Source organism: Embiotoca jacksoni, unplaced genomic scaffold (assembly GCF_022577435.1).
Source record: "Embiotoca jacksoni isolate LCO1_2020_lvr unplaced genomic scaffold, fEmbJac1.0.p SCAF_12, whole genome shotgun sequence".
In the NCBI taxonomy this organism is placed as follows: domain Eukaryota; kingdom Metazoa; phylum Chordata; class Actinopteri; family Embiotocidae; genus Embiotoca; species Embiotoca jacksoni.
Window position 1 is genome coordinate 16,982,239 of NW_027185252.1, and position 72,089 is coordinate 17,054,327.

Here is a 72,089-nt window from a genome sequence, read left to right on the forward strand (position 1 = left end):
ACGTACTGTAGATAGATTGGTTAATATTTACACCATGACAACGTACAGGTGCATTATTGACGTTACTGCTGTCAATCTCAAAATAATACTGCTACTGCTCCCCTCTCAGAGTTACAACCATAGACTGTATGTAAAGAGGGACGTTACCTCCAGGTCTGAAAAAGTACGCCAATGCTGTAGTGCCTTGAAGTGCAATACCACTGAGAGCCACTATGGGCTGGCTCCAAAGGACTCTCATTTAACTTCTTTTCCTGAGTCATAATGGTGTGGTTCCATAATTCCATAATAATGATTCCATCATTTATTACATATTAAATCTGGGGCATGTACAGTATTGTTTGATTGACTTACCGGGGATGCAGTCAGATTTCCTGTATAGGTGGCGGGTAAAGTGTCCTCGGTTTCTCGGTCATATTGAGTCAGATCCGCCGCTCGCTCCTCCCCAGTTCGTCTGAATATGGTCACTTCTAGATCCAAAAAAAACCAGATGGCAATGGTGTAAATGTCAGACTCAAGGCTTCAAAATGGCAGTACAGAAAACAATGGGTGACACCATGGTGGGCTGTCACTTGGTTATAAGAGCCATCAAGTTTCCAACAGATCATATAGTCTCAGGCTTGAAGGAGCTGTGACTTGTTCCAATCACACAAAACTGGCAAACAATATTATTTCACCAGCAAAAGACACGATAATAATACTGTCCAGAAGTCAGCAAGCCAGACACCAGAAAGTCAAATTTGGTGACATGGCATGGCTTTGGTGGAGCCTCATGCTCACTGTCACAACAACTGCTCTGGTGAGACGAGGACTAAAAGGCTCAGGGCTGCACATCCTGGAATACAATGTGCTGCTCTACAAAACAGAAGAGCACTTCTGCACAGTGAGTTAAGGTAAACTACGGAAGATAATATCTTGTGTAATAAAGGTGTAACAGAGTAAAGAGCTGTGCACATGACATGACATGCTGCACAAACAAACCTGTGCTAGTTGGACTCATTTCCTTGATTTATTAATACAGCAGCAGCTTTAAATTTCCCTCTTTCTTTCTCGATGTTCCTCCTCTTCACTTGGTTTTTGTTTTGAAAAACAAAAAAAGAGTCGATAAACCACAAGCACATGTAGAGCATACCAGTGATGAGTGGATGTTGTAGTTTTTCTGGTGTTAGTTTCACTCTTTTTGAGGTTACGAGGTAGAAGAAAAAAACAACCAAGACCTTTAGGGAGTCAACGGGCTGACATGTTGCCCCAGCTTAGCGGCCCTTTTTAGCTCTGTTCGTCATGCTGCAGTCGCACATCTGCACCTATATATCAAAGCCATGCACAAAAACATTCCTGAGAGCAAAGCAGAGGTGATTTGTGTGCCTTTCTCCTTCTTTTTTGATTAAAATTCATCTGTGATCTAACTGTTCTCTCGGCTAAAAGCTATACCTTTTAAATCAGTCATCCGTCCAGGACTTAGACCTGCACCACATTAAGACCAGCACTGACATCACAACTGTTTCCCCTCTCCCTGCCGTGCCTCATGCCTCTTTCATATATTTTCTCTTGTCCTCGACAGATGGACAACCTTGCAGCCAGGGCTTTTTTTTTTTTTTTTGAAGTGTTTAATAAATGTAATACAACCTGTATAGTGTTGAAGAAAGGGGCCTAAACCAGAACCATGTGCACCGAGTGGATGGCGGCCGTTAGGGGCCACAGCTAATGTGGTTCAACATGTGGACCCAGCCATGCAGGAAGGTTCACTTACAAGTTGGACAGTTTATGACCTTCAATGCCGTTCCCTTAAAAATGTGGACGGTGTCCTAATGTTACTGCTCTCTAATTTATAGTGTGATATTTTGTTTTTAAATGTACCAATGTATTCTCTATAAGAGGAGAGCAATAAAAGGATACAGGTGATGCTGGAATGCAGTCTTTCATGTTTTTTATCTCACAGATGACAAGTGCTGTGGTATTATGTTCCTCCAAAGGGTAATATATGAAAGTGTTTGACTTATTGTCAAATTAAGGAAGAGTGTCATGACCCTGGTTGTGTATCTGCGTGCCTCTGGTCGTTATTTCATTCAGCCCAGCCTGACACTGCTAACCACAACAGATAATAAAATATTCTTGAGAAGGAATGTGAGTAGTGATAGGACGGGATAAATCCTATCCACTTGGGCCCGCAGCTGTGCAGTGTGTGAATACTCAGATTGAAGCCTTATCAGATCTTGTCTTCAAAACTCAATGGACTCCCAGTGGTCTTTAAGGTTTTCTTAAGTCTTCAAACTTTCCCCCTGCTGCTCAGCATACACTTATAAAGACTCCATCAAGCCAATCAAATCTTCAAGATGCTTTTTTTCTATTTTATTTTGAGCCATTTGTGGGTCAGTCACTGCAAAGGACATTTTGCAGTCACATTTTACTTGAATTTCTAGCCAGAGTGGGTCATTTTGACGAAAACTTCTTTTTCAGTATATACAATTTTCTAGAGCTATATAAATGTGTATCATAGCAATTGAGATAATATAACAATAGCAATGGATGATATGAATGATAGCAATTGAGAAAACAAATATGTCAGTATAAACATGACAGTCTGCCTTCAAACATTCAGTAAAAATGGCATCACTGTGGTTCGTTGGACATCTTTCCTTTTGTAACTAAACCACTTCCACACTACTGAAGTCGCTCCCCTTTTTGGATGGAACTCCTCCACCGTGGAGCCACTTGTCACCAGTCACGCTTGTTGATGCTGTACGTAAGACTTCCTCTCATGCTATTATCGTGATAAATATGTTATCCGAGACCAACACTTCAGAATATTGACATGATTTAAAAAAAATAATAACATTAAAAGTTATATCAATATTATCATGAACCATACGATTTGGTTGTATGGTTGATGAATTTCTATCGAAACAGTTTCTAATAATATATTACTAAGTTCCCAAACATAACAAATATGTCAGGCTGATTTTTGACTAAATGTGTTTATAAATAGGCACAAAGCATCTGGAATATTTCCATTTAGTTAAGTGGAGCAGCCATAAAACATGGAGCCTTGGATTTCAATATTTCCAGCTATGTAAACATCATATGTAGCCTACATGTGTTCAGAACACATGTAAACCAGAGGGTGCAGATTGTAGAGCTTTGAATACAATTTTAAAACATGCTGCATGTGTAACTTTATTCTAAGTGAGCGAAAAATACCTTTTCCAATGATGCATGTGATATATGCTATATGCCCAACATTTAACCACAGTCTGACATTGTACTGTAATATCCAGCTAATGTAACACCTGATGTAAACCATGAGGGTGAGATCCACAAATGTATTAAATGCTATCTGCCTTACATTTTTGTACAGCCTAATATTTCACTCAGCCTTAGCATTTCATTCAGAGATGTACTCTAGATAAGTGCAATAATCTCAGTTTGATGGATGGCCCAGCCGGAGCCTCAGGCCAGTGGTGTGTACATACTGCACTGGTTGCAGCAGAACGATAAAACCAACATAGGCAGGTGTGTTTGGTTAAGATGCACTTGTCAAGTGGGGTGACAAGCATGTCTGTGTTCATTCAAGTGAACCCCTTATCTGCACCTCTATGTCCCCCCTCATGAGACAAAAGCACTTCCCATGTTTGTATGATTTACTGCTCTCATGTAAAGCGCACCCGCCGGCACAGGCACACTGTGCGCGCACACACACACACACACACACACACACACGTGTACATTACCTTACAGAGGACAGTGTGATAGCAGATAAAGGAATGGCTGGAGCCTCTCATTACTGCTGACCTGTACAGTGTCCCCACAATTCAACATCGACAATAGAGTTCACCGTTTGTTTCTCTTTTTTTTTTTTTTTTTTTGTCTCTTTCTTTTGTACTTGGTCAGTCTGTATCATAATTATAATCATTTTTTATTATTTTTGTTTTAGTTAAACATTTTAGGAGGTTTGTAGCTGCAGTTTGTAGAGCGCGTGTGCCTGAGCCCGTTCAACCGCCTCGCTTATTTTTTTTAAATATTTTTTTTTGGTCTTTTTTTTTTTTGTTTTGACGTTTGAACTTTCACCGGCGTGAGCTGGAAGTGACGTCAGACTAGGAAGTACAGCTCGCTTTTGGCCGACAGCAGTAGGTAGCACTGGACTACAACAACAGCTCACATTATCTGGCATTTTGCCTCAGAAAGCAGCGTCTGAATGTATTTATAGACGGAGTCTCTGCCGAGCTGAAGTGCTGAATGTCCATCTCGTGTCGGTGAACATGACGCCGAGGTAAGCAGCTGTGTGTGTGATGCTGTGTGTGCTCTGCAGCTAGCCGCATGGAGCTAACGTTGTCCTGCAGCCTGACTGAACGTAACAGCAGCAAAGCTTCATTAAACCTCCTGATTTATCATTGCCTTGTAGTGCTAAAGTTACTTTACGACATTATGTGATCCTATTAGTCAGTTCGATGATAGTTCGTTATGGAAAAAAAAAACAACAAAAAAAAAAACCTGTGGAAAGATGCTCTTTTAAAGGGAAGTTACACCGTAAATATGATTCACGTGTTAGTTGTTACAGCTGAGAGAGACAGACTGTCGACGTGAGTTATCTAAAGACTCTCTGACACAAACCATTCACTTGGATATTGGCACGTTTTCTCCGTCAGAAGCTCCATTTTTAGTTTAAATTAATTTGTAAATAACATCTTGCCACCATCCCACTGAGTGACTCACTAATTCAGGAACAATAGAGCAACACCAACATGTGTCACCGGATGAGATCATCAGTTTCTGTCTCGAGATATATTTATAGACATTGTAGAAAAACATTTAGCAGCATTTCTGGTTTTTTAATATATATTTCTGGTTATTACTTCGCAAATCACGTGCTGGTGTGTCAAAATTGGCTGAAATCACGAGCTGGCTAAATATCACTGCTGCCTGCACACCCACATGAGTCATGTTTTGTTTCTGGGAAACGTACTGATGCTGTTCTCTTTCTCTATGTCCCTTTGCAGATGACTCACCAGTGGCTTGGACATCTGATTTGATGGAAGATGAGGCTTGCTCAGTTTGTTAGACTTGTCATTGCTTGTAATAAGAGCTACTGTAGCCACACAAACGACAGCGACATGGACAACAAACTATAGTGAATCATGATTGTTGCTTTTTGCACATCACACTCGCTGAATTAGCTAACGACATAAATTATAGTTTAATTTGTTTTGAATGGATTTCAGTTAAGAGCCAGTGCTGACGATGTCACTGGGCGAGCAGTCTCAGAAGTGGTTTCCAACCCATGTCCAAGCCACTGTTCTTCAAGCATCCGGTTTACAGCCCAAAGGCAAAAATGGCACCAATGATGCCTACACTATCATCCAGCTGGGCAAGGAAAAGTACTCGACATCAGTGGCAGAGAAGACACTTAACCCTGTCTGGAAAGAAGAAGCCTCCTTTGAGTTGCCTGGTCTACTTTTGGAGGGCAACCCCGAGGTGTATGAGCTCTGCTTTATAGTGATGCATCGGTCACTGGTCGGGATAGACAAGTTCCTGGGTCAGAGGTCCATCAACCTGAATGAAATCTTTGATAACAAGGAGAGAAAGAAAACTGAGTAAGTATCACATATTTTTTACAATGGTGTCATTGCTGTCAATACTGTTTACTTCTGATGGAAAAAAAAAGATTTGTCCCTTCCTCTTGTTTGCATTGTGGCTCCGGAAAGTCTCTCGTCAAGCAGGCGCCGAAAGTCTCTCTTGTTTTCGGTCTTATTTGCAAGTGATTCCTTTATTGTTTTACTTTCCGCATCTAATTGACGACTCCCCCGTGTCCTTATCTTGTGACCTACGACCAACTCAGTATCACCATACGAAAGCAGATACAAAGGGAATGGGGGTGACTGTCAACTGTTTGTCACACTATAAAAGCTGCCCTACGGAGGAGATCTGGGAGCACTGCTGGACACGTCTCTTTGAGGGTGCATGTATTTGCTCCTTCTTGCAAGAATAAAATATCTGATGTGTTTGATTTTGAACCGAGCCTCTGAGTAAATTTTCTAACAACTTCCCTGGGATTAGTACTGATTACTGTTGTAGGCCGGAGATATACTTCCTTTAAACTACGTGTTCGAGTGCACATGATGACTGCTATCCTGTGTCTGTATAGCGCGATGGTTGGGCATGTCCTCAAACATGAACACAACACGTTCGCAAACTCATGAGCGTCGAGGGCTGTGGTGGGGCGATATGGAGATGTGACAGCGACCTGCAAAACTAAATGGAAACAAGTCAGAGACTGTTATGTCCGTGCACCATGGATGATGCAGAAAATACAGTGTGAACAGAGTTGATGGTGAGATTTGTCCCTGTGTGATCTCAAATTCACCAAAGTAGCGATTGTCGCCACATGTGTTGTTTACATCAGGCAAATCCAGATGTTCTAATTATACCCTTGTTTCTCTGGTGTGTGCCCCCTCGTGGAGTCCTCCAGTAACACGTAGAGTACCGAGGCATGTGAGCGATATCATTCACAACACAACCGGTTGTAAACGCAAAAGCAAGTATATTTCCGCCCTCACTCTGTTGCAGTATATGCACACCCCTTAAAATATGCTAATCACTTTTTAAATTGGAGGATAAATGATTGTTTGATGCTAAATTCTTACCATATATGTTTTGCTATTTTTTTTTCCCACCCATTTTTGGGGGGGGAATATGCCTCCTTTATATTTTCAGGTGAGCACAAGTGACAAGAATGTCTTCATTATTATCCATTTGTTGAATACAGTCATTCAAAACCCAGTTAGTTTACAATACTCCCCCAATAAATGTTACAATACTTTGTAAAGGCACAGTAGTACCCTGAATACATGTGAATGATGGAAAACGGTGCAGGAATTAGTAAAACATCAAGCTAAAGAGCTGTCTCATCAGTTTACATGTAATTTGGACTGTTGTGTTTGGATGCCACCTAATTAATTTGTCTCGTGGGAATCTTGAGTATTTGAGCTCTTTTATTTGATGCTGTGTTGGTGGAGGAACAGACTTCTGAGAGGAAGTGGAAAATATTTGCAGAACTATTCCAGTCATAAGTGGATTACAGCATGAGCTAAATCAGTTGTTATTTGTCACATTTGCCACACATGTTATTGCCATATTAGGCTCCAACAAATGTACTGTGTTTTGCGTGTTATATTCTGCACTCTGTTCTCAATTAAGTCTGTGACCTCACTCCTTTACACCACATGATTTAAATACCATTCCAGTCCTTCATTCTCTGCATGCGCTTGTTTTAGAAATCCATTTTATTAGATTGATCTGTTTTGATTTGAAGAGCAGAAATTAAATTGTTTGTAGCCCAGTAGGTGAATTAGTCTAACAGAAAGAAATGAGGTCGTACACTCAGTGACCACATATTGGTTGAACTTTGATTTTTCCATCTTGCTGGCCCTCCATTGTTTGAGGTTTGGCAATGAATCAGCCTACATTGTTGAGAGATTATTTTTAGCTTAATCACTGACATGGTGAGCACTAGTTGGCCTAATTGAAACGAGTGAAGCTGGACAAACATGTCCTGTTAGTCACTCCCATACTGACGGTTTTCTTTCAAAGGTGTGACTGGAAAAAGGTCTTTTCTTCAACGTCCTTCAGGGGGACCTGGGTTTGAATCTTGGCCTGCTTGCGTAGAGTTTTGTTGTCACCCTCAGGTTTTAATCTTGTCTCCATGCTCTGTGTCCCCATCAACCCAAAAGGGATCAAAGTAAAGAGAGGTTGCAGCTCCAGACTCTAAATTGTCTCTAGGTGTGATACTGGCAGCCAGTAGCGGTTGTCAGTCAGGTCTAACTCGTAGATTCCCCCCGGCACTGGTCTGTCACGTTACGTCTGTGATGCTGTATTGTTATGTCCTCTGCACGTCTTCATCCCCCACCGAGGGCATTTCAGAAGCAAAGGGTTTTGGCTAAAAAATTTCCCCTCGGGGATTAATAAAGTAAATACCTACCTACCTACCTGATCTTGTTGACTTACTGATTTGGCCATTTTTCCTTGATTTTTGTGCATCTAACCGAGACAGGCCCAGAATAAATTGTTAAATGGTTTCTTTTGTTCTTATTGTCATTATTAATGCATTTGTGCTGTAGCCTACAGACAAAATTAATACCGTTTTAGGCATTAAAAATACATTCATCCTCATAATTGTTACATATTCACACACAGTTCCTGTTAGCAGGAGGAGAGTGCATCTTTTCTCCTAAAACCCAGAGGGTGGATGTTGACATAGGATCGGGAGTCTACACAAGGTGTTTTATTTTGCAAATTTAGCAGGTTTTCTGTGCTTTACTGTGTTTGACTTCCTGCCCCGCTGATCTGCTCTGTGCAGCACGATGCGACTGGGCACACGTTTTTAGTGGAGCAGAGTGGAAACACGCTTCTGGGACACGTCTACGTCTGGTGGAATCATAAACGTTCACCTTAAGTGGCCGTGGCACAGCCGCAGCACGATGCTGCCATTTCTGGTGGAGCGCAGCCTTAACTGAGTCAGCCCTCTCATAAACAGGTGACTTATGGAGGCTGTTTATAAGGTTTGCCCCCCTGTGGAACGACTGTACAAAAAGCTTGAACAGGCACTAATGTAAAATAATCTAACACCCTCTTCATACTATCATAGCTTAAAGAGGCAATGTTGTATTTGGCTTGGGTTGTTGACCCTTAAAAGTCCAACACACAGACACACACACATTTCTTAAACCTACATTAAGCATACAGGAACTGAATTAACAAATTGGTTCTGGTGTTAATTAGCTTTCTGCGCATTTGAGCATGGAAAGACATTAGCGCACTTCCTCTTTGCCCATCAGTTGGGAGAATCACAATATGTTATAATCAGTGTGGATGGGTTTTATTTATTTAGGTGCCTGAACCGATGCACCTCCAGGCTGTGTACTTTTTCAGCAGCGGTTCTGTAATGGATATGCCCTTGTTGCTTGTTGGCCTAATCCCACACTGCAGCCGTACTTGACAATGATGCCGGGACCCTCGATATTATATCCACACTCCACAGTGGGTCTGTGTTCACCGCGGCCCATCCGCAGTGTTTTTGAACTGACATATTGGGGAGGAAAGCCCGTCTTGATATCTGAGTAGGCAGCCCATAATTATCGCACACCTGTGTTTGTTGATTGTGAGGAGTTTCCCAGCGGTCTGAGCCCGAGTGGGAGGATTGTGGTTCCAAGCACAGGGAGGTTTATCTTGGCCTTGAGACACACGTGAGATGCAGCCGCGGCCCCTCGGCAGCGGCATGCTGTGGCTGCTGATCAGCCGGAGCGCGGCACACAGCCTGGGAATTGGACCCAACAAGGCCTTTGAGGACTGGGCTCCTGGGCCACTAGCTAGGCAGGATAGGATAGCGTTCAACAGCTGCGGTTTTTAAAAATCCAATACCAACCCTTTTTTTTGGGGGGGTGGGGGGGGATTGACCTGGTAACTGAAATTTCATGCTGGACTTCAAGGAATACTACAAATCTGTATTCACATCCAGGAGGAAATATCAGTGACCGTCCTGAAATAAAAACAGTCATGCAACTATGTTTTCACTTCAAGGCTTCTATATTAGGAACCAAAAAATGTGATTATATTGATTAAACTGCAGCATGATGGAGGCGGATGAGAGTTCTGGCTACACCCATCCTTTTTGTTCATACTAATGTGGTAAATGCAGACATAAAAGATTGATAAATACTTGTTTCATGCTGATGTTGTTTTCCTAATGGACACTGTCACAAGCCCTATAACACAGAGGATATGTCTCATTAGCATGTATGAACTGTTGTGTCGCCCTGCCATGTGGCTTTGCAGCTTCCCGATTGCTTGTCGTTGCATTTCTGAACAAAGGCCAGATTTGTGCAAATGCCACTTTATTTCGCTCTGAGCGAAATGCATAAATCCCATTACTTCCAGTTGAAAAAGCAGAGGTTAAACAAATAGGAGGCCGAAAGCAGCCCGAAACGGTCTATATTATTCTGCAGCAGGCTATTTCTTCTGTTCAGTTTGCAAAGAATAATGTTTATCCTCTGAATGATAAATTGTATTCTCAGTTGTGTCAAAAAAAGTTCAAACGATTTAAGCCCCTGCATTTGTGTGTGGCTTTTGGATTAGTCTTCTCAAATTAGCCTTTTCAGTGGTGTCCATAAAGAAGTATGTAGAGCACATTAGAAAGAATGTGGGCTATTTTTTACATTTGTCACATTGTTTGATAGTGTAAAGACTTTTACCACATCCTGACTTTGTATACCTGTCTCCCTGAATTATGCTGAATTACGTGTAATCAACTCAGAGGATTTCTATAAATCCTTCTCTTTTTATATAAATTGTCTCATTGAATTGGCTCAGCCTAAGCTTCCTGCTCTCTGGTTTTAGCTGGTATTCCTTGGAGTCCAAGCCGGGGAAGAAGAGGAAAGAACGAGGTCGCGTCCAAGTGAGCATTCAGTTCATGAGGAACAACATGACGGCCAGCATGTTCGACCTCTCCATGAAGGAGAAGCCCCGCTCGCCGTTTTCCAAACTGAAGGACAAAATGAAGGGTCGCAAGCACGACAGCGGCTTCAGTGACACGTCTTCGGCCATCTTGCCCCGCTCTGCCATGTGTGACTCGGAGCCCAGCCGTCAGTCCTTCGGCCCAGAATCACAACCACCCCAGCCTGAGACAAAGGTCAAGAGACCGCTGCTGGCCGGGGCCCATAAACTCTCTGCAGCCCATTCCATGTCAGATCTCATCGGGACCCACTTTCGACCCAAGCTGGACTCCATGAACTCCATAGAAGAGAGCGGTGAGGCTTTGCTTTTTCAGATTTGTTTCTTTTATTTGTCCATTTTTAAAATAAATCCAGTTTTTTAGTCTGATCTTAAAGGTGTGATAGGTAAACATTTATTGCTCCTTGGCACATGTCTGAAGGGGACTGAGAGGGTTTTCAAAATAGAATCAGGGATGTTTTTTTACTCAATGACTCAGTGAGTCATTGTCACATTCTCATGATTTCATTTTCAAAGATGCAGGACAGCAAGATGAAAGGTCTCATTCATAAGCATTAAAATAACAGACTAGTGTTAAAATTAAAGTATTTTATAATGTGGTTTAATGTCTCTAAACACAACTTACTTGACTTGTGTCTAACAATGAACATGGTATACTGTTGTAATTTTTAGTGGCCATCAGTAGAGGTCGATCAAATTCACAGACCTTTGGAGATACATTTATATATATATATTTATTTATTTATCAACATATCCATATATGGATATATCCACATATATATATATATTATATGTATTTAGAGAGACAGACAGTATCAGTTATATAAACATTAACAACGTAAGGTAGCCAATGGCTGCTCACTTTTACTGTCCTGAATCATGTAGCAGCAGAAAAAGAGAAAAGATGGGTAAGAATTGGACACATTAGACCCCACAGATACAACATGGTCATTTTGTGCCAAAGCAGTAAAATTTATACTATCGCCAAGAAAAGCTTCAACACCGCAGCACCAGATTTGTCTGATTTTCTTTACTAGTGACTTGGTAAAATGAACAAACGAAAAAACAATCACATATTTTGCCTTTTGAAGAATGTGATTCGTTGTTTCTGTAGAGTTTTTATGTTCATGCTGATGTATTGTTTTTTATTTCTCCTCCGGGAAGTACAGGTGGCCCTCACAGGCGTTCCCAGAGCGAGGTGCCAGGCTACCAGGACGGCGAAGCACACAGTGACCCTTTCACTGATATCAGTGACACCCTGCCACAGAAGTATGCCACGCTCCCACGCAACCGCAACCCGTTCGAGGGGGAGCACGGGCAGCTGTGGGACCGGGCGGAGCGGAAGGAGAAAAAGGAGAAGGTCAGCCTACTGGAACGCGTGACGGGGAAGAAGGAAGGCCGCAAGACCAGCAACGGGGGGCGTTCAGGGAGCTCTGGAGACCTGCGGTCCCCCAACCCCTTTAGTGGAGACTCACAAGCAGACACCAACCCATTCAGCTCCCACTACAAAGCCAGGTAGTCCCGTTTGTGTTGGTCTTCATCGAAGTTACCGCACAACTCTCACTTTACTCATCTCTGGAAATGGTTTTGTCTTAATCTGTTTGTAGTCTGTGGTTGCTTCATGTTTCCATGGAGACGGTCCTTTAATCAGTCATGGGACCGACGCATCACCAGGGATAGCATGTATTTAAATTAATATAGTTCAACATTATTTATGAAATGCCATTGGTGGTTACAGAAATGTACAAAAGAAACACAAGGCCATAAATATCAAACATATAGAACAACTTTACAACCATCTTTTGAGAATATACACTTTTTTTTAAAAATAGAAGCATAAATTCATACAATTTTTCTAAACACTGCACACTCCAGTCTCTTAATATTTATGGATGCTCTAACTAATTTTAAAATCAATCTTCAGCAGACGCATTCATCCTTTAACTACATTTAGTCAAACATGTCTGTTGAGAATAAAAATAAATAAAATTACTTTAAATCAGATTCATCATTTATCTCTTTCTAGCTCGGAGTGCCCAGTTTAGAAATTCACAATACTTCCTTCTGAAGGAGACACTTCTGTAAATGTCAGCCCCTCTCTAGACTACATACATTTCCAAAAATTTACATTTAAATTTACCTTTTTGGTTTTTTTTATTTGTGCGTCTCACATGAACAAACGTTAATGCCAAACTGCTGCCAGGTTTTGGTTCGATGGTGTTTTTTAACAAATCAGACTCGTTCATAGTTTACAGTAAATGTGCGAATAAAATCACATCTAAATGTGTCCACTGAAATGTGCATTTCTTCCATGCTCTAAGTTTAGCCTCCATCCACGTAGCTGGAATCAGTGTTTGGCTCTTGTTTTTCATCATGTCTGTGAATCATCTCACAATCCCCAAAAACATGATCTTGTTCCCTGATGGGACAGCCACCGCTCCAGCGGATATTGGTTACTGCATTCCCATAAAGTTTCAAATACCTTGTTGATTGAAATCTACTACAGCATCCCCCCCCCCTTCTCTCCTTCTCCTTCAGATACAGTTGTTGAAACACTTCCACTGAGTTCCTCTGTATATTTCCTGTGTTACATAAAGATTTGGTGAGCGCTGTGGCTAAGTTCTGTTTTATCAGAGTGGAAGGTGTCATTAGTGGCTCTTTAGAGTGCCTGGGCTTGATAACAGAGCCCTCTGAGCTATAGTAATGAGATCTTCTGCAGAGATAGACCACCCAATTAACCACTTATCTCTGTAGGCACCAGTCCATCATCTTTACTGCTGCCTTTGTCAAACACGAGCTCACTGGTCATTTGTAATGTGCTGCATGAGTGCAAAAAGGTGGTATTAAGTACAATGCAATTTTATGTTTACACTCTTTCTCCTAAATGTGTCTTATTATCGCAGGTGATGGACACCTAAGAGCCTCTATATTAGTAAAATACTGATAATCGTACCCAAAAATATCCAATGCAAGGCTTTCATGATGACTGACTTTCTGTTTGATTGTTTTGCAGTTCTAAAAAGCCAACAGGAAGTGACATCATCACCTTTGGCCAGAAGAAGAAGGACATCTATGGCAAGAAAAATGTAAGAAAAGCCTTCTTGTAGAAGCAAATGATTTTTCAGATGATGTTGCAGGTTGTCAGCTTTATCAGACAATGACTGAGATGTTAAAAAAAAAAAAAAAAAAGAAGGAAAAAGTAGAAATGATCCGATCGCTCGCCTCGGTGTTATTACTCGATCTGTAGTGTGGAGCAGATTTTTAATTGAGAAATCTTCAGTTTCGTTTGACGTAGCAGCTGGTGACATTGATCTCTGTGAGATCTGTGACAATTCAGATGTGCCACTCAACTAATTAGCAGCTGCACACATCGGTCATCATGTCGGATCCGATCATAATTTGAAGCTGTGTGAAATTTCGGGCTGTAAGGTCAGTCACAGTGGTGTGATGAACTGATTCTGTAATTGCAATTTTTTTTTTTGTTATTGAGAAAAGACATCAAAATATCTTTCTTTTTTTTATGATTAGTACACGATTCTTATGAAATGTTTTAACCGTTTCATACTTTGTGTTTTGTTTGAATTCTTTCTAATGTGTAAAAAAATTTAAAAATTAAATTCTCAGGCTATTACGCAGCACAACCGGTTCATGCAGTCCGAGGGAGCGGCAGCTAAAGTGATGCCTAAATGAGGAGGAGAATGCTGATAATGGCTTTCCTCACCTTTTCTTTGTGGGTGTTGAGGGCTGTCGGTATCCACACATGTGCCCCCGTGCATGCTGCTGTGCCTCGCAGAAATGGCAGCTCCCATTTCCTCTGCTTCAAGGCCCTAATTAACCGCACGCAGGGGGAAGGGAGGTGTGTGGGGGGAGAGGGGGGGGGGCAGCAAGAGATTTCAAAGGACTGAGCTTTTAGATTCTCAAAGCTGAGCTCATTAGAAACTGTAATGACACAACTGGAGAATGCCAAGTGTGCGCCTTATCTTCTCCTCACTACTGATCGCAGAAAAATGGTCATCATTACTTTGCCAGTTCATGGTCATTTCCAGGCCTTTGTCACCAGCCACTAAAGCTCCTGATTATTATGCTCTCCCTGTGTGTGTGTGTGTGTGTGTGTGTGTGTGTGTGTGTGTGTGTGTGTGTGTGTGTGTGTGTGTGTGTGTGTGTGTGTGTGTGTGTGTGTGTGTGTGCGTGTGTGCGTGCGTGTGTCTTGTATGTGAAACTAACATCCTCTTCCACATGGCTGTCGGTGCTCTTATTCCCTCTCAGTTGGCTTAAGTGCAGTATCTTTGAGTGAGATGCCTTGTTTGTGTAGTGTGTGTGTGTGTGTGTGTGTGTGTGTGTGTGTGTGTGTGTGTGTGTGTGTGTGTGTGTGTGTGTGTGTGCGCGTGCGTGTGCGTGTGTGAGGAATAGGTTACCGAGCTCTGTTCCTGAAACCCTCCTTACGTTGGACATTTAATCTCTGCGGCGAATATTTCATTTTGGTTTGTGTCGCCCCGCAGTAGCCTCTGTGCTGTTAGCCGCGATAAGATACCTGGTGAGCAGTCCCGTTCCAGGTCTTTCTGCATTGTCTTTGCCGTAGCAGTCGAGGTTTTGAATGGTGCACGGGAGTGGAAGCTGATAAGTGTGGTATTTTAAACAGGGGTGAAGGCTTTGCTGCTCTATCCGTTCGGGGGAGGATGCCCAGCACTGAAGCGATAAAGTGGTCCCTCATTAAAAACGATTACAGCTCCTCTCGTACCCGCGCAATATGATATGCACATACCGTACCACACTGCTCCGTCCAAATAGATTGTCCTCAAAGAGCAAAGCTGGGCTTGGGTTGCATCCTTATTTTGGTATTTATTAGCCTGACCTTTAATTGTAGAAATATGCAGCTTGGCATTTCCCCCTCAAAACAAAGATGCCATTTTTTAAGAAAATCTTTATTGTTAAATCCTGGCAGGCTACATACGTTCTCCAAGTAAAGAGATCACACTTTGAAATGCTTGAAGCCAGTGTTGGGAAGGTTACTGTTGAAATGTAGTAGGTTACAGACGTTTACTTACCCTGTTAAAAATGGAACAAATTATGTAACTATTTTAATTACTTCATCAAAGTGATGTCACTCTTTGATTACTTTTTTGATAACAATAATTTGTTAGAACAAATGTTTTAAACAGGGCAAGTTGAAAAGTCCTAAAAAACTAAATGTAACCTAGTCAGTGTAAACATCCCAAAGGAGCTCAGCACTGATGATTGTCAAACTAATAATTATAACTCCAATTAAGATCTGAACGTTCTGATTTTAAAGCTCAATAAAGAATAGTTATGTAGATCACAGCTGACTGCAGTGAAGGAATCACCAACATTTTGAATAGTAATTTCATTACTTTTTTTTTCTCATTAACTTTTTACTTTTATTAGGTAATTTAGTTAATAAATGTATTAAGTTACTCCCCACACTGCTTGACACTAAAGAAAAAGGAGATCAACTTTCTTCAGATGTTAGCTGGGTGTCAAAGTTAAGTCCCTGTGGGGCTGTTAAACTGCTTTTTGATTGGTTATAAATACTGTTGACAGTATTGGATCGTAACATCTGCCAAACAATGCATTGACATGTCGGTGCTGAAGCTCTGGAGACCCGTCACGTCTTAACAACTCTCAATTCGCCTTCACAAGCAGCGGAGAAGAAAACATAAACACATGACAGTTGATGTCACGTTCGGCCAACATGTTTCATTAGTCTGGTTTTTTTTCTGTCTGTGTCATGAGCGAACATAAAGACTTATCTGTGCTCGTGTCTCCGTTGTCAGATGCTGATATTTCATAGAAGATCATTCAACTATTTTAGTCTACTTTTACAAAACAACATGCAAACCTCCAAATCTGCCGTCGTGACACTGTCCTTGTTTTCCTTATTTTAGGAGGTGACGCGGGAGAGCGTGTCCGCCTATAGCAACTTGTCCTTCGAGGAAGTCGTGCAGGAACTCATCAAGCAGAAGGAAGTGGTGAAAAAGAAAGACGCCCACATCAGGGAGCTGGAAGACTACATCGATAACCTGCTGGTACGCGTCATGGAGGAGACGCCGAGCATCCTTCGGACACCCTACGAGCCGAAAAAGAAGGCGGGTAAACTCTCCAAAAAGTAGAAGAAGAAAAAAGGTCACGGGATGAAAAGTTCCAAATGAAGGTTGAGCAATAGCTTATGGATCAAATGGGAAGATAAGTGGGAACAAATGGGACTGATCAAAGTCAGACTTACGATTATGAGTTATTAGCACATTTTTATTCAGTGGATGTAGTTTTTATAGACTTTTTTTCAACGTTCTGGTTATTTTAGGTCACACAGGGTTTTTGGCATCCCTGTGTTTCTGTTTTCAAATTAATTTCTAATTAGTCGACGCTAAATCCTTTTTTTTTTTTTAGGTACTTACCTAAATACGCAAAACTCATCTGTCCATTCAAGTCAAATACATTCCATGTTTTTGACAAAGATTGTGTTTTTCTGATTTGAATGCACTTGTTACCCGCGGAGATCTGTTGCACATACAGTTGCCATCATCTGCCGAGAAGCTCTTACAGTGCAAATGCTGCCAAATCGGTGTTTACCAGCTGCTGGAGGCGCAGTTCTCTGCTATTTGCGGACAGTTGGTCAAGATGAAGCTGTAGTTACCGTGTTTACAATCAAGTACAAATCTTAAACTTGCCGCCCTAAAGTACGACACACATTCAGCAGCAGGGGCAGCGTCGACTTTTCTCCGATTCTTTTCACTGCTGCAAATGTGGAAGAATTCAGCCTGAGTGATTGATGGGAATCCGGGCGTCTGGTCTTTCTCTCTTGTACCGAGTTATCCTTTTTGTTTTGGAAGAACAAATGTACATTCCTGTTTTCAGTTACTGACTTTTTATTTTTATTTTACTTTATTCTTTCATTTGTGATGACTATCATTTTATTTTCTTGGACCAGGGGTCTCACAATGATCATTTTACTGACTTTAAGTGCAATAATCAGACTTTAAACATGTTGCTTTACATTCTGCTGGTAATTTTCCTGTTTACATTTTAATCACATGTTTGACGTTGATTTTACTGATAGAAAAGCTCAGAGATCTTTGTTACAGCCTCCACCGATGGACCGGCCTTCGGCTCCTTCTGCTGAAGATTGTATTCATGGTACTTACTGTAGCTGCACCTGTGGATTTATGCCGAACAATCTTTATTTATAAATGTTTCACAGCTCATTTACATATGAATATTACTTTTATGTATTTGCACGGTACTTTATGTTAAAAACGCTAAACACTGTAGTAACACTGGACACTTTGTGCACATCTACAAAAAGTATTGCTAATTATATAACATGGTATTCCTGTAATTCATAAGTCACAGATTCATCATTTCTTTTTCACAACAACCCAAACAAACATACAAGATCTGAGTGTCTCACCTGTTTACTTCTGAGAATCTGTTGATAATTGTTCAAAGTAAACAACGGAGCTCACAAATAGCCGATGTCAGAAGCTAACTGTCCTCATTTCATTGTTTTGCCGTCACGTATGTCACCTCAGTCTGTGATGCTAATGTCATGACAACACGTTTCTATGTTTGTAATTCTGTTGATTTATCCGTTTCCTCTGGGCAGCTGCTGGATCTCACTGCTGGTACCAAAATGAACTACGTGTCTGCTGAAGGATTTTAGTGTCAGTAAGAGGCCTCGGTTCACTTCTACATGTGCTTGTACTACGTGTTGTATAGTCACTTACTGATGATTAGGTTTACATATTTCATTGTTTATTCCAGTGTGATGCGAAGCAGCTTCATCTCCAGTGTTAAACATGTTTTGTATTGACATTTCTGATGAGATAGCAAACACCTATATCATTTGCTGGTATCAATTCTGGTATTTATATCTGTTTATAATTCCTTTGCAGTCTTGAAAATATTTGACCTTTACACTGTCTGATACCAAATCACAGGTGAGACGAACGGCAACACTATCTGTGCTATGTCAGCCGTTAAAACCACAGCTCGACTCTCCCTGGAAGTTTCAACACTCGCAGACACATTTTGTCGTTTGTCACTAATTGTTCTTATTTTCTGCAGTAGTTATTTCACTGGATGGTTTGTGATCTCTTTTTGGACCTGAAGCCAATCTCTCCTGGTACTGAATGTATTCTGGTTGGCTTTGAAACACTTAATTCTGACATGTATAATGATATACTATACACTACAAGGCCATTGACCCTCACTTGCCTTTCAAGTATTCGGTGTATCCAAAGATATCATTTCATGGGTGGTTGTTTTTCCCCTTTTCTCTTCTTTCTGTTTAGTTCTTTCAGGCGTTTGTCAAATTCCTTTGCATTGGAAATAGAATGTCTAATTTTACATATACTTTGTAATGCCAAAAAATGTTTGATTCAGTTTGTGAGATCATGAGTATTATGTGATACTAAGAGTCCATTTTCCGGGATGGAAAAGCTTCTCACTGATTGCCTTCTTACGTTAAGTGAAGTGTAAATTTTGTGTCTTCATTTTTAAACTGCTTTAACTTTGTCTGTATTGGTACTTAAGCAGATAATCGTGGACCTTTCCAACCGCTTAATACTTCCATTGTACATACTGTACAGCCACTTTGTAATATTACTTCAAGTCCTTTGAGGTTTTTGCACATTTTGTCGTGCTGTAAAATGTAGTAAAACGTGCTTCCTGGGGGTTTATTCTGTCTGAGGTTCAGTCAAAGTACGAGCAAGGCTAAATGAAATTTCAGAAGTGGGTATAAAAGTGTAAAACTGAGAAAATATTCACCACATCATTCATTTGAGCCAAAGTGACACTGACAGACTGATTTAATTGTGATACTCAGGCTTTTTAGCTCAGTTTTTCTTTCTAATGCCTTTTTGTAGCGAAAGATGATTTCTCTGGTTAGCAGATTAAATGTGTGGGTTTGTGAATTTTTGTTGTAGGTTGTCATGTACATCCGAATATAACTCATACGGGGTATGAAACAGGTGATTTACACTCGTGTCTACAGTGTGCCCTACAGCCCTGCTCCTTGGCTTAAATGATGAAATAATGAGATAAGGTCTGAGAACATTTAATGTCGAATACATTCAGACCCGGAGGTTATTTAGTTCAAATAAAAAATGGGGGGGTGAGTTGTTCAAATTAATTAATTTTGCCTGTCATTTTTTCCTTTAGCTTGATTGATACATTTGCTTTATGCTTTAATGTAATTTGGTGCTTTGGTAGATGTCAAACTAAAACATAAATCTAAATGAAAAGCATTTTCTAATCATTTTCTTGCACAGCAGTGTAAATGGATACATTGCAAAAAAAGAAAAAAAAGACATCATTATTGTACTTCTCTCTCCTCTCTTTGCATAATATCTGTCATCCAATAAATGCCATGTGTTTGAATATGCAAAGCACTCAAAATGCTCAGAGGCTGATTTCCCTGTAAAAGTTGGCCTGTGCCATAATTGAAGTTTATATAGATTGAGTTGCACATGCATCCAAGTACGTTTTAAGTGTTGTAGGTAAATGTGCAAACATATGGGGATCTCTTTTTTTCCCCTCCTTGTTGACGAAGCATGCATTGAACCTTTTGATGGAGATGACATAAAGCTCGAGTCGGATCTCACAATCCTCCTCTGGCAGTCTTTTAAGTCTTTTTTTTCTTCTTTTTTTTTTTACTGATAATATGATGCTGCTTGCCATAGGCCACATACAGCTGCCAGACACTAAGACGTAAGCTCCAGCTAAATCCCCTGACGGTGCTTGTAATGTGTTGAAGGAAATGATGACTGTGTTTATAAAAGATCTTTCCAGTTAGCAAAGCTTCATTGACTTTTAGGGAATTGTATGGTGGCTGGTGCACAGAGGCCAACCCAATTAACCATAATATGAGTTGAGTTTAGTGCCCCGACACGGCCGAGACCTGAGACGATATTTTGGCTCCGGTCTGCTCCTGAATGTGTCTCTTTCAGGCCTTGTAATGTAACCAGTTGAATTAAATGGATTCTTGTTATTTCTGCATGTCAATCACACTTTTTATTATGTAACACTAACACACTGGACAAACTAGCGTTTCCTGATCTAGAAACATTTTCATCGAACCTCATCACACAACCTTCATGAGATGTATTTAACTCAACTGTACAGTGTATAAGATTAAATTAACTTTCATCATCATTTTCACACAATAGCCAATATGCAAGACCTTCATATCTGGATGTTTGGGGACAAGAATGTATGGTTTTTTTTGTTTTTTTTTAATTATTATTATTGTAGTGCTGGAAACACGTTGGGCTATTGAAAATGTATGTGTTATAATGACAGTATAATGCTGTTACTGGTGACTATGTCAAGTGCCAACTAAAGTCCTACGAGTTTGGTGATGCATTTCCTGATATTCACCCGTCCTCCATGTGCTACAGTTTGTAATATTGACTTTTATCACCACCATTACAATCAGATTCCAATATTTCACTGGATGTAGCTTGAAAGGCACACGGAAGATTGTATTGTCCTTTTCAATAAACTCACTGTAAAGGCAAATCGCTGCTTTGTTTGTTTGTTTGTTTCTTTCTTTCTTTCTGAGGCAGAAAGATCGAAAGCTGGTATGCACAAGAGAAATTAGAATTTTATAATATAATTACATTTTACAGCAGATCTGGTGCAAATCTTCCATAAAGTGGATTGCTGACTCTTTGGTTTAACACCTGTTCTATCCTTCTTACGGCTAAATTAAAAGCCACTCTCAATTAACTCTCATCTCGCTGGCAGTTAAACCACGATTAGTGTTTCTAATTGCGCTGATTTGTGTCAAGCTTTTGTTTTCTCTCTGCTCAAAGCAGCTCTTCCTTTTGTTCCTCAGAAATTCCCATGCCCTCCTGGCGAAAAGAGAGACGCGGCATCGGTTGACAACTGAGTAGCAAGATTGCTTGTTAAAACTACACTTTAATTTGCCTGTGTGTGCAACGAGCCTATGTGAAATCTTTTGGGACAAGAAACACTTGTGTTGTTTACCAGCTGATGCCTTTTGTTGGCTGCTTCCGCCTTCCCTCCTCCGTCTTCCCGCCACGTAGCAGGTTAAAACATGACCTCTCCCTTGTCACCTCAATCTAGTCGTCCCTGAAGAGTTGCGTCTCAACAGCGCAGCATCTGCCGGTGCACACAACCGCACGGCATTTAGGGCTGACAATGGAGGATGCATAGCAGTGGTTACCATGGACACAAGGAATATATAAAATCACTGACATTATTCCTTTAATGAGACAATCTGTCAAGGCTACAGGTGACTGAACTGGTATCAAAATCACCCATGCTGACTGAATCATTGTCAAATGTTCCTCATTTAAATTGCCGCCTACATTTATAAGTTAAATTGAACTTTCTGGTGTCCGAATTAGCAGCAGACATCACGATTAATTTTTTATCTCTGTGTTAACTTATAGTCTGCCTCGGCAGACACTGATCACAATTATGTGTGTAATTGGGGCTTCATGTAGGTGTCACCTGTTGTATTCATAAGCTAATTGGCATCCTCATTGTCATCCTTACACGTTCATCAGCAGATTGTATTTCACAGATCCCATCTTTTGTGTGGCGGTGGCACGCGTCACCCGAGCGCCTCCTAGATTAAAACCCATTAGCTCTTTGTGCATTATATCATATTGCTGTAATTTGAGGAAATATCCAACAAACGTGTTATGTAAGGTTCTGCGGGTGCAAGAGAGCCCACGCGTGCCAGAAAAAGGGCCACCCACAGGTCACCTGCACACCCCTTTAAATATGGATGGGCGTCAAGGCAGGGATCAGTGTCACGCTGCACGCGTCGGTGAATGGAAGGGCCTCGGGCAATTGTGGAGAAACTTATATGACAAGAAATTCAGCAGATGGATGAGGTGTTTTCAGAGAAAAAAAACAGAGCTGTTTGGGGCAGCTGGCCTGAACTTGCTGGATGATCGGGGGCCAGATGTCAAGGTTAACCCCTCCACCTCCCAGGAGTATCAGACCCCACCCTCTCAGGATTCCTTGTTGGATAGTTAACTAATCTGAAAAGGTGCTTGAGATAAATCAGGTGTCAACCGTGTTGTGGATCCCTGTGTTGTGCGTTATATTGATGGTATTGTCTTCCTCTTGATCGCTGCCACGCGTCTGGTATCGGGTGAACAAAGCCAGATGACAACCTGAGGAAAGAGAGAATCTGTCAACATTGAACAGCAAGCACGTGTGACAGACACAGACGGGAACTCGTATAACTATAAAAGGGATGCAGAGCCATTAGATAAGCATATAGTTTATCCTGTATATTAATACTATACTTGTTTACATTATCTTTACTGTGGAATTTTCTTGAATGCTGATGTTACTATCATTACAAATAAAATCAAACCTTTTTTTTGCTGTCATACTCCGTCAGTTAAAAAAGAAAAATCAAAACTCAGATGGTAATCTGTCAGGCATGAATCTTTGTAAACAAAATTAACATTGATTAATGAAGTGTTGGTCATCAAAATAGGCTATGTAGCCTAAAATGTCAGAAGAAGCACTCGGTATAAAGTCTTGTCCTCTTTTTTAATTCCCAATATATGAATTTAAGCTTTTTTTTAGCCAGTTTTCCACAGATCTGAAATTCGTTAACACTGCACTGCAGGTGGGAACTGGTCACAGGATTCAGGTTCAACTTTGAGAAAACAGACATCAAACAGAGGATCAGACCTCAGATCAGTGGCTGTGTCTTAATTCGCATACTTACACTGGTTATTTGAGTGGATAGGCTACTTGCATTCAAGCTGACAAGTTTTGCAACATGCCCTGCACAATGAGCACAATGCAGATGTTTTCATAAAAATTGCGTATGAAACCCCGCCCCCTCAACGGTCGCCATCTTGGCTCCAGAGTGGAAGGGGCGGGGCATCCAACATCAAATACGAGTTGTACACATCCACACAAACGTGTTTATTTCCCACCAAATGTCACTATGCTGTTATTTGATAGAAGTATATGTTTACCGTGTGCGTGAAACAGGCACGAAAACCTGTTAATGTGTTATAAAATGACCAAACAAGCTTACAGATATGTTGGCGCGTGATGCATTTAAATACTGCGGCCATTTCCGGTAAGTGCTCAACATCTGTGTGCAACTCGTTAATAAACAGTGCAACTGCTTATAAAATATTTGATACCAACCCCGGAGTGGCCACAGAGAGAGAACAACAATTGAAACGAGATTGACACGACTGTCCTTTGTTAAAAGAGTTGTTAGTCAGACTGGCTGTGGAGCCTAACCTTATGATTATTAATGACATATTCAGTCACCAAAAAGGGTATTTTCTCTCTATTATCTATCGTCTGAAATGACAGTGTATGTGTGCACTGAGGAAAACTAGCCGATAGTTTTTTTTTTGTTTTTTTTTTACAATTCAGCTGCACGTGCCTTTTTAAACCAATCACATCCATATCTGTCATTGATCAGTCAGACTGGGTGAGACGACAACGTTGACAACAACTAAGGACAGCTGTAATACAAGCGTTGCAATAATACAAGCGTTGCAATAATACAAGTGTTGCAAAGGATTATTGTTAGTAAAAGGCAATAACGATGATATAGAGGGCTTGTTGGTTATGTTATTGGCAATATGCAAACTTTGAGGATGCTGTCGACTCTATGGTTGGTCTTCTGACACTTGAAGCAGGTGCAGTGCACTTTTTAGAGGAGAAAGCCTGTTGTGTTGTTTCTCTATATATATAAACGTATCTCTCTATATAAACTTATCTCTCTATATAAACTTATCTCGTGCGCACAAATTAATTAAAACGTGCCAACGAATTAATTAATTTTTGTTTCTCTCTATGGCCACCGTTTATTCTGCTCCTTAAGCTATTTTGTTTTGTATTTCTTGTTATAAATGATAGTTTGTGTTCTTACTGAGATGTTGTCGGTGTCATTTTATTCTTCCATATCCTGTTTGTTGATTTGAGCTAAGCTAGTTTGTCATGACATTCTGCTGTGTTTACATAAAAACAACAAGAGGCTGCAAACAAAGCAACTATACTACTGCTCTTCAAATACTATATTATCTTGTGATATAAAGAGTTTCATGACTAATGTAGCGACTGTAAACATAGTTAGCTGCTACTGAGATAGCTGTTTGCCATATAATATTTGTAATGAAGGTAGTTGCTGCCAGGATGCTACTGAGGTCACTTTACATTTGCAGTGGCTCATGACACTCTTCACCTCTAATAGTTTTTGAACCTCTAATTTCAGCTACTTTTACAGAAGTGACATGAAGGAGCGACTGGTGTTTGTCCTGATATCTTGTACTCTTTGCAGGCCTGGCTGTTGCGGCCCACGGCGAGCTTCTAGGACCACTCAGCAACAAGCTGGTGAGTAACTTGTCTCATTATCTCTGTCTGGGACTTATTATCTAAGTGCGAGGAAACATGAGCCGTCAGCTGACCATAGCTTTACATTTAGTCATTTTTAGCCTGTAATTGGCACCACAAAGAGCACATGCAGGATCAATGGAGTGTGACAGCCGTGATGAGAAACTTTAGCTGATGTTCTCAATTTGGTTTTATCAACAGTGAAGAATTACATATAATATTCAAGCAGAAGACTGCTATCACATAGTAAAAGCTGTGGTGTAGTCAGACATTGAGTTAATGTAACGATTGCTTACAGGCGCATGTATCCTACATATTGTTCTGTGTGGAAGGAGGTTGAATTTCCCTTAATCTAAAACAGCATCTGTCAGAGCGCGTATTCTCATCGCTGTCTGTTATTTCGCAAGGTTCACTTTTTAACTATGATTTGCGATTATCACAGCAGGCAAACCCAGAAGAACGCAGGCTGCTCGCTGGATAGATCACATTAGAACTTCACTGCAATAGCTCAGTAAAGCCATGCTAAAACTAGAGTAATACAATCAATCAATCAGTCATCTCCTGACTTCACAGCACAGGAGAGCTCTGCAGGAATGCTGCTAAGCTGCAGATGTACCAGCCAAATTACTCCAGAGGGGAATTACCAGGCCATAAATCCAGCCGTCAGGAGGATGGCTGTAGCCTATTTCACGGTAAAAAAAAAAAATCCATGCAACTTGTTTTCATAACTTCGTAATGAATGTCTCGCTGTGCATGGCTCAAACTTATCGCTGCCGACAGATCTAAACGTGTTTGCATCCAAACATGGCCTCAAATCATGGGGACTTCAGACATCATCACAATCTGCTACAGTCGTTCACCATGTCCTGACAGGCCCTTTTAAAATGAACGATCTGTAACGTGACAAACTGTGAGAGCAACTAATAATCATCTCCTGCTTGTTCATAATCTTCTGTAAATCTGAGGCATGCTGCAGCCCGCAGGTTTTTACCTTTCTATAGATATAAGCTTTTAATTTTAATTAGTTATTAAGTGATGTAACAGACTCATTCAGACTAAACATATTTATCCTCAAGTGTTACCTGCATTTGAAGATCCATCATCATTACGGGCTTGTTACTGGATCTAATGGTTTTAGAAGACACACGATCCTTTCACCGATTCTATTTGTGCAATTCTCGTGTAAGTAGCAGGCAAACAACAGACATACAGTCTAGTCAACACGACACAGTAACCACTGCCATCAGATTGTTGGCAGGTACTGGGCTTCATTATTGTTAATTAAGATGTATAAATATGCTGTCTGGCGCTTGACTTGTCATTTGCAATGGGCCTTTTTTTCTTTTTTTGTCAAACTCAAAAAGTGCCAAGGTAGACAAGGTGAGAGCACGAGCACTGGTAGTGATGCTGCAGTGTGTACGCTGTGGGCACACTTCAGCTCAGCTGGCATACATCTGACTGATGCCTTCGGGTGCCAGCAGCTAAACAAGCCCAGGTTTGAGGGGAGAGTGTTGAACATTTGGGCTGAGCTAAGCAAAGTCTGCCAATGTCTTTGAGTGTCTGGCTTCACAGTCTCATACAGAGCTCCTTGTTTAGCTGTGCCCTCCCTGGTCACCTTACATATGATGGCAGAGGACAGTATACAGGAGGAGGCACGGCCAGGAGGATGTGACATCACTGCACAATGTGCTAAAGTACTAACGTGCTGCTTAAATAAATCACGATTCAGTCTGCTTGTTGTTTTTGGGCTTAGTTACACATATCAGAGAATTAAAATTGGTTTTACCTGCCACCACCTTCATTTTGGTTGGATGTCATTGGTTACATGTCATCTTATGCAAACAATCAGTTTAAAAGGGTGAAATGAAAAAAACAAAATGTCCTGAGCAGTACAAAAGTTTCAGGCACTAGAAGTAAAGTGAGTAATTTTTCAAAATTAATTATTGGTTTTTATTTATCAATTAACTTCCTACAAAGTGGAGTAAACTGTAGAAATAACTCAAATCAATATTTGGTCAGACCAACCTTTGCCTTAGAGAAAGCTCGAGTTCTCCGAGAAGTACCTACTCACAGCTTCTCAAGGTACTTGTCGGGTTGGCTGTTCCATGTGGTGACAAATTCCTTTTAAAAAATGTCAGCAGATAGCTAACTCTTGCCAATGCACTTCTTCCTAGTCTCTAAAAGATGATGGTAGAGAAGGTGACAAGAGCATCTATTTATGTTAGAAGATGGGTCAGGGGTTAAAGCCGTTGGTCACTTTATTAAAATACTTTTATAAATATTTTCCCTGCTTATCTTGTGGGAAATGCTGTGAGATGCTGTTGCAGAATCTCCTATAAATTCCTCATGGCAGTACTACTGTATCTGAGGTGGAAGGACAGCATTAGATTGTGGTTACCAGTCGAGCTGTTTGCGGACCGCTTCTGGTTTGTGAGCGGAGAAATAGCCTCATATTTGCTGTGCTTGTCGTGATGGGAATATTCCGGTTTTCTGAAGGAAGCACCAGTGAAGACCAAACCTGCCTGAGAAACAATTGCACTTCCTATATTTGGACTATTTGAGACGGTGTTGGGAGAAACAAAATGTAAGACTGTGTAAACTGCTTCTACCAGTTCGTTGGTTCTTTCTGTTCATTGCTTTTTTCAGATCTGCAGTTTGTAACTAATTAAGCATTAATTAAACAACATTATCTCAGAGCTTTGCCCAACAGCGAAACTTTCTGTCCCTCTCAAGTTTCTACCCTTTATTTTCTACGTAGCATTATATAGGAGTTAGAAAATGTGTTACTACCAGGCAGCTCCCAGCCGTGGATGTAAACATATGCTACCTTGCCTCGTCCTACAGATCCCACTGTGGACATTCTTACAGGTTGTTTTCTTAGAGAAAACAAAAAAAATAGTTTGCTACTGTTTCTAGATTTTGCAGTGGCCAGTGGGTAATAACATTTTTGCTACAGATCAGTGGCTCCATCCATGATTTTTATTTTCATTTATTTTGGTCCTTTCTACATACACGGTACTGTAGCTCTGTGTAGTCATTTAGATTTAGGATTTTTTTTTTTTAAGCATGTGGCTTGTGCGTGTGTGAATCCTCCAATACAACTTGTTTGACGAGCACATTACTGTAAATGAGGGTCACTGCAGAAAGCCTGTTATTCCTCTGCGGTGGCTAATTACGAGAAAGAACAATTAACCAATTGACCAATTAATAACAATCCTCTAATCTACAAAAAGTGATCGTCAGGAAATATCCATTGGTGTTCCTCCGCTGTGAAAAGAGAAGCTCCATGGGCGTTCTGCACTAAACGAGATTTAAAAGGTCTTTAATCTAATTAATCTGAGATAAATAATGGTTTATGCTATTACAGAATTGCTCATAGAGAGGATTACAATACCATAAAATACAAAGTAATAAGTTTTAATGAAAGGAATAGAAATGTCTTTCTCTGGCCTCATTCCCTCTGTCGGGCTTTCTTTTTTATTGTGATACACAATAACTGTAAGTCATCTTCTTATAACCATTTACTGTGAGACTGCACCGTATGTACAGTATATACAGACGTAGAGCTGTATCAATTCAGCATTTATTCTCAGTTAATTTGTGCCTATTCACATATGAGTTGACTTACTGACAAGATGATGCTTTCCTTAAAATATATAAAGTACATGTAAGTAGATGTCAATGGTTTCAAGATGTCTCAGTCCTGCATAACTGCGTTGCTGCCCAGGGGTCATGTGGTAGGAAGAATATTTATGTGAAAAGTCATGCCAACAGATTAATAAATCAAGTAGGGATGGGTCAAGATTTTCGAATTTTCAAATAGTCATTTAAATATAAAAAATTAAGTAGTTGATGCAGCTATTATATTTTATTTCGCTTGTTTTCACCGACGCCTGGTACTGATGCGTTACTACTGCCAGAAGGTGGCAGTAACACAACCAAAACATTTTAAACAACAAAAAGATAAGAAGAAGAACACAGTACTACCAGGTGCCTGTAAAATGTGTGAGGCGCTTTAAGATTAGATGCTACGGTGCAAAGACGACTGCAACATTTGAATAATACTCAAACAGTTCCCTGACAATATAAAATAGTATTTTTGCTTTAAAAATGTCCATCACTAAAACTGAGGGAACACGCTGCCAATTCATGCCTGTGGATTGGCAAACTGTGCTCACAAATGTAACTTCCTCATTTTTACCCACGGGCACTGGACATGAACTGTGAGTTGTGTATTCTGTCATCAGCTAAAGTATGTAACTACCGTCCTGTCCATGTTAATGATTACATCTCATATTTTTGAGGAGGATTCTAATTAATGCCTTTCAGATTGTGTTTGCACATTTTAGCAAGCAAATTGAAAAAAACATTTTCCGTAGTTTTAAACATCCTTACACACAGGATCTAAAGAAAAAAATTCTACCACACGATATCAGCTGGTCTCCACAGTTGTAGATTTGCCACATGGCCCCTCGGGGGGCTCCGTAATAACCTGCTTTACCTAAAATCCTTTCAAATGCCACTTTTAACCAATGAATGAAATTCCTCAGACTGTATCTGCTTGTCACCAGCCTACAAAGCTATGCTTTTAAAATCGGGTCTTATGTAAACCTTATGTTACAGAAGACCAACATGACAGAGTTTCATAATCCTGACTGCACGCCTTCGAGCACACGAATCATGGTTTGTTTTTCAAAAATAACTACATGGCAAATAATTGTGAAGCACTTCTCCAAACAGCTCGCAGTGTGTGTCCAACACTGTAGTGTCGGCCATATGGACTATCATCATTAGGACTCTGCATGTTCTTTTTCCAGCCTCAGTATTATGGAATGTCTCCACTGTTTTCAGAGTGTCACATAGCTGCATGAAGACCTATCAAACCTTGGCCGGGGAGAAGCTTTCTAGCCTCTATGGACTCCTTTGTAGGGGGGTAAAAAGCTTGCAATTTGCAAGTGAGATGAGTTGTCAAGCTTTGCAGACGTGCAGGTGGCTCAATTTGTCTCCGTGTTTTGCTATAGCTGAAGCTCAGAGGATTGGTAAAGTGCTGGTAAAACCCTACAAGTCTCAAGTTCAGGGAGTGCTGCAATTAATTATGTTGCCCAAGTTTTGACATGCGTAACATTATGCTGTCACTCCCTCAGAAAGATGACGCTGATGTCTTTAGCCCTGAAATGTAATTGTTGGCTGTCTTTTACTCTCCACAACAACAGCAACAACAAAAAAAGATGGTCTGACCTGTTTGATAAAACTTTGATGAGACACCGAAGGAGAGTAGTTTGGAAACATCACAACTCAGAGGCTCGACTTCGCTTAACTTGCAAGTGATGCATCCACTTAAGGGCTGTTAAGTCTGTGGAAAGACAAACAATCGAGACAACAACATAATAATCCATGACATTTTTATGTAAATAAATGTCTGTTTTGTAGCTCCCTGACAGAACTACTATAACAAAATCATAAATCAGCCTCCAGCCTCACTGGGTCTTCAGGATCACAGGAAGTGATGTGTTTTTATTTGAGTTTAAAGCAGAAAAGCCGTTCTTTTTGTTTTGGGAAGAAGCAGAAATACAGTAACTGGAGAAGTATGCTGCTTGTAGCTAAAATGATTAGTCAACTAATCTATTGTTCGCTAGACCGGCCAAAATAAATTATAAACCACTTTGATACCTTAACTGTTCATTTAAAAAAAAAAAAAAAAAAAAAATTCTCTTGTTACAGTTTAGCAAATATGAGGATATGCTGCTTTTGTCTTTACATTTCTTTGGGTTTTGGACTGTTGCTTGGACAAAATAGTGATTTAAAAACATCCCTTTGAGCATTAGGAAGTAGTGACTGTTATTTTTCACTATTTTCCCATATTTTAGTATTTTTTTTTATATATTTGAGTAATCAAAAAAAAATCATATTGGATTATAAAAAACAATCATTAATTGCTCTGTAGTTAGCATTAGCTCTTAGGTTCAATGATAGATGTTGCAGCACAGATTTTTTTCATGGCGGTTTTATAGATGATGACAGTAACTCTTATTTTTTTTTTTCTCAGGTCATTTATTATATTATTTGATCAGACTGTATTTGACACAAGGAGCTTGAGAAGGAGGTGTTTTGAGCAGACAGCAGTCGTCGAGAAGTTGTTAGTCGAGGTGGTGGTTCGTCTGGGGGTATGAGTTTGGAACATGCAGTCCCCTCTCTTCGAGCAGTGAACCAGAACCAAGTGGAGTGAGGCTGGCGGGCCACAAGAGCACCATTGTTCTTCACATTAATCAAACTGAGGAAGGGCAGGTAGCATTTCCCCAGCCCACCCTACATGCACACCCTGCCAACCTCCATGAATGGACTGCTTTTTTAGCTGGCAGCGATTGGCCATCGGAGCTCAGAGAGGATGTGTGTCTGTTTAATTAGTGTGATGAGCTCAGCGGAGTTTATGTGCAGTGTCGGACACCAGGTATTAACCCCTCGAGTTTGACCCTGCGAGGGGGGCGGACGACCTCAATCTTGACATCTCTCTCTTTCCACTGTTCTCGCTTTCCTTCTCTTCATTAGAAAAAGGCAGATTAGACAGACTAGAAGTAGGGGGAGACTGATCCCAACCTCAGCCCCCATTTTTCACCAGCCCCTCTTCGTTGACTTGCCCTCAGATGAAGAGAACAATTACTGCTATGATACTTCTAATGATGCTGTCATTAGGATGCAGAGTTGTGGTCTGCTGCAAAGCTGCAAGCTGCTCCCTGCTTGCTTTGACCACATGGTGCTTTCCAGAATTTCCAAAGCTTATCACTTTGATGGTATCGCATGTATCGATACAAACATATGCTTGGCATTGTGATTTCTTTCATGGGTGGAACAGCAATAGAAAGTGATGTCAGTGTGACTTAAATCATGTCAGAGTTATTCAAACAAACCCCAAACACAAATGAATTATCTCAGTTGTGAAAGACACATTCAACCATAATTAGAGCTGTGGTCTCCTTCACTCTGTACCATAAACAGCCATAGAAATGACACATAGATCATTCACTGGCAGCTGCCTACTAAACACGTTGGATGAGAGTGCAATGTGTTAACATCACCCAGGGGCACTGTTGTCTAATTCATTTAACCACAGCAGTGTTTTCCTAACAGCTTCAGCTGGCAATTAAAAACCATGAAAAGATACGAGAACATTCTTACCATGCCAGACGCACTTTCCACAAAGGTAAAACAACCACTTCAGGCACAATCAAAGCTTAGGATATCATCCTTTATCGGATTATGCACTTTATTAGTTCAGTGGAACAAACACAAGCACTTGAGGCACATCTACTTTAGGATTATGATGCCTCCTCTGCTCACAGATGGTTAGTTTATAGAAGGGCAATTAATTAGTAAAACAGTGAATTCTCTTATATTCGGGCTAATGGTCCAGGGAAAGTGACATGGTCAATGCAGGAGCACACGTCCAAAAGTTAAAGGGCACTTGGAGGGCACTTCCACTGATGAGTTATGGTAATGATTTAGGAAACTAGTTTGAAGTAATTCCATAACTGGCTAATTTGTTAAACCATCTGGCAATCATTTAAAAGCTTTTAGCTCATGCAGCCCAGTCCAGCAAGGGATTTTCATAGGATTACAGCATAAGGACATCCTATAAGCACATTATGCAAGCAAGTGCAATGTATGCCGCAGTGAAAGGTGAGGAAAGAAGTTATTTTTGTGGGAAAATGATCCCAATCCATAGTCAAATTAACTTAAAATAATTAAATCATTTCCACTGATAAACATACACGGTTCACTTAATTTGTATTTTTGCAGAACAAGCTAAAACTAAATCCCAGTCTTCTCTCAAAGAGCAATTCAGGCTCGGGGTTGTATTTATTAATATCACCCTTGCTACTAAGGGAGTGGGGAACAAAGAGCTGGAGTCACAGCATGTCAGCTCCCTAAAAGGCAGTGTTTGCTGCACCCCCTCTGAAAACACTTTATTAATTGGATTTAGATATTTGCAAAATGATCTATTTAATGGGATTACCACTCGTATAATGATCTTATTTATGAGGGAAGCAATCCAAGCTTTGAGGCAGGCTGATAATGCATTTCCAGCTCTTTGGCAGTTAATGTTGTGTTACAAGGGAAGATAAAGTTGAAGTCCCATTGTAAATGAATAGGTAAGTTAGCCCAGTGAAATGGAGCTGGTATGGTGGCAGGTCAGACGGGCTTGAGTGGCCGCACTCACATTCCAGAGGCCTGTCTGGACTGTAGGCTCAGTCCTGCTGAACTCCTTACAAGTTCAAGGCAGACGTAAAGAGCGGAGGAGGAGGGGATGGAGACAGATAGAGTCCCCCTCCACCTCAGCAGCATAATGGCCCTTTCTTACATCTTTATCCACCTCAATATCTCGCTGAAGCTTTTACAGACCCTGTTTCCACTTAAATGCCTGAAGGTAACGTCCTACCTTTCCCTCTCCTCTCCTCTGCTCTCCTCTGCTCTCCTCTCCCCTGCTCTCCTCTGCTCTCCTCGCCAGGAAAATTGATTTAATCTTGTCAACAACAGTACTGGTATCAGAAGAGTATAAGAAACGGTAGAAATTATGCATGCGTATACTGTGTGTATGTTGGACAAAATATCACAAAGAGAATATTTGCAGTTGTTTATTGTAGCTCTTTAAATGGATGTTTCATGTTTGCCAAGACATTTAAGCTGTTGGATGATTTCCCTCATGGAGGTTTTAGCTTTCGTTTTGTATCTTTTCATGTAGTGTTGAGCCACTAATGCAAAAAAAAAAAAAAAAAAAAGTATATATGTAAATGCATTGCTTTTCTGTAGAGCACACAGACTTTAAAACATTACCATTTCAATATAACATTTGATTTATATATGCTTAAAAAAATAGGTTATAATCTTTTACTTTAAAAGGATGTATTCTCAAATGAGATTATGTTAATAGACTGTAATTTGCATAAAACGGGTGGAAATATTAAACCAGATTAAAAATTCTGAATATTTAAGAGTTTTATCCATGCTGTTAGTCAACAAATATATTCATTTTCCCGGAGAATATTAGAGCCTAAATGTGACATTGTGGAAAAAAAATACATACAAACTGTGTTGGAGTAGCAATGATTCCTGCAATGAGTTGGATTACTTGTTTATTCCTAAATAGCAGTAGTTTATAGGGACATCTCCTGAGAGGTAAACTATTACTTTATTTGTCCCATTTATGCTGTTCAGCCCACTGTGATTTTAGGGTCTTTTGAGCATTAGTCTCAGATGAAGGCTGAGGCACAGTGTGAGGCTCGCCACAAAGAGCGCCCTCACAAGCCCCCATTCAAGACATTAATCTGCAAACAAGTGTCTTTTTTGTGTCTCAGAGTCTTATTTTCATCGCCATCAATTTAGTACATAGATTGAAAGTGATTCAGGTTGTGCTCTCAAGTTGCACACTCGTTCAGCCCCCCAGCTTTTACTTTCTTACTGGGTCAGCTGGCAGCCTTTTTTTTTTTTTTTTTTTTTTACCGTAAACACGGATGAAAAACTAACCCTGTAGCACGACTCCCTCGTTTGTAAAGAATGTGAAAAATGCAACAGCCTACTGTATAAGTGATTATTTCGGCTGAGTGTATTATGTCTACAGCTTTGTGTAAAATATTATTCCTCTACATATTTAAATAATCAGAATTTATTGAAATAATGAAAGATAGTAATGAAAAGGGTAAATTCACCCATGATCTCTAATTACGTAAACATAAAGGTACCAGCAATTTAAGTTTTTTTATTTTTATTTTAAAACTTATACGAACGTAAGATTTTATAATATATATATATTTCATTTTAATTCAGGGTTTCATTTTCTTCAAATATTTTAAAGAATTCCCAAATATAATCGATTAGTGTTTCTTAGTGTTTCTCTATATTTAAAACATAGCAGCTAATACTCTAACTTTTAAAAATAAAGTATCTGTAATCAAAGATGTATTTTTTTTGTAAGTAACATAAAAAAAATATGTATTAAAATGTGCAATATAAAATATGCAGTATAGGTCTCCAAAACACCGTAAGCCCCCCCCCCTCACCCCTCCCCTCACCCCCTCTACCCCACCCCAACCCACACACACACATGCACGCACACACACACACGCACACACACACACACACACACACACACACACCGTCATCGGCAGTACTGTACTCGCACAAACTTATTTTCTTTCCATTGAAACAATCTAATCTGCGAAATTAAAAAGGGGAGCAAACCCGTCTGTTAATTCAGCCCATCCACTAAGAAGCTGTTAATTGGTCATATAAAATATTCAGCATTCCTCTCACCCCATTTTAATAGCATATTGAGAATGAATAGTTTGCCATTTTGGAATGAATGGACTGTTGCCCAGGTTTCTTGTTAATATTAGTAGAGTAAATTGCTCCAGGAGCATCGTATTAACAGGGCTGGTCAGAGATCAGCTGTAACTCAGGTTCTTTTGAAGACACAAGAGGCATCCAGCTTCACACTGCAGAAAAACATACATTGGATCCCACGATGCACCTTCATGTGTCACACGAAGGATCCAATGTAGATCATAGCAGTGTATGTCTCATTTCATTGTTACTTGAGTGGTTTCACTTGTTCCTGCACACGTGTGGTTGCAGAAAAATGGAGCCACGACCACTTGATAACCTTAAGTGACTTGTGTGAGCCACCCCTGCAGGGGACCAAATGGGAAACGGCACTGCAGCCCTTGTTCGTCATGTACTGCACACTGCCCCTTGTGGTGTGCTAAAACTGAGATTGAGATTGTGACTTGGCAGCAAGATCCTCTCTTTGCCCTGAGGCTTACACATTTGTACACTCATTTATTTATTGGTTTATTTGAATAGCTTTGCTATTGTGAACTTTGGATACGTTTTTTATTTTCATTTTGTCTCGCTACAATACAGTCCAGAGTGATATTTCTTCCATCTGGCGGAGGCCATTTCTGTGACAGCTTTTCTGCTTTATCGTTTAGAGTTGAAATTATCATTACAATATGTTATGCAAAGGAATCCTTCTCATAATAGCTGGGTCAGGAAGACCCTGTATTAAATTAGTGTGAAAACCTGACATCCCTCTTGCGCCTCATTGTAAATTTGCGAGTCTTTAATCGACTGCAGATGTTTGTTTGTCCTTTCTTCTTTATCAAGGAGTTATTACTTTTTAAATAGTTGCTCAACGGGTTAATATGTAATATGTATTTGTGAACCCTGCCTATCTGACCTGCACTCCCTTTCTTTAATCGAAGCGAACATATTAGACATATTTGCTGTATTATGTGTGTTTTGATGTTCCAATCTTGTTGATATAGATTTATGAAGTGTCAGCGGCTGAGGTCATTGCCCTATTAGGGATTTATGAGATGCCCATGAGGCACCGTTACTCGAGCTCAATAAATCATGCCAACCATTTTTATTAGAGTGCTATAAACCTGATCAGACGCATCTGCAGTTTTTCTATTCGGGATGATTTCAGGTCATCTGCTTGGATGCTATCGCCGCATTTGTCGGAGCAGAGTCATCATGATATTCATTTTTGGTTTGACTCCTTTAATCACAAAACATTTTATGTTTCCCAATCTTTTGTACTCACTATGGTGGGTGCCATCTGAGAAGTCCTTAATGATACATCCGCTGTAATCCCCAAAAGGCCCTGAAGCCTTTTTTTTTTTTATTTCAAATGTGGCTGCATAGGAACTGATCCACTGTAAAGTAAAAGCTTTGTCCAAACATGCTGCTGGCATTTTTCCTGAAGGCCATTGAATAGAAACATCAAAATGTACAGAACCGCTGTAGATTCCTCACATGAAAATAAAAGTAGTGCTGCTTAGGTGAAGATCTGAGGAAGACATGTGTCTCAGCAAGGCTCAGGTTATAGTCTTAAGGTGACGGGGGTTGTAGATGAGAGGTGGATCAGTTTTTTTTATCACTTGCACAGGCTTTTTAATGTAGGTTTCTTTCATTGGGAGCAGTGGGCGTAAGTGTTGTGTTCTGGTGGGCAGAGACAGTTAATGTCCCAGATCTACAGTATGAATAAAGTCATATTGTGAAGTGTGTGGGCTGATATGCTTGGCAGTCAACCCTGACAAGTAGATTAGCTCTTACTGGGCCACCTCTGAATGGCATGCACACGACTCAAGCGTTTCCAGTCACAGCGCTACATATCAAACATCTAACGCCCAGCAACACAGATGAAAGCACATCAAAACATGAAAAAAAACCTGCTCTATGTTATGTGGCTTCTCCACAGCTGCAATGGTTAACAGGAGTCAAAAATTGGCATGTCTAAAAAGTGGGATAATGATTATAAATGTGACAGGCTGAAAACTAATTACAATTGTCTCACTGTGTTTTCCAATAATGCCTCTAACATTTCTATAAAACTCATTTAAATCTTCCACAAGTCCAAAATTCAGTCTTGCTCTAAAGCCATTTGGCACATTTTTCTTCAGTTTACATTTAGAGAGGATTAGCTGAAGAGCTGAAAATAATCATGCCAGATGTCTGCTACAGCACGAAGACTGGCTCCCCGGTGGGCATTTGATTTTATTGAGTTTTTATCAATCTTAAGTGACTACACTCTGGGATCATCATAATGCACGGCTTCATGTTGTGAAGTCATGTACACAAACTGAGTATCATGTCACATTTTACATTAACAGTAAAAAAAAATAAATAAATAAATAAATAAATATCCAACACGCCCTTTGCTCATGCGAGTGTATGAGGAGGAGTTCAAACAGTCAGCAACAGCCTGTTTATAGCCAAGTTAAACAGACAGCACGTAGCTTAACTGGGCAGACTGGTGGAACAAACAGCATTATAAATGAGCCAAATTCAATGACAGGTTTAAACACTCAACCACATCTGTACACTTTATGAAAGCTGTGGTAAATGTCACTGTCTTTAAAACGTGTCTGAAAAGTCAGCTGTCAGTCACACTGGTTCATTAAACTTACCGAGATGATGAGCAAATGGAATTAAGGATTACAGAACATTTTGCATTTCTCTTATTTTGATGTTGTGCTGAACAGGCAGTAGAAATAATCAAATTAAAAAAAATGTGATAAATGAATAGAAGGTAATGTCAGGAGTCATTTGCCGTGGCCTGTCCTACATATTTCAAGGTCCTCCTTGGAGACTGGGGCAGTGTTTGTCGGATTTGTTTTTTAGCTTTAATGAGCTCTTCTGGAATGCAGTGTCTCCCACATGTCTTGGGGAGGGCGGGGCCATCTTATTGCTGCCACATGTTGGGCTCCTTGTGACTCTTCCAGGCTTGTGTGGTCAGCCAGTTCAAAGAGCCCAGGCTCATTTGTTATACAACTTTATGTAACAACAAGCCGATGCTTCAGTGTGTCTGAAGAGGCAACAAAGGAATGCCGCCCTTCTTTCTTTGTCCGAACCGGCTCGGCCCGGAGAGACTTTCAGATCATCTGTTTCTTTAATTAACATGTTTGCTGGACAATACGGGGTATTGTGCTGCGACGTGGTGCAGAAATGCTTTATTTGAGCGTGTTCAGCGTTTGAACTCCTGACAGTAATGTTTGTTGGATGGTTATGGTGAACGGTAGTAGTTGATCACTGTCACTGGCGGAGTAGTGCGCCGTGCCACATATGGCAACAATCTGACATGGTAGTCCGGTCTGGAGGTTATGAGTGACTAGGTGTGGGCTCCCCGGATCAAGCCAACTCCATCAATTCTTCTGCGAGCCATTTCTATGCAGGAGTCCGCTGCAGATCTACTGCTTGTGGTTAACAGGACATCTCAGTGGGGGCCCAAACGTGGGCCTCGATAAATTCCTTTCATACAGTTGTATGTATTTATAAGTCATATTTCCACTTATTAAGAGGAAGAGAATAGACAGGGGAAAGATAAAAGCCGACTTCTGCTGTATTCCTACCTCATTGGCTTTTACCTCAAACTGGCTATTTGCTACTTACGCCCTAATCAAACTCATATTGATGCGTGGTTAAAGTGGACCAAATTACAGAGGGCCTTGACCACCCTGCACCACACACTTACTGCAAATAACCTGTTTTTCCTTTTTCACACATCGATTCCCCGGGGATGTTTTCAGCTTCACTAGACTGGCGAGTCTTCAGGGACCGGGTCCACTGCATGTGCTGGCTAGTAGGCCATTTGCAATAATCTCCTTTTTACCGTTTAGAGGCTAATTATGTAACATTACACCTGCCTCCCTGAGCCTTGGCTCTGGCATAGTGCAGAATGAGTTGCTTTTTTTTTTTCCCCACTACTCATAGGGGTGGTTAGAGTTTCTTAATGAGATTAGCCCAAAGCTGAAATCTGCTTTGTGTCCCTTGCTATATGGCGAGATAGTGGATCAGCAGAATCAAAGCTAAGAGGGGGAATCATTGGAAGATGCAGGCGGCCGACCTCGTTTCTGTCTCCCCACCAACCCCCCTGCGTGTGACTTGGACGGGATTCGTCGCTATCACACATGACATTGTGTGCGAGCTTTGCATAGGAAATATCTTTGTCTCAGTGCGATGTTTGCTTGCTTCAGTGTTTTCGTGCTTTTCCTTTATCTTGCTGTCCAGTTTATATTTGCTAATGGATCAAACTTCTCAATAGTAATTTTCTGAATTGAGGACAGATGGGTTGAATATTGACCAAAATATAAGAAGAGCTTTTCCACCAGTCTGGTATATAAACTTGTTTTTTTGAGGTCGCTGTGCTACTGTCCTTTTGTCTTTATTAACCCAAAATATATTTGTATCTATTTTTACAACAAACTTCTAAGGCAGAGCCTAAACTCGTATTTGTCAGTGACACCATAATGTGTAAGACAGAGCTGTATAAAGAGAGCGCTACACCACCCACAACAGCCCATCTACAATGGGAGCTTTTTTTCCTCTAATTTATTGGGACCCTAATGTCCTTGTGACTTTCGACTCAGACAAAAGATGAAAAACCAACAGTGGAGCCCGGACAGAATAACACACACACACATGCACACACTTCACCGAGAGATGTATGCAAGCATGCAAACAACTTCAGCTGAGAATTCCCAGAGTGAAAGCAAATTCTCACTGAATGCTGCGAGAGATAACATGTAAATATTTTGCCCACTTGCTCAGAATATGATGTTGATTAAGAGAGTAAAGGTTAAGGTTAGAGAAGGGGCAGGGATTAGTAGTATGGGCCGCGTCTAGGGTTACCATAACAGCCTGGCTGCTGGGACTAGTAATAACAACAGAAGTAATAATAATCACAGACTAATTGATTGAACCCTGTGGCTTCCTTGCAAGAGTCATATTTGTAAAGCTTAATGCCTCCACTATAGCAGCTAAAGTAATGCATCAGTTGCAAGTATTGCTTTTAAGTGAAACGGATTTATTTATTCAACTCCTTTTCTTAGTAATAGAAAAAAATGCAATAAAATATTTGTCAAATTCTTGACAAATTTCTCCTCTCTGCCATTATATTTACTTATCTATAATTTTTGGTACCAGGCCTTGTGGTTTCCCTGTATGAGATCCTATCATCGCATTGTAGTTTGTTGAATTTACAAAGAAGCCTCGAAGCCCTGAAGCTATATACTGCTACAGAGAGCTATTTGCTCTGCGTCAGCGGAGTATCCTGTCATGGAGAGAAAATCCCGTTTGAAGTATGGCCCCCGTCTTTCACACTGACGATAATGCTCCTGGCTTTATCATGTCCTCCGTGCAAAGCCCATGTCTTCTCTTTTGTCCGGCTCCCTCTCCCCCACTCCTGCACACCCCCTGGCTTTCCTCTTTTGTGTCACTCTCTGTCACATTGCTACCCGTTCACTGTGAGGAGAACCGGTCCAAACCTTATCCCACCCCCGAGGCATGCTGGGAAGTGTAGTCAGAGTCTGGGGATGGTTGGTTTCATTTTTCGGGACTTGAAGTGATCAGTGGTCCGATGCAGTTTACATTTCTACTTGAAGCAAAACACAATGATAGATTTGTAGGATATCTAACAGCAAATTAAATTGACTTTTTTTTTTTGTAAACACTATTCTTGTCATTGAATAAAAATATGTGTTTTGATTTTATTTCTAAGGTTTTGTGGTTGAATAAATTCTAAGGTAAATACTTAGCATTTTAAATTAGATACATTATTAGTATTCATTCTGCTCTAGCTGTTCCTAAATCCACAGCTTAAATGCAAATGCACTGCAGTCTTTTCCATCCATGGCTTTGTTGGCCTCTCAGAAACCTTAAGCTGGTATCTTAAATAGGGGCCTCTCATGGCATATGCATGTGCAGTATCTTATCTGGTGAATATCACAATCATTCTCTAGGACATCAAATATTTAAACAGGCCATACAAACAAGAGACAGGAGGGAGGGCATGGAAACAAGCCTTTTGTGGGTCCTGTGTGAAAACAATAAATGTGCAACCAGCCCTCAATATTTTCATATTCAATGACTCTGTATGATCCATATGATCCCGACATAAAGAGGGTCTGTGAACCCTCTCTCTTAAACTGTAGCAGGCATATATTACCAGGCTTAGAGCTTGGCAAGCTCCATATCCCAAAATAGATTTCAACAATACTCTATGAGGATGCATTAAATAAATCTCTGCTCAGCTAATCCGTGGAACAGTTCACATTTTCGAGAGAGACACTCCGGTAGGACAAAAGCGCCGCTCTGCTCGCCGCGCCTTCATCTGGGGACAGACACACATAAAGAGAGATATTTAGAGAGAGGGGAGGGAATCTGAGAGGGAGGGGGGGGGATCCTCCACTAATGTGACAGAGAATTCTCCCCAAAAAAATCATCATTGTGTGCTCTTGCACTGCAAAGCAGATTCTGTATCACTCTATAATTTTCTTTTTTTCTCGAGCAAGTGCAATAACTTAATCTTAAAGGCAAAACGTGGACATGAGGGCCATTTCGAAACATGTTGTAGATAAATGTTAATCACATTAGCATTTCCCAGACTTCCGTAAATCTCCATAAATAGCATGCTGAGGTTGATCCCTCTTTTTTGCCCATTGAGGCAAAATTACAGTTGATGAATTGCTTTTGCCATGCATGTAGGCTAATGAAAGCTTTGCTCCTGGGCCTTCCTTAACAAAGGCTCATAATTTTTCCACTTTCCACTAAAATAAGAACCTGTTCCACTTTTAATTAATAGTTTTACCCTCTCCTATTCAGGACTGTATGCATAGTTTCAAATTAATTTTTTAGGTGAGGCTTGGTTATTAATACTGTAGAAACAACCTCTTTTGTGTTACAGTAACAGGGAGGTAATGCTAGCCTGCAGGTTTTTTCTCTCATGTCACCCAGCTGCTTAACACAACTCGTGACACTGCTCAGAGCCTGAAGCACTTCCTGACAGGTGGCTATTTTCACCTGAAGTCATCACGTGTTCAGTGAGGTGCTGACATACTACATACAGTCAGCTGCTTTCATACTATAAATACTTGGGATTAACATTTTTATGTACATGTAAACTAGCGCCACACGCAGTGCTTAAAGGAAATGAAAATTGGCATTAATCGAACTGGTTTCAAATCTGCATCAGGATTCATAACCCTCCTTAGTTGTTATCAAGAATTATAAAGAACCCTGTGGTTTATATGTTGCTTGAAAAGTACTTACTTCTATTAATGGAAGTATTACGTTAATAAGCAGCAATTAGCATGCATTAAGGTGCATGCCACACATAATGAGTACTTGGGTATGATTACTCAGACAGCTTGATGTTTGAGAGACAAATAGCCTCATCGAGCCATATGTGGTTATTACCATCCCATGTGTGGTGGTTTTGACATCAAACCCGCTCAGTATCCCCTCACAGCAGTCATTTATTACTGTCATAATCACTTGTCTCCTGCTGAAGGGCAAAATATTCCTTTGTATTATGAACATATCAGGAAATATTGTGACATACTATCGCCCCTCCACTTTTAACCGCTTGTCTAAATTGCCAAACAGCAATCCTGTCATTGTGCTGAAATCATTTAATGTCATAATATTTAGAATAGCTTCCTTTGCATAAGAGAATATCTGCAGCCTTTATGTGTTTCTTGATAATGACAGCAAATAGCACTTACATTCTTTACTGCTGATAAGAAAGCAAAAATAAAAAGCAGCAATAGAAAAGATTTTCTGGTGAAAATCCATTCCCTCTTTGTACCTGTGACTTAAGCTCAAAGGTGGGCGATCCATATGGCAATTTTGTGTTTGTATTTCCAGGCTGTCAGAAAGAATCGGCCCTGACATAGAGCAGATGCAGCAGAACCGAAGCAGTAGCTGCACTCGAGCACTGTGGGTGATTTCATACCAATTAGTGCAAATCATGGAGTACTTAAGATTATTGCCTAGTGAGTTTAGCAACAGTTTGACACCTCCTCTGAAAGTGACCCCTCTTAGGTTTATTTTTCCCCATAGATTTTGGACTTCTTTGCGCAACGTAAAAGTAATTTATCCAGGCTGGGACTTTTCATTTCACCAGCTTGAGTTTCTTTTTTCTTTTCTTTTTAAAAAAAAAAAATATGGCCTCTGGTGACAAATCTGGCTTCCATCTAAGGTCAGGGTCTCCCTCATTTGTCGTAAGGGAAGGGGTGGCTGGGTAGGGGACAAACTAACAGCCCCTTTCTGCTGCCCCCTCATCTTGGGGCTTTAGCAGAACTGCTCTGGCATGAAGTAGAAGCTGCCGTCTCCATGGTGACAAGTCACTTCAGCTCCACCAGCTTTACCCAGCACGATCAGCTTGTGAATTGACTGGCTTTAAAAAAAATAAATAAATAAAACACTGAGAGAAAATATACCGTTTCATTCCTCTCCCCATTATGTCGTCTGGTGAAAAACAACCCTAATATGGTGCATTGGCTGCTAACACAAATAATGGCTGGAGAATATGCGCTGAATAGCTGTTCTGCTGGTGAAAAGCTAATGGAGGGAGTCTTGGCAGTGTGTGTCTCATCGAGGAGAGCGAGCGAGCGAGAGAGGCAGTCCCAGAGGTATGGATGGGGCTGCTGTGATAGTTGTGAACTCTTCCAGTGTTTATGTGTGAGCCAACAGCCTCCGGAAGGAGACTGGAGACATTCTCCACACCGTCTTCCAGACAAGAACTGGTCCCCTCAATTAAATGAGTTAATTTGAAACCATAAGCTTGTCCTTAATTAAGAAGAGCTTAGACATCTCCTGAAATGAAATATCTGAAATGAGCTATATTGACGACATACTATTCCCTTTTGTTCAGATCCTGGGTTCCCCATCCTCTTCCATTAGTCGAGACCGTCCATATGCAGAGCTCGGTGCGAGGCGTAGATAAATGCTAAAGAGAGGCATAACCTCGGCAAAATGTGTATCGTTTTGAGAGACGTTTCAGTTTCAAAGTAGATCCATTGTGGACTCCCACCACGTCTCCTCTCGCACCGTATTCCCCATCTGGCTGACTCTGTGCATCCCTGGTGCCAGAGAGAGGAGGATGAGAAAGGAGGAGCGGGAGAAAGGGAGAGAGATTGTGGCATTAAGTAAATAATTTGTATGATAATTCATTACAGCGCAGTCTTTTTCAACTTTAATTGGTCTAAATGAAGAGACATTTCACACCATTTAGATAAAAAAGAAAAAGGAGGCCAGCATAATGAAAAGGGGCCTGCCTATCGGACTTCAGAGGTTTGCTCTAAATGAAAATGTAATTGCAGGCGGAATGGTACAAGAGGAGAGACCCGCGCTGCAGATCCGGGGGTATCTTCAGACAGCCGAGCAAAAGCTAATGACTGAGCAATTTGGAACATTTACTCACCCCAAAGACTCTCATTAAGTCAATCACAGGCTTAGCCGAGACCCACTCGCAGCATCGGAGCCGGCCCCGCATTTATTCCAACATCAATCAGGAGGGGCCGGCTTCTTCTTCTTTCAGAAGCCATGAAAAACGCCCAAGTAATTTATTCGGGATCTTTGAGAGGATAATGGCCAATTATTTGTTTATAACACTGGTTAAATTTTCATTAGGCAGATTAATGGAATATCATGTACTGTCAACACTGGACTGAGGGGTGGTGTGTCAGAGATAAACGGCCAAACAGATGATGTCGCTCTGTTAGTAAATTGGTTTTTCTGCAGCCCTTTTCCTCCATATGAAAATTTAAAGGTGGACAAGGCACAGGGGGTTGAAGCTGTCTCCTCCAGGGGTGGAGGCTGGGAGAAGCAGAGGGGAGGACACTGTGATGAACTTCATCCAGCTGCAGGTTTTTTTTTGTTCTTAGTGTTTGGTTGCAATGTAAAATACCAGTGTTATATTGAGCCTCTTTAAATGTTAAATATTCTACAAAGTTTGTGTGTGTGCAGCTTCAGCACACATTGATTTACATTCACTTCATCCCGTCCCTTAAATTACCTATTCTATCAATCATGCACAATTCATAACCAATCCCTGGGAAACATATTTCATACAGGCACTATTTGAAATGATAATTCTGGTGAGTTTTTAGAAGCTAACTTTTTTAATGAAGAGAAAAAGCTACTTTTACCAGTGACTGTGGGTGATAGCTTAATCTGACATTATGCAGGCAACACAAGATACCTGTAAGTGACAGTTAAGAGTGAAATGACAACTACAAGGCAGGCAGGCAGGCAAGTGATTTGCTGACCCCATATGATGCTTTAAGTTGATATAAAGCAGTTTGAACCTTAAGTTGTGCTTTCACAGACCTCCACCTGAAAGTGGTTCTGGGAATTGTCATTTTGAGCGTTGCATATTTGGGCTTCAAGTAACTTTCCCTCTCCCCCAAACGCAGAGTTTTGAGAATTGAGATAAAATATAGCATATCAAATCTTAATATGCACGCTTCACCCACTAGTGTGCAAATGATGCATCGTGGGTTCCCAGTCCCAGATTTATGAAACCAGAATTTTAATGACTTTTTTCCGACTTTCTTTTTAGCAGACCGATTTTTTTTTTTTTGTGTGAAAGCTTACGGTGACTTTCACAAAATTGACGTTGTACTATAAACCTTTAACAGCTCGGATCCCGTTTCATCATGAATCTGTTACATCCGCTCTAGCCACATTACATTATGATTACATACATTTCATCTGTCATTTTACTCCATAAACCTTTGCGTCCTGGATGTGAGTTAATTTGGACTCCTGGATCGCAATCTTCTAACCTTAGGGCACCCAAAGTGCCTACCGGCTCGCCTATCAAAACAATCATCAGCTGAAGGAGGTTATCGTTGGGCTGGGCTATCTGTCACCCGGCCACCGGCAGCCAGCGGGACACAAGGGCCATTTAATTAGGCCTACTGCTCCTCTCTGGTGTGAAAGACTCTCAGGCCCCTTTGATTCCCTGCTGCTCTCCCAGCAGGAAGTGGTTGGTGATAATTGACACAGGATTTCCTTGTTAACCAGCGGCAGACTCTGTGGATTAAAGTGACAGAGATCTCCAGAAGAAAGTGGGGAGTAGATAAGGGGGAGGGGAGGAGGTGCAGGGGGAGAGTGGCGGGGGCAGCAGCTATTTACCGCTCTTGAGAAACCAGGGAGGAAATAGCAATATCAGACTGGTGCGCGGTCCTGCCGCGAGATGTAGCTCCCACTTATCTTAGCCATTTCAGCTTGGCTGATCAAAGATTGGCTTTCCTTAAAATAACCTGGGCCCAAGGTTGAGTACATGCTTCCACGCCATGGTTTTTTTTGGCAAATTATCAGTCTTTTCCAATCCCCCCCTATACAGCTGCATGGCTGTTTGTGGAGGACTACAGAGATAATCTCATTTCATTTGTACAATTATACACTATCATGGAATAAAAGCATATTTGCAAATGACGTAATTTCCCGCTTTGTACCAACTGGGTCACAAGCCTTGACAAAAGCATTACCATGCAGACAGGAGAGGTACCCAGTCGGCTGTAGGGCAAAGATGGAGCTTTCAGAGGACGTAATCCACTTTATTTATTTCTAGATTTCCTTCCTGCTTATCTAACTACTACCCAGCTTACCAACAGACATTTTACAAGTGCTCATTGGAAGGTTTTAACATTGCTCTCCCAGAGATAAAAGAAGAAGGAGCTACTGTACTCTTCACTTTCTGTGAGTCTTCATCAACTTCAACTATTCCAACTATTTGGGACAGCTTTCGTTAAATTCACGTCTCTGGCCTTTCTGCTCAGACTTAATAGATGAAGCTAAAAGTACATACGTGCATGACATATCTACTCGTACACCTGACTAAACACTTAAATATCCAACCTGCCCAGAATGACCCAAATGTGGCATAAATAGTTGACTGGTCACTTCTAAGCGCTTACTGATAACTGAATGGGGTGATGGCAAGCTTCCAACAGCAGGACCGGGTCAAAACCAAGTTCATCATATAAATCAAAGAAGAAATTCCTTTCTCCTTTATCCCCCAGCCAATACATACATGCAGCTGTGGATATGTGAGAGGAAGAAAAAAAGGAAGTTGCTGTTTTATTATGGCAGTAATGCCATAGAGTGACCCTCTTGCTAATCACAGGTCAGATGATGATGACTTCAATTGTTTAGAATATTATTTAATCTATAATAAGTTTTATAATAGCTTCCAGTACACATATGTTATCTTAGAATATTATAAAGGCAATAATATATTGAAGACAAGCATTAACAAACTTGAAAAGCTTAAACTAAGTCAGCCTGACAGCTAATGAAGTAAACATGAATGACATGAACTTTCAGACCTCACTCTATAAATCATGCTGGATTGTCCCACTGACCAATCAGGAGCCACAAGTAGTAGGAGTCCAAGTATTTTGTTTACTATTATTCCTTTGCATTATTTAAAACTGATGCACTTCTAAAAACATCTGTTCTTTCCTGTGTAGAAGCCGAAGGGCAGGCAGACAGATCTCAAATTAGGCTGCAGTTCCTACTGCGTCATAATAAAAGCCTCCCGCTTGGGTTTGCCAGTGCTGTGCTTCCATCAGGACCACAATATCGTGGGTCGGTGCAGTTATCCCCCGCTGGGAGGGTTGCATTGTTTTAATTCTTTTTGTGTGGAGCCCTTTGCAGAAATTGATCGTTATTTTCTTTCATCTGTGTCAAATATATCCCCAGAAATAAAGATTTATTAGTACTGACCAGAGTGACCAAATTATGGAAAACGTTATGTTTCAGAAAAATATAAACAATTTTAGTTCATCACCTCTTTTTAACATCAGATCAACTAACTGATGATGCTACTCTGATGATAGAGCAGAAACTTCATCCTCACAGGAAGAGCAGTAATGATCAAGATGTGATACTTTGCAAAGTACAACTAAATGACAAAAGTTACTCCTTAAGATTGGCTATTGCCAAAACTATGCTACCGTAAGATTATGAATTATTTAAAAATATTGTGAAACAACACTACAGAATGACATTACAAGGAATTCTGCTTTCTAGAATAATTTTCAGTGGATTTTCAGAACTGAAGTTTCCAAACCTCATGCAGAAATCTCTAAAGTGCTTTCTAGAAAGCACCAAATCCAGAGTTGATTCTGGGATGAATATGCACATTACTGATTGGCTAAGCACAAGTCAGGTGCAAAGTCCAGAGATGAGTCACACCAACTTTGAGGTGTTTAGATGCAATATTACACAAACATGGTGCACAGAAACTTCGCATCACTGTCCACACCTTCTTATCTGTGCTCCCTCATAGGTACTGTATCTTAACCATGCTGTAAGACTTCAATATGTGAGCATTAACACGCTTCAAGGTCCTTGATTTCTCTTCAGGAATTACTGTGTGGAAACCAGGAGGAGAAGCTGGAGATTTGTTCCCTTCAGTCTAAAGTAAATAGGATAGGCAGGGGAAGCAATCACATAACCAACACATGCTCTGCTATCAAGAAAACACAGCAGTCTAGATTAAGATTTTGTCATAAACAAAATCATTGCTGTTTAATTTCATCTGCAAGCAGATAAACTCTTTAACCTTTCCCGTCCCCCGATGCTTTTGGAACGATAAGGTAAAGTTCAAGTTGAATCACAGTGTATTAAGCATGTCACCACTTTTGCAAAGTGGTCCTCGGAAACAATACAATCTGTCCCGGTTAGTAAATGAGCCGTGAGGATTGAAGTGGCACAGAGAAGTGTCAACGTGGCCTGAGTAAAGGCAGCATGACGCCATTCACACGGATTTCCTGAAAGAAAAGAGAGCAGACCCCTGTAGTTAATCCAGATCCACTGACCCAGTAGCAAGTGGTTTACTGCTTGATGGTGCCTGCAGTAAAAGTCGTTTTAGTTGTCATCAGCTTTAACTACTTTTCTCTAATTAATTTAGATAGATATGTTGTAGTTACTGTCATGATTTCCTCAAAAAATAAATTTTGTACTTCAGTCACTGAACAAGTTGAGCACTGTGCTCAACAATGTGTGATAGCTTTACTTCAAATTTAATGACATTTGAGCTTCTATGATGCCTTTGCCCTCATCTGTCCAGCCTTTGTGACTTTAGCTGCTAATGATAAATACTCCATTTTTCTTGTATTTATTCCATACAAAACATGGTCACTGTGGCTGTTTACAAAGTGCTACAGAATCACTTTTTGTGTACAAGCAAAGCGATTTTTCACAGTAAAAACATGGTTTTCGGACAGCAAAAGTAAATGGTCTGTTTATCTACATACACATAGAGTTACTAATTTCCCTCTTATGTTATGGGAGTCATAGCATGGCAAATGATCAGATAGAAAGAATAACAACTTAATAATTTGTGATCAACATTATTAGCATATAATATCTGCATAAAATTGTATGCAGGTCCACTATTACAGTAGATATAACAAAGGATCTACTTTACATTACAGAAAACACATATTTTAAACATCATTATTATAATGTGAGCAAGTCAGTTTGTCTTCCCTAATCACAGATAGAGAAACTAAAGCATTATGACTGCTATACATTGTGTTGTTTTTCTTTTGTTTTGTTTTTTATAACTAATTAAAAAATATATATTCTTTTTTGGATCTGAAAGATTTCAAAAAGTGGTCAAACATTCCAAAGAAAAGATTGTAGTTATTTTAGCAGCAGCCATAACTGTGTGATCTGTGACTTTCTTCTTTTTTTTTTTTTTGCTACTTCATAGTCAGAAAAAGAAGGGGGTCAACCTGTCATCTTTGCGCAGCCATGCAGCCAGACGTTGTGGTCTAATCTACGAGCGTCAGTCTTAACCTCATTATTAGTATAAAAAATCGGGCTGCTTTCCACAGCCTTTGTTGCAGTGGAATATGTTTTACAGAGATACAGGAGGGAAAGCCCCAATTTCCTGCAGGGGTCGAGTATTAATGTATGAACTGCTCCTCTGGGACGCAGGGGCTCACAGTGGAGGTTGTCAACTTCTCCTCAGGCTCATTTTGATGTGTTTCCACTTAGCTTTAATTCCTTGTAAATAACATAAAATCCATATTATGCATATTGATATAATTTTGTGTAGGTTTATATGTCCTTAATTGTTTGTTTGTATATTTATAAGTGTGTTTTGTCCATGATTATTGGTATAGCTATTTACAGAGGACATTATCCACTGGTTCACTCATGCACATTACAATAGACTTCTAGTTTTAGTTCTCGTTGGTTTCTGGGGGCAGATTTAATATTTGTGTTAAACCACAACGGGTGAAGCAAAAGAAACACAGTTTCTCTGTCTAACAAGTGTTGTCTAAAAAATGATTTGAGCCACACAAAGTCATTGAAGGTATCTGTGTGGACTTTCATGTTTAAGTTACCAACTTTAACTGTCAGTTAGTTTATTGTAAGCGAGCTGTAGCTCCTCTACTTGAGCTGACCCTCCAACACCCCAAAGACCGTAGTCAATAATGACTAAAAGAAAAACATTGCCATCTGTTATTTGTGTTTTTTCCTCAACATGCGAGTTTGTCATTTAGCTTCTGTAACTTGTAATGTATAAACAATGTTACCAGATGTTTAACATGAAGGTACAGAGTATTGCATTTCAGCTCTGTCAGAGTGTTGAATATGTTCCCACACTGGCTGTGTTACTTCTCTGATTGCAGTGAACAAGTAGTTGATACTTAAGCTGCATTATGTACCGATGGTTGTTGCATATTTAGTCAAAGATTTACATTTTCTCTCGTCAGCAATAAGAGTCTAAATACAATCAGAGGGAAAGTATTGTTTCGGCAGTAAATAATGATTCCACTCAAACCCAATTGAGAACAAATAACTCGAAAACAAAAGTTGTTAGGAAACGTTGTATCATTCGTAATAAATGTGCATATGTAGCTGATGCAGCCATTGGTCAGACAAATATCACACAGAAACAAGGACACTGCTTGTTACCTACGTTTCTGAACATCTTTTCTTTCTGTAAATTAATTGCCTGTAACTCACAGACTAAGACCTAATTAAGGATTTAGCATTTCTAACATATCATTGTTAAAGTTAAGACCATTCTTCTTAGTAGATATTGGATCACTATCTTGTAATATTGAATTACCATATATTTGTTCTTTTTTTAAGATTTAAGGATGCAGATTTAAGATTAAGATTAAGATTTGTACGATAATTAATTTTTAACATAAAAGCTGAGAACTTTTGGCCCTAAAAACTGCTTAACCTAACTCAACCAATTTGATTGTTAGTTAAGATCATTTCTGTAGTCTGTGTAGCTCTCATTGATGAATTTGTCCCACTATTTTATTACTTAAAAGCATAACTACACATGCTCAACATTGTGGCTTATAGGACTAGAGAAAAAAATATCAAAGTGCCACAAACTTGAAGAAATCCCTCAGACGAGCAGAAGGAAGGAGAAAGGCATGACCTCTCTTGGCCAAACCACCTTGGCCAAAGGATTAACCAAACAGCGGCCACTGACAAACATTCAGGAAATCAGAACCACATGCTCGAAGGGAGGTGTACTGAGGTGCTTATTTGTTTTTGCTAAATTAATGGGGGCTAATTGATAATGTCATTACATCATGAGAGGGGCACAGGGAAGGGCAGGGGTAAAAAAAAAAATCAAGGAATGCTGCCCATCAATCCTCTCTTGAATACCACAGATGCTGGGCTCAGTCCACCCTTGAGATTACGATCAGTTCAGCTAACTAGGAGCAGACCTGGTTCTAACCCGCTGCTGCACCCTGTCCACCGTATGACACCGACAATCGCACATCTTTCACAGGCCGAGGTGTTTAGAGGAACTGAAGTGGTAATCATGAATCATTTACCACGATACAAACCTCAACATGAGCCACTCAGAAATGCAGACTGATCAAAGCTACTGGGACGATACCACTGGGTATTTTTCTAGTTTGTTAAATAGAAAATCCTGAAAGTCACCTTAACATGCAAAGCATGAGATGTGCTAAAAGTAATAAAATCACCAATTATTAAAAAATTTAAATAAAAACAATTTATTAAAGTTGTAACCAATCAAATCCCAGGATCAAATATGGAAGAAAATGATGCCTTATAAAACACATTTTAGTGTAATGTGGTGTTCAGTATGTCGGTCAAATAGAAACGGGTTACAAATAATTGTCATGTATTTACTGAGTCATAGCTCTTCAGAATTTGCTTTTAAATGCTATTTGCATGTAAAGACTTGAATTGTGTAAGTATATGTATATTTCTTTGCTCTATGCTTATTCGTAAAAATCTAACAATTTCATAGGGTCATAAAGCTCTAATTAATTTTTTTTTTTACATTTTTTTTTTTTTTGTCCTTATTAGAGTTTTTACCATAGGTGGATTTCATTACTATGAAAACTTAAATTTTCCAAAATACTGTGCCAGTGTTGATACAAATTATGTGTGTATTACACATTCATACAGATTACATTCTGTTCTTATGGAATTTGTTTTACACTTGGAGGTATCTTTATTTATTTAACTAAATTTTATAGGTAGAAATGTTCATTATCTGCTATTTGTTTTCAGTTTTTGACATTGAGTTGAGCTGCAGTTATTGTTGTTCTGATTATTGTTGTAATAACATATAAGCCCTCCTTTATTAAAAGTGGCGGTTAATTCTCAAGTGCAGTTATGGCTCCTCTTTGCTCTCTTTAAGTAGTCATTTCCACGGGCTTTGCTGATGATGACGTGTAGTTGAAACACATTTGTTTTTGAACTGAAGATTGTTGACCTGTGACTGCTGGTATTCTTTCTGCCCTGAAAAACATGTTCTACCGTTAGAAAAAAGCAAACAATACCAATTTAATAGACTTATCAAACCTTCCAGATACACGATGAGACAGTTAAATGGGAAATGTCAAACATCATTAGGTTTTACAACACTTTAGAAAACAGTTCATGACGAGCTATGTCTGGTATTTATAGAGCAGTACTGATAAAGACAGACAAATACTGTCATAATTAATGTTATGTTAAGGTTTAACTTTGATAATTTCAAATCTGCAAAGCTCACAATTAAAATAAAAACTCAACATGGCCAATAATTCAGCACTGGACCGGACAGAAGGTCAGTATCTGTTTACAATCTACACCACTTTGTTCAGATCTCCAGAGCAAGTGCAGCTGTGGGAGAGAGTGTGGTGGCTCTCGTGCTGCACAAGTGATTTAAGAGACAGCACGGGGCTTTAGAGAAGGAAAACAAGTTCATTACACTTCCATACTTGCATATCACTCCCCAAAGACCTGTCAGTGAGAAGACGGCGGAGAAATGAGCGGGCCTCATCCTCTCCTCAAAAAGTTATTAGGAGAAGCCGCAGGGTGGACATGTCATTTACAATTCTTACCCCGAGACCTTTGACCTCAAACTCTCTGGGGTCACTACTTCATTTTAAACAGTTTGTGTTGCTCCAGTGCTCACCAAACACAAGTTTCATGCTTTCTCCCAAACAGCATAAGCCGGTTTTGGGCATGTATCTGTGTAGGTTGCAGGGGTGGTGTGATGGCAAATGATTACAAATGTCTCCGTTCTAGCATAATTGGATCAAGCTGACTCAGAGCTTATTGAACAAGATCTTGGTTGTTTCAAAGCAGATGGATTAACAATTAAATTTGTTTGGTAATTCCGTGGAATACACCTTGAACAGAAAATAAGACGCATTAACTTGAATAAATTACATTCTTCCCACAGGGAATATCATTAGCGCGGGATTCCTTCTTATAGCCTCCCAAAAGACTTTGTCTTACTTTTCATCTTTTAAATGGGGGACATGTCTATAGTGAGACTCCTCTCTTTCATGACACCTTGCATGTCATAGTTTGTATTTGCAAAGCGCTAATCTGTTTTACACTTAATGCTCTGGAGGCATAACCTCTTGTTTTGCAGAAGCTACATCCTATAAAATATCACAAAGGTCACTCGGATATCTTTCACAGCTATAATTAAATCAAGTTTTTTTTTGTTTTTTTTTTCAGTACGTATTACTATGTTACTTAGAATTTTAAGGCTTGTTATATGTGCGATAATTGGATGATTAGTGCTGAAGAACTGAAGTGTTTCCTTGTCTGTTCCACATAAAACTCACATCACCACACAGTCTGAGAAATCTCATCCTAAAATTTTAAAAGTGCAGAAATTAAATGAGAGGACATGACATAGCAATCAACACTAAAATCAACAACACTACTCATTGTTCATGTAATCCTAACACAAAAAAGTCCAATATATTAAATATTTTGACAATTGCATCACATTTAATGTAAAGTGAAAATCATGATAACAAAATTTGGACAAACTAGATGTTAAATTTATGCATCCTGTCAAAACTGCCTCTGTTCACAGTTGATTTTTAAACTAAATTATAGCCTGGCTCCGCCCACCTATTGCCTGTTTTGCCAGTTCTTACTGTGCTTATGATCGGGAAACCTTGTTCGTGTTAAAGTTTGCTCAGTGAATTTGCAATCGGTGGGCATGGCTAAGTGTGATGATGTTGAAATGTGTTTCAAAATGTAATTCCAACCCTTGTGGCGGTGGCAGAATGAGACGACGTGATACAGACAGCTGCAGCAACGCCAGCAAATATTGAGCAATTGAAGCTGCAGCACGAACAATGCTCTTTGTGTTCTTAAATTTATTTTACAAAGTCTGCCATGGTCATTTAGCGACATGTTGCACCATGCACACATTGGAGAAGGGTCTCTGTTGTGAGAGCTTGTTGAGTTTTGGCACACAATGGTGATTGGTTAAAGGCTGCTCTAATAGTTTCAAAATTAATCTGAGGTCTATGCCAACAACTGGGATACAACAACTGGAAACAATCCCTGATGCGGCATAGTCGGACCTTATCTATTCACAAAGTGAATTCCAAGCTCACACCGTCAGTTATTGGCCAAAGATTCTTGTATCGACTTTATCAAGCTGATAACATGGTTCATCATGAAAGGGAAGGCAAACCTACTTAAATTAAAATCACCGCCAATGTTTGATGAGGAGCGGTGTAAATAGAAATCTGTGCTGTGGCTTAAGCTGCTGTGCCTGTGTACGAGCTCTACCTTTCACATTAACATCAACTGGCAAGCCATTAAACTGGTGCAGAGCCTCCCAACTTTGACTCGGCCAGCGACTCGCCAACAGCACAAAGATAAGCCCTCGCTTAATAGAGCCAAACCTGCAGTTAGGATATTAGCTTGACAGAGGCAGATAATTTGTCAAAACCTTATTTTAAAGCACAATGAATGTCATCCTGTGCTGCTGCTCTTAATTGAAATGTAGTTTGCCAAGCGAGGAAATATATGGGCACACATGGAGGGTGTTGGCAGAATGCTTTATGGTGATGGTAACCACACCTGGTTACTATTAGCATCCTCCTCACTGTATACTCCACATACCTTGGGTCAGTTTTACTTTGATTTATCCAAAAGAGTTTAGCACTTGTTTTATATTTTAGCAAAGCAGAGATTCACCAATAACTGGAAGGAGAACAGTCTATTTTTACAAGCTATTTAGGTGCAGGGTCATTTCTGAGATAACTGTAAGCATTGCAATAATACTGTGATCATGATTTACAGCGAGCCTCTTGAGGTTTGTCATCTGCAAATGATTCAGACTGAGGGACTAAGCCATTTCATGTGGCCAAGATCTTCAGAGAACTTTATTCAGAGAGGCTGGTTGGAAGTCTTAACAGCTGCAGCCACAGAAATAATTTCCACTGTGTGCTCATCTTTAGTGGACTTCTCTGTCATTCTAATTGCTCAATTAAACCTGTTAATCGCCTCCTTTGGATCTGTAAATGAATAGATCTGAATGGTTTTCCCTTAAAGGTACTTTGCAGATTCTTTCATTTGTACTCTATTAAAGAGCTGACATGTGAATAATGAACATGCAGGTTGTCACAGTGACATCAGTCTTTGCAGATGCACATCTACCGTTACTTATTTCAATATCTCCATGTTCCATCCTCAGCGTTGGCATAAGTTTGCCCTCCTCCCCCTTTTGTGAACCTTGCCCCAACCCTGGGCTCCTGAACTCACTTGTACATTTTAGGCCCCGATAATAAACCAACATCTGCAGAACTTACAAGTGCTTTACCAGAGTTAATTGAGTAAATTGAAGCAAGCTGCAGAGCAGTGCTGATCTATGATCCCCTGTTGAGGGCCCAGAAGGGAGACAACAGATTTACTGCAAGGACAGTGGGCGGCCTTTTGTTCGGGCCCTGGTTCATGGGAAGTTTGAGGTCAGTCGGGATTAAAATAGCTTAGGGAACAAATGGAGTAATTTGAGTGCAATATAAGGAGCACTCTGCCAGTTTTGACCAAGAATCCAGGTGTGATTTATGTGATTTTAAGCCCCGTGTCCCTTTTTCATCTTTTTTTTTTTTTAAAACCCTTTCCTATTATTTGGGATTTATAGATAGCATGAAGATCGGCCCTTTTTAACAAGCCCTTTAGTGCTGGTTGACATAACCGAGAAAGAAAGAGTCATGCATATGAGCACAAACAAACACCAAAAGGGAAACCTCTACTCTTTCTCTTGGGGGTAATTCTGCTCGGCCTCACTGAAGTGGTCTTAAAGAGACTATGACATACTATCCAGTTTAATGAGGCGCTGTAGTTGCAGATTTAAGATGCTGTTTGAGTACAAACAGTTAGTGTTTATTCTTAGTTCATTGGTGAATCAAAACTGTTTCCTGCCCTCCCTGTCTCTCACCTATTTGCCAGTCAGTAAACTCTGCAGTCATTAGAATTCTTGCACAGCAGTGATAATGGCCAGAACGAGCACGAGCATTGCAGGCAAGTTAGGCATACCTTGCAAAAAATACCCAAATGAACCACAAGCTATGGTAAGAGGAAAAGAGATATGTTAAGTAAGCATGCATATCAGATTCATTTGGAAGGGTGCATAACAATTTTAGTCACCAGGGTCAAGAGTTTGATCTTCAGCCGGGTTTTCTCCCGAAGGAAAGAGCCAGGTGGCTAAGGTGGTCCTTTCATACGGTGATTGTGTTAAATTGAGCATTAAAGGGAACCACTCAAGGGCCCTAGTAAAATGTGAGTGTAGAGATGTGACTGACATTGATAGCACCATAAAAGGCTGAGTGCGCTGATTTTCAGCGATGTGTACATAAACCCTGCAGCCCATTAATGTTTGTTTTGCCTTGTAAGTTTTTAATGATGTGTGGCTTCAAATTACCCGCTCGCTACTTTTATTTTTCAGCCTTTTCCAAACAAGTTTATTGGTCAGAATGGGCGTTAAAATGGTAACGCTAAAAAGCTATTAAATTTAGGATAATTGAACATTTTGCTTTGATCCTTCACCAGTTATGACATTTCACATTTTTGATAATTGTTGTTGCTCTTAGTTTATTCCCGGTTGGTTGGGATATCGAGCAAAGTTTTCAGAGTGGGAGAGAGCCATGTGACTTAGAAGGAGACAAAGGCGAGAGGATTTAAATGTGGATTTGAGTCTTGAACAATGGAGTGATGGAGCAAATATGCCTTGATGGCTCAGGAGGCCTCTACCGTGTAACAAAGAGAGCTTCAACTGATTCCAGCACAGCCTGCGTCGTCGTTGACGTTGAAGCCACCAAAGACGCTCCACCTCTCTACACTAGAGAAAAGCTCTCGTTGTTTTGAGCTAGACTGATGAATCATGTATTTTCCCATTTATGGAATTAAAGTCTTTGATTTTAGCGATTATTTGCAAACCTACAACACAAAATGTTCTTTAAGTTGCAAAATAACTTTTGTTGGCTTTTAAACAGCTTTTCAGGAATATTTTTCAAGTTTTGGGTTTTGATTGATGACTGCAATTGTTCACCTTGTCACCTACAACAAAAAATGTTGTCTGAAAAATCAATTTTCTTTAATATCCAACAAGAAATAACAGATCTGTACAAAGCCATTTAAATAAATTTCTCAGAGATAGAATTCATATTATCGTGTTACACTTTTCAATATTGGGTGTTTGAGGTAAAAAAAAAAAGAGAGCATGCAAATATGTTGCTGCTTGGATTGTGTCTGACCTGATAGTGGGCAGATTATTATGTGGTATCTCTTAGTTCCTCTGGAGAACTGGGTTTTTCCAAACTTTCCATCAAAGACCGTCTAAAACTGATGACAGTATTTTGCTATTGTGTGTGTTAGCATGAGAAACCTGATATTTAGTCATTGTTATGAAAGACATGTTTATTCACGTTTTTGGAAGCAAGAAGTGCATTTTACATCTGTAAAATTGCCCAAGAGGTTCTTGGAACCCTTAAATGTGGGGTTTTTTTTTACTGTTATTTTACAATTTTTTTCCTGCTGTCACACATCCTTCCTTGAGTTGTAAACAGTCTAACTACCATAAATCATACTGAGTATTTGTCTATTTATTATATTATTAATAACACTTGGACATTTTGAACAATATACCCTTCGTTGGCATGAGTTTTCTCATTTGGTTGTTGTTGGCTTCCTGCTTGGTCGGACTGCTTTCAGCAACTGATTCAGTTCTATGTATTTTCACACTTGTAACATTACTTGTTATAGACGAAATTTTCTTCGATGGAAAGTTACACCAAATTTTTCGCTCTTTTACAAAACTTATCAGTACGTCATTGTAAGGAGAGCCTTGATTGGCCATGACTCACCCACTGAGTAATTAATTTTCTATTTAAATCCATTTTTATTTGTAGAGCACCAAAAAACTCACTTTTAACAGAAAGAAACCCTCAGACAGAAACAGCCTCAGAGGCCAGCAACTATCAACAGCATTGAGATGTTTTTAAGTTTATTGACAAAAGGCAATGAACTCAAAATAAAATAAAGAGAGTATGATCGTTTCTTTCTAATCCCACTTGTGTCTTTTATTCACAGCACACAACACTATAGTGCTCTTAGCTGCACTTTACATCCCGCACTTTGATTCACCTTATGCAATGACAAGTGACATAAATAAGAGAAGGGTAGTCCATCGAACAATGAGCCAACGGAGAGAGGTGGCGGCCTCAATAATAATGTTAGACTGATATTTGTTCACCGGCTTGTCATGTATCTGAAGTGAATACATAGAGTCAAAGTATGACTATTGCAAAACTAATACATATAATTTTTTGTGACTTTCAGATTTTTTTTTAAAAAGCTGTAAAATAAGTTCACACCAATAGTTATCCATAACTGTGTCACAGACATTGGCTGTCAGGCAATATTTTCAACACATTGCTAATAGCATAAAAATCAGCATCTGCAACCGCAGCTGTCTCCGACAGGAATGTCCTTTCCCAGTCTGCTGGGTGCACGGTCACAACACAACATACAAATAGCCTTAGCCGGTGAGGTAAATTGCCCCGTGGCACTTCCTAAGCCCACTCCCCAGTGATGCATCTTCTTGGCTGTGTCTCTAATGTGTCTAATAATGTGTGTTAAAAGTTCCCAGGTCCAGGTGAGCATTCACAGGTGAGGACAGTTAGTGTGAGGCTGCCAGGAATGTATCCATTAAAACCATCACAGCCTCCACCTTGGAGCTTTTCATCACAATGTTTATTCAATATATATTTGGCCGATGCTTCCGTATGACCACGTGATCTGAACCAGATACTCCCTTCAGCACTTCTCATTAAAGGATAATATAAAACACACACAGCTGTTTCATTTGTACGAAATATTTCTATCTCCCAGAAAGTTCACAGAACTCAGATAAGGAATACATGTGAAAAGCCAATAGATTTATCTAATACTTAATAATCAAATTACAGTTGTGAGAGAATTACTCTAATTGCTTCTACACTCTACCGTGGACACACAACTTCACACACACACACACACACACACACACACACACACACACACACACACACACACACACACACACACACACACACACACACACACACACAGTCCCATCTGTCTAATAGGGACATTCACAAAAGCAAGAATTAAAGCATATGCTGTTATCGCTGAAGATGATTAAACATTTAGGCCAAATCTGGCTCCATTCCCAACTAAAATTTACAACCAGATCTTTTTCATGTTCCTTGTTATAGCACACAAGTCTCATTATCCTGCCCAAAATACAAAAGGCTATATTCCCTATGCCAATAAATTTCCTCACGATTGGACGCAAAAGATAATTAGCCATGTTGTATCAATGGGCTGCCAGCCACAACGTCTCTTGAAACCTTTCACGCCCAGACGCGGCCAACAATCGACTCCATGCCTCCCTCATTCATATACAGTGGAGTCAGTGAGCAACTGCAAGGAGGTTTCACAATGGGAAGGGGAGGGAGTGACACACACAGAGCAAAACAGGCCGAGAGAGAGAGCAAGGGAGGAAAGGTGGGAGGGAAGTGTGGGGGGGAGGGGGGAGAAATAGTGGGCCAAACTCGTTTTCCGCTTGATGGGTTAGCTGCAGAGAATGCGCCTTTACTAGGTAAATGATTAAGGGGGGTGGGAGGGGGACTGTGCTGCTCTGCTATTATGTACTTCAAAGGTCTCCAAAGGCAGGTTAAATGAAAAGCAAATGTGTTGCCCTGCTGCTCAAATACCTCAAATGTTTTAGCAGGTGCAAGCAATGAAGAGGTGGGCAGTGACAGCACTGTGCTGCACCTTGCTTGGGAATTGTGGATCTTCCTGTTTTGTTTTGTTTTGTGTGTGTGTGTGTGTGTGTGTGTGTGTGTGTGTGTGGGGGGGGGGGGGGGGGGGGGGGGGGGGTCCGATCAGCGAAGGGTGAGACAGGTCCAGTGTCTGTCAGTATGAGGGAGGTCGAGTTCTGCTCAACGTTCTCACCACTGTGACCTTCATCTGACACGCAGGTGAAAAGGCAATTGGGTGCAAGTGATGTAACTGAGGTGCTGGAGATGGAGATCTCTTGGTTTGCTTTGCTGATTTATTACTCAGAGTAATAACGCCAGAGTTATTGTGAAGTTGATGCAGGAGGATGAACCAACTGTGGGAATACCAAAGGTCTCTGCTCACTTTGGTCTTAGCTTGACTCAATGTATTTTTCTGTAATAAAACATTGAAACATTGATGATTAAAAAGTATAATTAATACTTTTCTAAGGATTAATCATTGAATATATGTTAACTGTATCTAAATTTCACGCATTATATTAAAGTGAAAGTCAGATATTACTGTATATTATTCCTATTTTCAACAAATCCAATTAAAACCAACAATACTTTTAGCTCAGATCTTAGTACCTTAAAATGTACTTACCTGACTGTAGCACTTCTGCCAAAGTCATACAAATTTAAAAACGTGTCACAAATATATACTTTAAAAAAAACCGTACAATAGCTCATGATTGTTGCAATAATCATTCAGAGAGTAAATATTTGTTTGTAGCTGCAGATTAATACACATTTTTGCATTGTGTTGTTTGTTTACAGGATGGTGTAACTGAAACTGCTTCAAATGATGTGTTTCTTGACAACAGTGGAGCTCTATGGTCCAGACATGTTTGTGTGATCAAGTCTCTTTTCTTGAGATTTGTGACAAAATGAAAGACATAGAATTTCAAGTATAGAAAGTATGTATAGAAAATGAGCAGCATTGTCCTTTAAGTTGGATAAACACTGCAGTGGTTTTGTTGACATATACACATTACTATATTGATCACCAATAGCCTGGCAATATTGTGTGAGGGCATAAAGAGCCTCAATTCATCTCTCTTAATGATTGAATGAAGTAGCCACCCGTGATGAACTTCAGCATCCTCACCAATTAAATACCTTAAATTGATTTCATGTGAAGAAATGTGCTGAAGGTAAATGAATCTCTAATGATCTCTAATGATGATAGTAAACAGCAGCAAACTCCACATGCATGACTCTGATCACATGTACTCCTATTATGTCTATAAGAAGGCTGATAGCAGAGTGTGGTGTTAACATAGGCTCTGTTGTACCATCTTTGTTGTCTTAATGGCGTTGTAATCTCGGTTTTTGCGAGCATGTAAATGAAGTCCCTGTTGTGGACGCTCCAAAAGAAATCAGCGCGCTCTCAGTTCACCTGTTCCATATCAGCAAGGTCCATTACATAATCACAGCACAGTGATTACAGGTCTCCTACCAGCAGAGCAATTACCCCGGCTTGGTCATTATCACCTCATAACATCATCTGCTCTCCACGTATCAGCGCAGACAACATGGCTGTATATTACTCAGTGTTGGGTCACAAAGTGCGTGTGCTGCACTAATGCAGTGAAATCTGTTCATTATAATAAGTGTGAATGTAATAGGTGTAAGCACTAATAAGCACACTTGCGTAGGTGTAGACATTTGGAAGAGATTGTACTAAACAGGTATCTGCTGAAGGGTTACGTGAAGAGGAGAAGAAATACAGCTGATTTTGAGAAAATGAAAGTCAAATCGCAGTAATGACCGGAAATGTCCTGTAATAAGTACAAAAATCTGTTGTCCATGACACTAAATGGTATAGTAACTGAAGGATAAATATAGAATACTTCTCTTTCACGTCTCATTTTCTGGGAGGTTTAAATTAGAAATCGTTCTGAATAAATGGTTAAGAAAATAGAATAATGTGTAAAGTTGACTTGATGTATTTTTTTCATACAAGTGTATTTATAAGACATGTTTTTCTGAGCAATCGGTTTACGACAGATGACCTAATGCTCGCAAGAATCGAGGTGTATTATGGGTAAAATCGGCATTTAGGAGGTTTTCTGTTCTCAAGGTTGTTTCAATGTTAACTTTCTTTTCTTTCACGACCTTTTATTGGTGAAGTGGAATAATTACGTAGTGTTAAAAACTAATAATGGACACAGTGGACATGGCAGAGCTTCACCACGAGGAAAGATTTTTTAGGTTCTCAGGTCAGAGACTGCAGGGAAAAGAGCTAAAAACAAAAGGAGGCATCAGAGGGCCTGGTTTTCAGCTGTGGAACACAACACTGTTACTTTAACCAAGGTATATCCGTTTGTGTTTGTTTGTTATAGCTTCTGAACTCTTCACAGGTATATGCACTCACACCGTAAAAGAGATAGTTGGTAATATCCCAGTATGAAGTTTGAGGCAACAGTGTAGGGTGTGCACTCAAACCGTTTCAGGTCGTGTGGATCAAAATTTATTGATCCCACATCAGCCAAACAACGGTCCCTGGCATCGTTGCTGAGTTTGTCTCTGTGATATTCTGTCAGTTTGCTTCTTGTACAGTCTGATGAATAATTGGTTTTCCACAGTGGTGCTCCGGTGAGGTCACTTGTGTTAATGTTGTACTGATTGCAGTGGAGGAAAGTAACTAGGGACATGTGCTCCCTTATTGTTTTTAAACACAGTGTTTAGGTACTTGACTTGAGCATTTCTTTTTAATGATATTTTATATTTTTCCACTTCATTTTTGAAAACATATTTGTATGTTTTACTCCACTACATTTAACATTTATCCGTGATGCTTAGTAGTTAGTTTTCAGATTACAATTTTATATTCAAAACGTGATGAATTTATAAAATATAACACATTTTACGTTTTAAACCACTCAATGGTATCTTTACTTCGACCCGCTGAAATAACTGACATGTTAAAGCATCAACTATAATATATATCTAAATATTTAACAGCACTGCCATGAGCACTTTTTATAAAAAAAAAAAAAAAAAAAACTTTCACCTGCACTTTTATTTTTACTTAAGTTAGATTTTTTTTTAATGTGGTATTAAAGTACCTTTTCCACCACTAGACATTTGCAAAAGGCACCTAGTAACATGTTTTTAATAGAAATAACCTTTCTGTAAGAGTAATTTACATCGTAATCATAAATTAATGTTTAGGCGTTTGGCATCACTGAAAGACCCGGTCACCACTGCCCATTCAGTGTGTCACTATTCTTTTCCATTTTACACATGAACTCTAATATCACTGCAAAAAGAGAAAATACATTTTGGTGCAACAAATTTCATCCATCTCTGCTCACAATATCATGAAGGCATAGAAATATGAATCCCATGTTCTTTCTTTGCTTAGCTTGCACTGTCTCTTAGTCTTGATCCATTTTGTGAATCCATATCCAAGGAGTACAGGTGTTGATTAATCCTCTCGACATTTTCCTGAGACATTCTTTCATTTGTATTGACATTCTTGCGGCTGCCTGGCGAGTGTTGGGGAAATGAAAGCGCTGCCATGGTATTTTGGAAGCCCCTCAGAAGTCAGACTTACACGGGCTAGCTGCTGTGATGGCCTACATTATGGAGTTTATGGCCTGTGGGGGTCTGCTCCCACTAGCCCAACAGGACTTGAGGAAAATGCCTGTCCCTGACTGGCTCTCCACATGCCAGACTCCTCAGCTCCAGTTTACTCCTGACAGATGCTGTAAACGGCTGCTCTAGCTAGATCCATAAATATAATTACCTATTTAAAAAATGATCTCACCCAGTAAAGTGAGGAATAAATACATTAGGAGCCTGCCATCATCTTTGTGTGATAGCCCTTCATATTCTGCAGCATCTGACTAAAAGTCAACCCTGACGTGACCCAGTCAGTAAGACCTCAGCTCGCCCGCTCCTTTCACCCGTGGAGCCGGACACGAATATAGGAACTGCCCCTGCTGCCTGCCCTGATGGAGAGCAGTGGTTTTATTGTGGTTATGTTCCCTTGGATAGCGGTAATGAGTCGCATTGCTCTGAGCTGCAGCTCCAACACGGTACAACTGTGTTACACTGTGGTCGACTCCACACACATAGTTAAGAAAAGAATTTCATGGTGGTGGTTCAGCCACAGATAAAGACTTCTTCCTCATTAATGAAACAAATAAACAAGGGAAGAAAATGATATGTCAACACATTATTGACATACCACTTCTCTCTCCTTTTCTCATTACGATTCCTCAACTGTGTTGTCTCCAAAGTGTCAGATGGAGAAGTGCTCGCAAACTAATTTAAAAGTTCAATCACGTATACGGTAGCAGCAGTTTGTACTTTGACGAACTCCTGGCACATCACAGTGAACGATGCAAGCAGGCTCATACCAACATACGATATATGTGTGTACAGTAGAGAATTAGTTCATTGCTGTTGAAGTGTTGGATAAACACACCCCACTGTGCAGCTGGATTGTTGCTAAAAAAAAATTGAGATTGACTAATGCTTTTTTCTTCTCAGAGAAATCTGTTTGTAGTTTCGAGAGTATAGCTGGAGGTGGAATATTATGCAAAGAGGCATCTCCACCAAAAGTTTTTTTTTTTTTTTTTTTTTTTTAGGGTCAGGTTGAGCACTTACTGATGGAGCAGCGAGAGGAATCTTGGCTTCTGCACTTATCTGGTGTGTGGAGTGTGGGGTACTTTCCTCCCTCTTTCCTTCATTTCTTCTCTATCTCTGGCACCAAACTTATCAAAATAATGTGCAGTAAGATCATTTTTTTGGCTTGCGCCTGACAAACTGATATAAATTTCAATCTGACTCTGACAGAAGTTTTCATTTTGCCAAGAGTGCAAAAAGAGGCGTTTGTGTGTGTGCGTGCGTGCGTGCGTGTGTGTGTGTGTGTGTGTGTGTGTGTGTGTGTGTGTGTGTGTGTGTGTGTGTGTGTGTGTGTGTGTTGGGAGGTGTACTGTACACGTCTCATGAACATAAGTTAAAATGTGACCATAGGAAAAGAGGAGTTGGCCAGAAAATGTTGTGTTTTCAAACAGCACTTTTCTATTACGAGTCAATCAGTAAACCACAAATTCTTTCACGTCTTGCATAGCTGTGGAGCCAAAGCACTGCCTCGGCTCCCCACTTGAGACTCACTTTAATAACTCTATTATTATTCCTCATTATTATTATTATCATTACCACCTGTGGGGAACCTCTCCAGTTCAGCTGAGAAACTATTGTGAAAACGCCCGTCTGATGTGATGCAGCCGTCCAACAGGCGTCCACTCCGCCGCTCTAAAGTCGCAGGTAAAGACAGCGAGGTGGCAACCCCGCTCTGGCTCAGGATGCCATTCGACGGTGCGCCATTGGCACCCTTGTCCAGTTTGGCACCGGCTTCAGGAGCAGGAATCTTGCACCCTCATTACACCTCAGCCACTCTAATTACAACCTGCTCAAGAGCTGTTATCCTACACCTCACAGTGACAATGACAGTGCCTCCTCTTAGAGGCCTGGCCGGTTTTCTGTACTGAAACGCAACACAACACCCCTGTAAATAAATGACGGTCCAGCTGGAATGAACACGCAGCACCTAGCAATTACAAGCAAAAAAAAACCTGTGATCTGTTGGAGGCATTTGTCAAGATTTAACTTTTTTTAGGAGGCATAAATGCTGTTTTCTCTTAATTTTTTAAGATGATGATGATGATGATGGCAAGGATGGTGTAATGTATTCAACTAAACGATGATGAAACCAAGCAGCAGTCTTTCTGGCCCCTTCACTCGGTTTCATGGAGGAGAAATCCATTTACACAACAGGCAGTGAATTCGGCTATGAATGTGTTCCATGGTGTCCTATCACACACACATTATTGTTTGAGATCCTGTGTTATGCTGACAAATCCTCTCGTGGCAGCAATCACCTAAGCGTCTTCCATGAAAGGGATGTACATATTCCTCCACTTATTTCAGAATTTATTGTGTTCATCACTAATCCAAAGATGGGTTCTTCATGTAATACCCGCCATCTAATCATTCTTAGTACTCCGAGGGCTTGTTAGACAAGATCCTGTCGACTGTAATTGTTTTGTCAATTTATGCCTTAGAAAAGCAACGATAGATTAGAGAGCACAAGACAGTGGAACATTATTTTGGAACATAAAAAAAAAAATCACATCAGTACTATCATTTTAAATATACAAAATACTTCTGAATGAAAATCTGCTGTAAAATGAAAAAAATGGTACATTCAGGGGGTAGACTTTGCATCTATGTGAACACCTTGCTGGTTGAATACAGCGTACTTATTGTCTTGATAACGTGCCTGACTTTTGAGCTCTGTGACAGCGAGCTGTGGCTGCCTACTGTATGTCCTCGCTGAACCTAAACATATTACACAGCATAATGTTTTTGTAAAAGTCCATATTAGGCCGCGCACATCTTAAAAGGCTTATGACGACCATTAAGCATCATGAGAGCGAAGCTTAACATGGCCATGTCAAGATAACATGCAAGCATCCGTGTTGTTTTCATTGGCTGTCAGCACAGATTTTACAGTGGCTGTGGGGAAAATGGGCATCTGTGCTTAAGATGCTCCTGCGAAGGGCTGTCACTGCAGGAGAGCAGCGATGGGGACGGTGGAGGCGCAAAAAATAGAACAAGAGAGACAGAGAGCTCTCCTGTCCAAAAAGATGATGAGGAAGAATGGAGCGCAGTGGATAATTTGACTGGAGCAGGGGGATAATATGGGAGCAGTATTTTATTTGAAACGGCAGATCCTCTCTCATCTGAGCCTCATTCAGTTGCTCTCAAAAAGGAGTGCATGGGTAAGAGCGGCGCTGCAGAAACTAGGTGGAGCTATTGCTTACATCTGCATCCACTGGTGAGGAATCCGGGCCAACAGAGGGGAGGGGAGGGGAGAAGAGAAGAGAAGACAATGTTTAGGAAATGAATGCAGTGCAGGGCTGGGTCAGAGCCTGGAATAAGACCTCGGGGGTATAAGGAGAGGAGTAGCACTGTGAACTGTGCACCTGTCACACAGGATCTAGAGGGTCTCAGACTTAAAGTACAGCTTTAGGCCTGCTTGTTACTCCAGAGGAGGGAGGAATTTGAGAAAAATGTGTGCGCGGTTCATTCTTTATCGGATCGGTGCTCCCCTACACCCCTAAAGATGACACCCAACAGAAATTAATCTATAGGGAGATTGTGTTGCTGTAATGCTGAGTTGAAATTTGCAGACTAAATTACTCTTTGGCTCTATCTCCCCCATCACCCATGCATCATAAAAGCAGGGGTTTAGTGTGAGATGAATAATCTCGCTCCAGCATGCCTCTCTTCTGCTGCTCCCCCTCACGCCATAATCGTCAGAAGGCAAGCCAGCTTAGTCAACCCTGTGCTACGGGCCAGGATAATAATTGCTGTATTAATTGGTGTTGTCCAGGCTAGACAGAATATAAGAGATCCCACTGGGGCTAATAATTAATGTTTTTTACCCTCTCTTTCTCTCCTCCTGCTCTACCTCCACCACACACACACACACACACACACACACACACACACACACACACACACACACACACACACACACACACACACACACACACACACACACACACACACACACACACAAACACAGACACAGTCCCTCCCTGCATTCATTTGCTGTATCATTAAGAAAGCGCTTCAGTACCTCCACCAGTCTGAGTACCAGGATGATGACGTCTCATAAGAGTATTTTTAGATAAGGCAGTGGACAACAGCACTATCGCTTGTGCTGATTATGTTTATTTAGCTTCTTTAATCTCACACTGCTCACAGATATGGGTATCATGTGTTCCTGGCTGTTCACAGTTGTCTGTGGGGATGCAGGGTCATGTAAAGGCCTGATATAGAACCTGGGCTCAGCTCAATTATGCCGGCTTGATGCGTGTTGCAAAATATGACTTTCGAGAAGCTTATGAGTAAATCCAATCTGAAGCCTCTCTGTGATGAATGAGTGAGTTTAAAGAATGAAGTGCAGTTTGTACAGCAAGTCATGTGTAGGTGTGCACTATATTTTACTTGTCTTTGTTCTCCTAAGCAGATGGCTGCTGTGCTACAGCCCCTCCTGGTGTGAACCTGCTTAAGTTCCTTGTCAAAGCCCAGTGAGTCCGTGTGTGCAAGTGATTGCCAGAGAGGAGAAAAGGCGTTTTATGAAAGGCACACAGGAGCTCGTGGCAGTTTTACGCAGCCCCTCCACCTTCAGGAAACAGATAATTACAGGCTGCATTATGTGCTGTAGTATCATGTCAGAAAGTATAGTGACTGCACAGGACTGCTGAATGCACTATTACAGCATGTGTTCCAATTGTAAAATGATGATTATACTCCATGATCCTTTTAATGACAGATATGGGGATTTTTCTTTTTTGCTCAGCTGGTATTTAGCACATATCTCAGTGTGGTGCTTTTAAACACATCTCACAATTTAAGGGGGAAGGAGCACAAATTTGGAAGTAGTTTAGAGAAAATGGCCTAATAGGAATCTCACTGGGTTATTTCCAAACACAAGCCAAACCGCAGACTAAGTTACAGATCTGTCACGGCTTTAATTTAGTGACCCCCCATGGTGTACTTGTTCTTTTTAGGTTATTTTTTTTCTTTCTTTCTTTCTTTGCTTTCACGATAAAAAAAAGAAGTGATTGAGGAAATAACCCTTTCTTTTTAAGGGCTGATTGAAGGTCATTCAATGTAAGTACCTGTGCGGCGGAGATTAGGCACCTTGGAATTAACAAGCTTCATTTCAAGTCATTTAAGGTCATAACTGGCGTGTCACAGACACTCGCCTAAATGTCCTCGCTGTTGTCATCAACCCAGTCTATTGACTGTACGCCTTAATTGTAACCACAGCTTTAATGAGGCCCAAACCGAACGGCAAGAAAAAAAAAAAAAACTTTCTGTAACAATGTGCAGAGGGAATTGGTCCAGACCGGGGAGTTAAGACCATGCAGAGCCCCTACTTTGTTAACAGTCCTGACAGGGTTATTTGACCATCTGCTTTAATTACAGGTACTGACACACTCACAAGCTAATGCCTAAGTGTCACCCGTGCAAAGGCGCAAATTAGTTTCCACTTGAGGAACCAGGGTGTGCCACAAATCAAACTAACAACTTCAACTGGCCTCAGGCATCAAGCGCAATCAATTAAAATGTCTGTGCGCATCAATTTAATCAGCGTTCTAGTCCTTTATTTTAGGAGCCAAATTTAATGATGAGTTATAATATTACTATTCTCCTATCTCCAAACCTGTTGCTCATCATGTGGGAGTGTGTGTTGCATGGTAAAGGCTCGGCACTCTGTTACATGTGTACACATGTAGACAGTATAGGACAGACTGTTGCCACCATGGTTGGTATTTCAAAGGCAAAGGTTTATGAAGCCTGCAGGCCAAATTAGACAGCTGCGTTCCCGACGTGCCTTGTTTTGCACCACACTGGCAGTTAACTTAATGGGAGCCTTGCATTTGATTGAGTTCCCACCTTGTAGCAGAACCTGATATGCTCTTCTGATTTCTTTTGGTCAGACTGTAAAATCAGCACGAAACTGCATCCAGTAAAACTGACAAATCTCGGCCCCATAATGCACCTCTCCGCTGCGGCGGCTTTCCCTCCTCAACATCTGCAGCAGGCCAGCACCTCTGCAAAGGGCACGACACAAGGGAAACCTACAGTATTACTTTTCACTTCTCACCCGCGCTCACCTCTGACTCATGGGTGTTACCAGAGCGAACTATCAACTAATCAGCTTTCCACACATATCTTCCCAATGTCGACAGTTTGTCTGTAATTCTCTGTTCTCGCGAGTCTGCGTAGGAAAGAGTGAACTCTGTGTCGCTTAAATCAAGCAGTCATTAGCAGTAGAACAGATTGTCTTTTCTTCCCGTGCCTGTTCTTCAGATAAACAGGCCTGAGTGCCGACATATGATCCCTTCGACTAACACAGCCCATCCTGACCAATTGATGGGAGGAATAGTAATCAGGCAGGAGGTCATGTGGACGACACACTACACTGCCCGTAGGATGCAAACTTTAAACTACTTAACAGGAGGTAATGTAAAATGTAGAATTTATAGCATTAATCTTTGAAGAATATTTATTGCACTGGTATTGCCAGCACTTTAAACCACCAGCAAATTACACACGAGGATTAATATAAGCACATAACAACTGTACGTGTTCTGTATTTGCCACAACACTTGAAATGCGATTGTTAATCATTTGAGGTAGCCTTAACAGAGTGAGAAATCGAAAGAGGGGTGTCTCTCCTTCTTGGCAAACGCTTCCTAATAGTGTGTTTTCATCCAAGCTAAACGTCTGCCTGTGTGATCTCTTCCTGCAGGAGCCTGGTGTTCTGTCAGCTGCCCAACCCCGGCAATAACTGTCATTAATTAGTCTGATAAATTACGTCCAAAACAATGACATGTTTAAATGGTCCAATTTAGCTCAAATCCTAAATGAGATATTACATCAAAAGCCAGCCGTTTCTCTCTTTTAGCCCATTTAAAGAGGCATACTGCCTTCCTGAAAGCGTTTTAAAGGTTACGATTTCCTCAGATGATAAAGCAGTACCTTTTAATGAAATTCTAATTAGTAATTTCATGGACTTTGTTACCAACCATATCTGATTAGTGCACATTTTCACAGCCCACTTTAATTAAGCGCACTTACAGTACAGTTTCAAACATTCCCCACTTGAAGATGGAGCTCAGCGCGTCAGAAAACTTACTTTGTAAACACCAATGTTGCAATTTCCTTTTTTTAATTGGATTAAATTAAAATACATTTCTTTTTTGTGTGTGTTTGTGGAAATATCTTTTTTTCCCCTAATTCTGTAGCACATGCCCTTGAACATGAAAAATGTGGTGATAAGGTTCTCATTACCTACCATGAATTTTGCTTAGTATTTGATATGATGACAACACAATTATCCCCCCCCCCCCCCAATTTTGTCTTTGCTTTTTGTATTTGAATTTTTTTTTTCTGAGTTCAAACTCAGCTGCATATGTAATGATGCAGATTTATTTCCAGACTTTATGCTTGTTGACAAAGCTGCTGATTTCACAGATTATATGTGGTAGGTGCAGCTACAGCTACAGGTCGATACCACGTTTTTAAGCAATAAGCACAACATGATCACATTGCACTTTTTACAATTGTATGGCTTCCATCCCATTTTGACACAACCATTTACATACTGTTGCTGTGCTGTCGAGCTCGGGGACTGTCGATTTAAAAAAAAAAAAAAAAGGAATGTGTCGA

At 40.3% G+C, this 72,089-nt stretch overlaps 1 protein-coding gene across 1 annotated transcript; it reads left to right on the forward strand.

Annotated features, from left to right (window-relative positions):
* The first annotated feature begins 4,106 nt into the window (after positions 1–4,106).
* LOC138195601 (rab11 family-interacting protein 2) lies at positions 4,107–21,033 on the forward strand. Its single transcript, XM_069145186.1, has 6 exons — positions 4,107–4,264; positions 4,992–5,585; positions 10,384–10,793; positions 11,667–12,012; positions 13,511–13,583; positions 16,401–21,033. The coding sequence occupies exons 2-6, from the start codon at positions 5,233–5,235 to the stop codon at positions 16,623–16,625; spliced, it is 1,407 nt and encodes a 468-aa protein (XP_069001287.1). The 5' UTR covers positions 4,107–4,264; positions 4,992–5,232; the 3' UTR covers positions 16,626–21,033.
* The last annotated feature ends 51,056 nt before the right edge of the window (positions 21,034–72,089 follow it).

Bases quoted from the DNA above. Each gene is read 5' to 3' on its own strand.
- LOC138195601 (XM_069145186.1), top strand. From the start codon at position 5,233: ATGTCACTGGGCGAGCAGTCTCAGAAGTGGTTTCCAACCCATGTCCAA. The intron at 12,013-13,510 runs GTAGTCCCGTTT...ATTGTTTTGCAG, and splicing joins AGCTCCCACTACAAAGCCAG to TTCTAAAAAGCCAACAGGAA. The intron at 13,584-16,400 runs GTAAGAAAAGCC...TCCTTATTTTAG, and splicing joins ACATCTATGGCAAGAAAAAT to GAGGTGACGCGGGAGAGCGT.